The sequence below is a fragment of the Phalangium opilio genome, unplaced genomic scaffold (genome assembly GCF_054372755.1).
Source record: "Phalangium opilio isolate 3A_F unplaced genomic scaffold, DU_Popi_V2 ptg000086l_1, whole genome shotgun sequence".
In the NCBI taxonomy this organism is placed as follows: Eukaryota; Metazoa; Arthropoda; class Arachnida; order Opiliones; family Phalangiidae; genus Phalangium; species Phalangium opilio.
The window spans coordinates 1,146,040-1,218,128 of NW_028324191.1; the positions used below are offsets into that span (position 1 = coordinate 1,146,040).

The window sequence follows — 72,089 nt, forward strand, 5'->3', positions numbered from 1 at the left end:
ATAATTTGTAATTGAATGATTCAGAATTTGTAATTGTAATTAGTAATTTGTAATTGAATGATTCAGAATTTGTAATTGTAATTAGTAATTTGTAATTTAAGGTTCTAGTAATTTGGCCAACCCTGTAATTTAGGTATAACAAAATTTTATTTTTTTTATGGAAAATTTTTTCCAAGAAGTGATCTGGTATTATTGTTCCTATTATAGGAACGCTTAAGCTCAAAAAATTACTAAGTTGTTCTTAAAAATAAACAAGTTGGGAAAACCAAAATATTACCTCTCCGAGTCAAGAGGACTATTTACAAACTTATTTACCCAGATATGGAAATGTTTCTTTTTTTTATGAACAAATACTGATTTATGAAATATTAAAGCAGTATACAAAGCATAGCAAATATACTGTAAATCCAATAAGGATATACTTGTACACATTAAAATCATCCGATGGGGGGAAAACGGGAAATGAAGAGATAAAACTTTGGAGGGATATTACATTTACGTGTTTGTAAAGGCCCAATTTTCTACTCCTCAACTGTATACCCTCTATGTTCAAAGCCATATTCACAACAGGGTTACCATGTAAACACTATCCTCTCGTTTCACCTCAACGATTTTCTTAGTTTGTCAACATGACTGTTAACGTTACATAACACCAAAGCTAATTTGTGGCTACACACACTGAAGGTAAATGCGCACCATAAAAAGCATGAAAACACCAAAGAGAGTATAGGGGAGGAGTGGAAAGAGGGGAAAATCTAGTCACGCTTTTCTACCGCGCATCTTCAATGCGCAGTACCGAGGCATTTCCGTTTGAGACATTAAACGGTATCGTAGGTGGCGCGACTGAGCCGGAAACTCCCTCGTACCGCTAGTATAATTTAGGCGAGACATAACTATTTACGCTTGTGGAGCGGGAGAGCTTCCACTCCTCCCTTATATTCTCTTTGAAAACACGAAGCTATAATCCGATTACGATCAGACCTTTCACTGGTCTGGGCTGCGTCCAGCAGGGCTCCCCAAAATGACAGCGCATTTTGGAAAACGTTTACCGGTGAGATCTGCCGTCATAGCTTTTCTCCGGTCATCGGTGTTTTAAAAATGACGCTAGCGCAATAAAGCGTGCAAAGTACCAAGGTTTAACAAAAATTGTATGATAACATATTTGAAGAGATAGATAACAACAAGTTTTATAATTAAAATTAGAAAGACTAACATGTCTCTTAAAATTATCGTGTGATCAACTGGTTTCACGCCAATTAAATAGCTTTAGTCCCATCAGAATCAGCAAGAGCTATTTGTATTAATTCCTCCATGTTTTTTTCGCCAAGCTGAGAACTACGCGGTTTACGTCACGTTATCCAAAAATCCGACTATTTTCTTTGAAGACCACGCTGGCTCAGCGCTGAGCACCGTGACGTTAAAATTCAACAACAAAATCCCTTTCTGTAGGACACTGCTAACAGCGCAGAGCTCTTCTGAACGCGGCCCAGATTTCCACCATGATTATTAAATCTAAGCCTAATTATTTAAAAGTGTATTTAACTTTCGGCTCACTCTGAACCGTTAATGCCTCTGCATTACAGAAACGAAAACCAAACCCAAGCGTTTACTTTTTGGTTCACTAGGCCTATTGACAAATAAAAGTTCATTTGACAATTTAGTTGCATTCTTTTTGAAATCACTTTAGAAAGGATTATGCTATAAACAGATGTAGTATAGCTTAAGTAATATATAAACATCGATTTCAAATAATAAAATAAAAAATATTCTTGGGATATCAAAATGAAACAGAGCTTTATAGCTACAAAACCACTAAAGGCATCGAAATTACGAAATATATTTCCATATATTAATTATAAATTATGAGAAAACCAAATATTAAGGTTTTGTAGGATTTCTTTCCACAAAACAAAGCGAACTGCTAACGCGGTGCACTAACGGACGGACACACACAGACTAAAACATAAGACTGCTTTTTAACTCTTTCTGTTTTAATTTTGAGTTGAGAAACAAGATTATCTTAAATATTAAAATAAATATAATTAATATTAAATATTTTCTTCGTTAGTTGTTCGCCTTATTGAGCGTTACATCGCGTTGATAAAGAACAATTAAACATTCTTGAGAGACTTGATTAATATTGGCGTTTGAAATGAAGCATACGCCGGTCGCTTCGCCTTACTCAAATAGGTAGTATATAAGGGTGTCGAACTACAGCTAAAAGTAAGAACAACCGCAATTGCGAAAACCTATCGTGGACAACCCACCCTAGGGAGGCTAGACGTTTCTCGTAACCCTAGCTGATCGCCGCGAATGTCTTAAATCCAACGATGACGATGGAGTAGAAGCCAGGTGTGCAGACTGGTGTCCATGTGGGATGGACAAAAACAAAGACCAGAAGATGGTGGTGTAGAAGCCAGGTGTACAGACTGGTATTCATGTGGGATGGACAAAAACAAAGACCGGAAGATGGTGGTGTAGAAGCCAGGTGTACAGACTGGTGTCCATGTGGGATGGACAAAAACAAAGACCAGCAGATGGTGGTGTAGAAGCCAGGTGTACAGACTGGTGTCCATGTGGGATGGACAAAAATAAAGACCAGAAGATGGTGGTGTAGAAGCCAGGTGTACATACTGGTGTCCATGTGGGATGGACAATGACCAGAAGATGGTGGTGTTAGAAGCCAGTAAGTACAGATTGGTGTCCGTGTGGGATGGACAAAGACCAGAAGATGGGGGTGTTAGAAGCCAATGAATACAGACTGGTGTCCATGTGGGATGGACCAGGGCCAAAAGATGGTGGTGATTAGAAGCCAGTAAGTACAGATTGGTGTCCGTGTGGGATGGACAAAGACCAGAAGATGGTGGTGTGAGAACTCAAGTAGAGGAGCCATTTCCGTGACTGTGAAGGCAGTTCGGAAATGGCGAACACGTTTGCTCCGATTTGGAAACTGCGAACGCGGTCACGTGGGTTTAACAACAGACAGACACACAGACACACACGTCGAAATTAGAACCTCTCCGTGACATACGTCACTCGGAGAGGTAAAAACATTTCAGTAAAAATAAAAAACATTTAAGTATTATTATTCAAGTGTTTTAATAATTTATTTTATATTGGATTATTCATTAAATTCTTCCAGGGAAAATTGCATCGCGACGAAATTTCAAGAAAGCATCGTGGTTATATTTAAATTTCCCGCCAATTTTGTTGTGTAAGAGCGTACGATAATTAAATAATAATCAATAATAATCAATAATAAAATAATAAATCAAATGGCTGTAGATATTAAAGCCCAAATTGTAGGCCTAAATAGAAATCCTAGCGCGGCGAAGACAATTTAGGTCCAAAATGTGTGTTTACAAAACCAAAAATACAATTTAGTCCCAAAAATTTTAGTTATACAAAATTGGGTTAAATAGCCATCGCTGTGCGAGGGTTGCTGTTTGACGCAAATTTTTACGGAATAAATTTTTTGGTGTGAATAGACGTGCCACGTGGGGCTGGTAATTAACGCCAAAAATTGGTCCTGAATTAATTAAAATATGAAATTTCATATCTCTTACCTTTCTCGTTCATAAGTCCACAGGCTCGCAAAGTAAGCGTCGCATAAAAGTAATCACAACACAAAATACAAACACGATTTAACACAAGTTTTTGATAGAATTCAAATATTTCCCGTGAAAATCTTGAACGATCACTAACATAGAATTCAATTCTATACGCGAGAACGTCGTTGATAAGTCCGAAGGCGCGCAAAATAAACGTCGCACAAAAGAAACCACAACACTAAAACTTAAGACGAAACTCGAAACACGTCTTAACACAAGTTTTTGATAGAATTAAAATATTTTCCGTGAAAATCTTGAATGATCACTAACCTAGAATTCAAAGCTATACACGTGAACTTCAGCTACAGAATAACCTGCAGTAAAAACCTTCTCTATCTCCAGTAATCTCTTGAAGGGGGCGTGTAAAACAGGTTTAAGCTAAGCTTTCTTATCAGCTGACCTCTTCTCTGATATTCAAGGTTTCTCCCCCTTAAAGTAACAGGCGGCTCCATTATCACCCCTAGCATGCTGGCTAATCTTCTGGACACCAATTTTACCTTGCCAAAGGCAGGAACCAATCAGACCTAATGCACTAAGTCCCATTGGTTCCTGCCTTTGGTTCAACTAGCCTTTGCCAAGCTTAGCCAACGTGTAGCAGGAAAAGCATCTTTCAGGGGCATGAACGGAGCCGCCCTTTGCTTTAAGTGGCAGTGTGTATTTACAAAGGTTGGCTACATATCCTATCTATGTACATGCTTTTACGTAGGAAATTCCTAGAATTAGAAATATAATTTATAATGATTTTATTTTTTCTTGAAAATGCCTTATTTTGAAGAAATTAATATTGAACTATATTTGTACAATTATAGTAATTTATTCGAGAATCAGTTTTATATTATTTTATACTATAGGGTTGAATTTCCATAGGGTTTTAAAAGACTTTTAAATTTTTCTAGGATTTTTTTTAAATTCATAAAAATACGTTAAATTGATTAGGAAAGTTATTTAAATTGAAGATTTTTAGCATATAATTGGTAATCAAAAGAATGACCAACAATATTATACTTAGAAACAGTTTTATAGCAAATTCAGTTCTTTGGTACACATGTGTACGACATTTCCACGTGTTATTACACAGTAACAAATAGGTATTTTTCCACGACAACAAAATTAGGTCATAGGCAAGGGCCCAAGTTACGTCTGTATGGGATTTTATTCAAGATTAATTATGTATTTATTTTAAAAACGTTTTCCGAAACTGGTAGAAAATCCCTTTTTTCTGGTTAAAAATGACTTATTTATTAAAATATAAGCATAGACTAATGCGAAAATATCGTTAGTCTATGCCGGTATGGTGAAACCGTAAAAATAACCTGAAAAACCAAAGTTTTTAGGAATCATTTAAATCGGTCATACATGTGTCCAAAAATTTGTTTTTACTTAAATTTGATTATTTTCGATCATATTTCAATATAAAAATATTTTCGACAATGGCAAAAAATGCATATTAAAAATACTTTATTTCAGTTTAAAATGACTTAATTTCATAAAATGTTAGTAAAACATAAAGCGAAATTCTGAGTAGAGCATGCCGAGGCACGAGGAGCGCAAACCGACCTCCCTTTAGCTATACCAATCGAAACCTTAACTAAACCCTACCTATCCTTAACAAAACCCTACCTAAGCTTAACCAAACCCTACCTAACCTAGACTAAACCCTACCTAACCTTAACAAAACCCAACCAAACCTTAAGAAAACGATACCTAACCTAACCAAACCCTACCTAACCCTAACCAAACCCTACATAAGTTGGTTTATAGCCCAGGACTTTTAGGGTTTGACCTAGAACATTTGAACATAAAGATGAAAATTGGTACATATTCTGTTTTTGACCTGACAAAAAATATACTAAAAGTCCCCTGCTGTAGAGCGCGAGCTTTCGCCGCCATCTTGGAAAATGGCCGCCGGGAATGCCAGCTACAATGTATTCCACGTTCTTCTTCAAAAAATATGAAAATTGGTACACATTATTATTGTAACCACTTGAACATCATGGCAAAGGTTTATAGCTCTGTGTTCAATAGTTTGGCCGCCATATTGGAAAATGGCCGCCGTTAATGCTAGGTACAGTGTATTTCACCATGTTGTTGGAAAATTATGAACATTGATATGTATTACAATCGGAGCTTTGTGAACCTCATAGTGAAATATTGAAGCCATTAATCAGATAGTTTGGCCGCCATGTTGGAAAATGGCCGCCATCAATGTCATATAGATACAGTATATGGTTCAAAAATTATGAAAATTGGTAATAATTATGTTGAAGACCGTCTTATCATCATACTTGAATATTGAAGACGTGCTACTGATAGTTTGGGCGCCATCTTCGAAAATGACTGCTGGAAATGCTAAATATATTTCAAATATATAAATCTTTTTGAAATTCCTTTTTTGAATAGATGATTTTCATTAACGTAATAAACAACAAAAAATGGATATCTCGAAGTCGAAATTATCGACGCCATCTTTAAAAATGGCCACATGAAAATCATAGCCCTAAATTCTGAAAGAAAGAAAAGTTATTCTAAGCTGTTATTCTCAACATGTTGATTAGAGAATATGATTTAATATGGGGTTTATACATTCTACTGTTGTTTAAGATTAGAATTTAGACAGATCTCTAGCATTTCATACATATTCATCGTCATCCTGAAGATTTTTCATAATAATTGTATGTCACAACCCTTGATTAGGCGCTACACATAGCTGGGGCCTTATCAGCGCCCCTACCCATCATATTCCAAATTGAACCTGCGGAACCGCCGTCATGGTACAGGGGAACGGCCAGTGGGACCGATAAACGCCACTTGAGCAGGTGACAGAAGCTGGACACCGTCAGCGGCGAGCCCAGTCAGGAGGTGGTCGGTGACAGGGAAGGATTAAGGGAGCAGAAGACTTGAGGGGACGGGGAAGTTCTCTCCAAACACAACATAGCCATACGGCCCAAACAAATAGTGTATCCGCGACCCCTAGAGGGTTGCCAATAGCGGGGGCGAGCCATGGCAACACCTGGGTGGGGGCGAAACCAAGGAACTCCCAAACCATCACACCGAACTCGGGCCCCGTCCGCCACGACAAGTCCTTTGAATTAAAAAGGTTAAGAGAACACTTCTTTCATTTACGTGCTGTAATTGGGTGTGGTTATGATAAGGCGTGGTTTAAAGTAATGACAGATAATCAACGTCTTACAAATTTGTTGCGCTTTTTAATGACCATATTGCATCTAAGGAAGCCATAGCTGCTGCCGAAGAGAGATTCTTTTCGCTTTTTTTAGGGCGATAATTGACACGTCACGCTTCAACTATGTAGATATTGCACACACATACTGTCAAGTCCTCATTTGATCCCACTAAGCTTCATCCAACAACCGACGCCGCAAAACTACATTTTTTCCGAGCTAGTCTTCAAGTCCAAGAATAGCTAGGAAATGATTTAATCCCGAACAGTGGGGATTGGTTCGCGATCGCGAAAGTCGAAGACCCATTCACACCATTCTCCTTCCGGCATCAGATGAACTTATACAACTCAGTATTTGTACCTGCAGTCTGCAGAACATCTTGTATAAAGAACTGTGAATGTAGACGATCTGGATTAGCTTGCTGGGCAATGTGTGGTCATTGTCAAGGTATTAGCCGTAATAAAAAATCTTCATGATGACGAGAAATATGAACGAAATGCTAAAAATGTGCCTTCCTAATCCTTAACGACACTAGAATGCATATACCCCATATAAAACGGTTTTTCCTAACCAAAATCCGAGTAATATGGCTTTCCTTCTCTTTTTTCCAAATTTTTAGGATAGTAATATTTCAGTGACCATTTTTGATGATGGGTCGATTATATAGACTCGAAAATAGTTATTTCAGGGCTCCCAGAGTACCTATAATACCTATAAATACCTATAATTCCGAGATGGTCCTATAAAAACCTATAATTCGTTTTATCCTATAACACCTATATTTTAGATATGTTGGTTAAAAAACACTACGAAAGTTCAAAAACAATCCAAAATTTTTGATTATTTTTCTGAGGAGGTGACGTTTTAAACGCCGTTTTAGCGAGATCACGTTTGACCAGACACAAAAATCGAGGAGGTCGCTTCGCTCGCTCCCCAATGTTTTAAGTTAAATATTCAAAAAGACGATTTAAATGCAATTGTTCAGTTATTTGGAATGGAGAGCTTTCAGTTGGAGGAGGAGCTTAGTCTCGTGACTTAATTGACGCTGCCATATTGGTGGGGTTAAAGCAGGAATGAAGCTGAGGCCAACCAATATGGCTACCAGAACAGCGGTACGACTTTGAAGGGTGTGACGTGGGAGCTAACAGTTCTGACCCTGAAACGTCACACCCTTCTATCTCTTACTGGAGTTTCATCCCCCTAACGGTTGGAAACAGTATTCTACGCGCAAAAATGCCAACCAGAGAGGGGCTGCGTGACGTCAGACTATCTCTTCCCCCTAGCCAGTTGTTAGCTCCCTATCCCATCTGAAAGCTCTCTATAATAACAATTAGGCCTAAACATGTCAGGGAAAATCGTAATAAAAGTCGGACAAAATCTGAAAAAGTCAGGGAATTTGAATCTTAAAATTAACCCTGAACTAGTCCAAATTCTAGAGTACCTGACATTTAAAATAATTAAAAAATGTAAGGTAGTTAACTATAAAAATTTCAGGGTAAATAATTTAGTTGCTACATTATTAACGACTCGTCCAAAGTTGATTAACTATTGATTATATTTTTATAAATATGTTTAAAAGTTCTAGTCTACTCTCGAATATAATATACTTCCTGTAAAACTCCAATAATTCGTAATTTTAAACGTATAAAATTTACCTAACATATGTTTGAACCTCTAAATTGATCATTTTTGGACCTATAAATATCCTATAATTTTGGCGTTTCAGACCTATAATACCTATTATTTTTGTGCACTAAGCGCTGGGAGCCCTGTTATTTTTATGGTGTTTTATACGTTCATGAAAATTATCTACTCAATAAAAAAATATCGAAAAAATTTATATATCGGTAATATATTTGGCACTTCGAGCAGTCAATTTCAAAAATGGCGCCCAAACTATCAGTAGCACGTCTTCAATATTCAAGTATGATATTTAGACGGTCTTCAACATAATAATTACCAATTTTCATAATTTTTGAACCAAATACTGTATCTAAATGGCATTGATGGAGGCCATTTTCCAACATGGCGGCTAAACTATCTGACTAATGGCTTCAATATTTTACTATGAGGTTCACACAGCCCTGATTATAATACCTATCAATTTTCATGATTTTCCAACAACATGGTGAAATATACTGTACCTAGCATTCACGGCGGCCATTTTCCAATATGGCGACCAAACTATTGAACACAGAGCTGTGAAATTTTGGCATGATGTTTATGTGGCTCCAATCATAATGTGTACCAATTTTCATAATTTTTGAAGAAGAACGTGGAATACTTTGTAGCTGTAATTCCCGGCGGCCATTTTCCAAGATGGCGGCGAAAGCTCGCGCTCTACAGCAGGGGACTTTTAGTATATTTTTTGTTGGGTCAAAAACAACACACGTACCAATTTTCATCTTTATGTTCAAATGTTCTAGGTCAAGCCCTTTTTTGGAGTATCTGTCCTGGCCTATTAATACAACTGGTAGAAATTTGGAACCAATATGTGAAAACTTTCCGGGTTATTATTTAGTAACTAATATGAAGATTTGCTTATAGGATTCACATATCACATTGAATTGTGTTTATAATTAGAATTATTACTAATGTACATTTTGGAGTTACGTGTACACATGTGTGTCACTAGAACATATGTGTTCAGATGACACACAAGTGTTCCCATAAGATTAATTTTGAAGGTAATTAAAAAAAAATTAATTGGACGTTTTAAATAAACGTTAGTACTATCTTATTAAAGAATAAAAAATGGAACCAATGTGTTCCAAGATGGCTATTTGAAAACATGTGTTCCCATAGGATTAACATTATGGAACACATGTGTGTTTTTTATTTTTTAAGATAATTAAAAAATTTTATTTGCACGTGGTTTATAAACGTTAGTACTATCTTATTAAACAATAAAAAAAATTGGAACGCATGTGATCCAATTTTCAACAGGGTCTTCTTTCTCCGCTGTTTTTGCCAAGCCCGTTCCCTTGGCTGTGGTTTCGCTAGACAGTAGATAGGGACAGTGGGAATCTCGTTAATCCATTCATGTGCGCCACTAATTAGATGACGAGGCATTTGGCTATTTTCAGAATTTTGACCTGCATTACTAGGCCTAGGTTTCATCATTAAATAGCCGCCACGAGCATTACGAAGCAACGTTACATGAGGTAAGTCATTATATTTTTTTTCTAATATTAAGTGTTATTTACAGTTAAATTTTAGTTTTAGAGTTTGAATTTACAGGTTACGGATTACAAAGAAAACATCAACTTAATTCAAAATGTTGATATGGACGTTATGGCTCATAGAGACAAAAATTTGGTAAGTACGCATAAACTTCCAATTAGCGCGTCGTTGAAAGAAATTTGAGTTGGGACCGTCCATAAACTACGTCACGCGAAAAAAGCATTTTCTGACCCCCCCCCCGTCCCCCCAGATCACGCTTTTCTCAGACCCCTCCCCTAAAAACAACGTCACATTTCTTTAACCCCCCCCTCCGCACTATGATTTGTCTTAATTTACAAATTAAATTTGATTAATTTCTTGAGTGATATGCCGCTTTCTCAGAAATATTTTGCTCGGCTGAAAATTCAAGTTCTCTTCCGTTTTAAGCTTTTTCCCTCTGATTGACCTTTAGAATTTTAATGTCTGGATGTGCTTTCTCTAAGCTTCAAAAAAGTTCCATAAAGCTTAGTTAAAGGGGCACACTTTTTAGGTTTCGACACTGTCACCGAAAACAGTCTAATCGAGCTTGAGATTTAGTGTTTGCGGCAGACATCTGCCTAAATGAAGAGGGTTTGTGAAGATGATTGCAAAAATAGTCATCGAACATTTGCCGCCGTTCATCAAATATTTTACAAATACTATTCAAAGTGAGTGATAATTTAAAATATCGTACGTTGGGTCCATGAAAAACGATGAAGCCATATGCGGTTCCACTTATTATTTGTTTTTTTTTTTTAAATTCTATTAGCAAGTTTGTAAAAAAATGAAAAAATTATGGGCAAATTAGTATAAGATTTTACAAAATTTTCTATTGGCAAGTTTGTAAAAAAATTTCAAATTTATGGGCAAATTAGTATATGTTTTTTGCAAACTTTTTGAGGGGTAAGTTACAACGAGTATTGGCAAGTTTGTAAAAAATCTATTGGCAAATTAGGACCTCCCCCGTCGACTGCTCGCTCACTACGCCGCCATATTGACTGGCCTGTTAAACGGGTTGTTAGAGTTATACGGCGGCGTGCAATAAGTATCGTTGCAGTTCAGTTGAATTAAAAATTTAAAACTAAGCGGTTATTTAAAATGGGAGGCGGTATTTATTGTACGGTGAAGGAATGTAACGAAAATTCGCGGAATCGGAAGAATAAGTTGTCGTTTTTTAAAATACCAGCTGTACTAAGGCACCAAGGCCCAATTGCATTGGACTTATCAAAAAAGCGTAGGAATCTTTGGATTACTAGAATAGAAAGAAAAGAGTTGTTTACAATAACCCTTTCACCTAATAAACGAGGCCCACACGTATGTTCAAAACATTTTCTTTCAGGTAAGAATCTATTATTAATTGTAAGAGTAATCTTAATTAGTAAGTTGATATGATTGAACATTTACAGGAAAACCATCAGCGCTGTTCGATCAAACCAATCCAGATTGGGCACCAAGTTTGTTCTTAGGCAAAAACAATTTGAAAAATCCCAATATGATTCATTCGCGTTGGAAAAGAATAGTTAGTCGAAAATTCAGGATTAAAACCATGTATCAGTCTAATGAAGGAACTTCATTAACAACGGAAAACGTTCTGGGTGATAAAGATGGTAATGTTGTCTTATTAATAATAATAAAATGCTTTTATTTTGGAACAATCTTAAAATAAACTCAGAAATATTCTCTGGGGAATTACATCCTCGGCTTCTTCATAAGCTGTAGTTCTAAGTAGACGACGGTGGGTAACTGGTCACATACCCTTTGACCTTTGTGATTTCCACTTATTATTTGTTTTTTTTTTTTTTAAATTCTATTAGCAAGTTTGTAAAAAAATGAAAAAATTATGGGCAAATTAGTATAAGATTTTACAAAATTTTCTATTGGCAAGTTTGTAAAAAAATTTCAAATTTATGGGCAAATTAGTATATGTTTTTTGCAAACTTTTCGAGGGGTAAGTTACAACGAGTATTGGCAAGTTTGTAAAAACTCTATTGGCAAATTAGGACCTCCCGTCGACGGAGAGAGAAAATCTCGTAAAGGGGGGAAAGGGGACGGAAACCTGACGTCACGCGCAAAGACCCTATAGTTATTTTTAGATACGCCTTAAACAGCGTTAAAGTTTAAAAATTAATATTCTATTCCTTTTTTAATTTTCAAGTAACGAAGAAATGTTTGATGTGGCTACTGGTGGCGCTGAGTCGTCACCTGAAAAAACTGAGGAAACTTCAGTTCACCAACCAAACACTCCTTGTAAAGGTGCGGAAAAGGCTGGTGTAATCAGCACGCCAAATAAAACTTCGGTAAACGAAGAAGAGGAATAAGATGATGAAGATGAAGATGTATTTTCCAGCAGAAATTAACGTAAAAATAATTGCAATTAAAAAACTGTTTGACCTGTTAGATTATAGAATGATATGAACTTCTCGTTTTTTATTAAGTCTAATGCATACAGTCCTCTACTAAGTGTCTCAACTCAATTATTTACTATATTATTAGCACATTGGAAACCACACGGAGTAATGCAAAGTTATTTTTGCCCAAGTAGTAATATTATTATAATAACAAGGTTATATTATTTTAAAAAGGATTCTAGCTTCTAGGGTTCATTGTTTTTTTTTAAGAAAATTATTTTGCAAAGTCAAATGATGGGTTCAGTGCTAATCAAATATATCTTCGGATCTACTGTAACGGCCGTATCAGTCTGTGTGTCTGTCTGTGTGTGTGTCTGTCTGTCCGTTGTTACACCCACGTGACCGCGTTCGCAGTTTGCGTATCGGAGCAAACGTGTTCGCCATTTCCGAACTGCTTTCACAGTCACGGAAATGGCTCCTCTACTTGAGTTCTCACACCACCATCTTCTGGTCTTTGTCCATCCCACACGGACACTAGTCTGTTCTTACTGGCTTCTAATCACCACCATCTTCTGGTCTTCGTCCATTCCACGTGGACCCCAGTCTGTACATACTGGCTTCTAATCACCACCATCTTCTGTTCTTTGTCAATCCCACATTGACACCCGTCTGCACTTACACTGGCTTCTTACACCACCATCCACTGGCCTTCCGTCTATTCCACATAGACACCAATCTGTATCATTGGCTTCTACTCCATTATCATCGTTTGGTTTTAGGATATACGCGGCGATCAGCTAGGGTTACGAGAAACGTCTAGCCTCCGAAGGTGGGATCGACCACCGAAGGTTTTCGCAATTGCGCTTTTTCCTTACTATTATCATAAGTAACATAATAACCATAAGTATGACAATTAGCCAAAACTAACTATAAACCTATTTTCGGACCTTTTACGTCATCATAAGTTCGTGCCCAGCACAGAGACCCCTAGCGGTGGAAAATGAAGCGACTTCCGCCTCATATTGAAAATCCGGTTCAGAGTTTTAAAGAGACGCCATTGAAATTTGAGTCGACGGTCCTAAGCCTTGGTTATATAGTTGATTTGTCTTGACTTTTTACCGATTTTAGCGCGACCACATTACGAAGTTGAAAATTGCACTGGGTAGGTTTAGTTACCGAATATTTAGACTTCAAAAGGCTTATCATTTTTGGTGCTGAAATATCCGACTTTCAAAGTGAAACATACAAACACCGCGACCCCGCGAGCTTGTACAATAAATAGCAGACGAGCTATTTCCGACACAAATACGTTCAAGGAGAAGGTTTATTGTGATTGGCTAATATTGAAGAACTACGTCATTCGCCAAAGACCAGCATGAAGTACTCGACGGGGTTGCAAGTCCTGGCCTGATGTAAGTGAGAGTGTCAGTGTTGATTATAGGTTTCATTTTGAAATTTGCATTATTACAACAGGAAGAGTCATACTTATGTTTATTATGTTACTTATGCTATTATAATGGAAACGAATCGTATATATACCCCAAAATTTGAAGAAAGCGGGAAGAGGGGTACCCTTCACTTTAAACGTCAATATTAGCAAAGTTTGAGAAGATAATAGGTATAACTTTATTTTAAACGATTTAACTATTATTAATGTTAATTATTGAAGATTAAAATAATTAAAAATAGTTATATTTATTTAAATATTAGAGATAAACCTCTCGTGCAAAGAGAGATTATCATTGCCTCCTATATCTACCAAGGCCCGTGCATGCGATATATTTCCTTCATTGCCTCCTATATCTATCAAGGCCCGTGCATTGTGATATATTTCATTCATTGCCTCCTATATCTATCAAGGCACGTGCATTGTGATATATTTCATTCATTGCCTCCGTGCATTGCGATATATTTTTCAAAACAACAACAAAAATGGGAAGCTCCTCTCAGAAACATAATAATTTCTTTTCTCTGTATATGAAATGAAAATATGGATAATATTGCGCTCCTTTAATGGTATGAATCCTTGCCTGTTTATTAATATTTTACGTAGGAGTAATACGTTTTTAGCGAAGTCAAGAGAGGATAAACATAAGCGAGATTGTTTCAGAAAAAAAATACTGCTTCCACTAATGGGTTTATACTCCTTGTTACTGTTGTATAGAGTAATCATGATAAAAGCTTAAAAAATTACGAAAGGACAGACCTTTTTTATCCTCTTGTTCTATTCTTAATAAGAATATAAAACATTTATTTTGTATCAAAAAATATTTTTTGGTGCTAAGATTGCTTTAAAAAAATCCAAACGGTTAGGCATTGGTAAAAAAGAGAAATGATATTTTTCAAATCTAATGAGATAACGCCCACCTGGTTGAAAATTGCCCTTTTTTATCCGCGGGAGCCATTCTTAATGAGAATTTCGATGCTAGTAGGTTGTCAATTAAACTACCGGTATATTATTGTTGTTGGAAATTGGATATTAAGTCAAATTAGGTGGTTGTAAAGAGCCAGCAGGTTTTTGCCACTTCTTTTTGTGAGTATTTGATTTTTGTATGTAAAATGGAGGAAGATAATGTTTAGAGTTAGGATGAAATGCGGAAGCGCAAAGCGCGGGAAAGGATGAGGGCAAAAAGGTCGACGTTTTCATTGGATACTTAAGGTTATATAATCTTCTCGACACGGAGAAGTAATATTTTGGTTTTCCCAACTTGTTTCATTTTAGCATGAAACTATAATCTCTATTTATTTACAGCGTGATTTACCAAATCACAGTGTACCTGGCGGTACTCGCCGAGGTCGTGGCGGACGATGCATTTATGGACGACTTGCTGAATAGAGTTCGGCAGGTCGTGTATAATAACTGCGTCTTTATTCCCCACGAGTGAGTTTTCATGCATTATTTTATGATTTTATTTAAATGTAATTTTATAATTTTTATTACAGCCTCTTGGTTTTTAACTGTCAAGGGTTCCAGTAAGTTAATTATTTTTATCAGTCGTTCAATCATTAACCCTCTTTTTTCTCTTGCCCACAGAGTCATCCAGGAACTCTCGCAGCTCTTTACGTACCGCCGGGTACGCTTCATAGCAGCTAGCACGAGTGTACAAGGGTAGGGACGACATAATGTTCGAATTATTTCGTACACTCGTGCAGACCCTGTCGCTGCCATAAAAAAATGTAAATTCTTTTTAAAAAAATTATTTTTGTGTTTTTAAAAAATAATAAATTTTGTTCTGCAATTATATACTTCTATTCATTTAAATTAAGCTTATATTTTTTGCCTCAAAGTTTAAACTTTATTTCTTAGGTTTAAATAGTAAAAAAAAGGAAGAGAGATATAAATAGGTATGTCTAGTATTAGTTATATAAAATGGAACAGTTTTTCGGTTTTAAATTCAATTTTTTATGTAACATCAAAGAATAAACCAATTAACAAATAGACATAAATTTAAAAATGAGTTAACATATGCATTCTGTTTTTCAACAAAGTTATTTGACCCGAAATTACAGAGAAAAAAGTGTAATTATAAAAATAGTTTTCAAGGTTTTCTTCCTGTAATACGTTGTTAAATATCATCACCACCTGGTACGAGGTTGAAAAATTAGTGAAGTAGCCCACCAAGGCATAAAATATTTCGCGCTGTCCATCTAAACATGGTATACGATCGTGGTCACCGTATAAAATAGATATGGTTCCATGTAAACGATTACCATTTATCACCTCAGAGCTACCAGCCATTGGTGAGAAAAGAAAATACATAGAGAAAAGATATAAATTAAGTTTCAATCAGTACTTAGCCAAATCAGAGTTAAAGCCGTGGAAGAAGAGGAATTATCCCTTGCGCATGAAAACTATCAAGAAAAGCAACTTTTAACAACATTATTCTTATGGCGGGTTTCACTCAGTATAATTTGTGCCAGACCTTTCAGAAACACCTTATCTTATTTTATAATATAATTGCTTACGAAAAAGATGTTCGCATTGAAAAATCAAGGAACATGTAAAACCTGGGACCCTATTCTCTAACTACATTTGGATCATTCCTAATCCAAATGATTTGGTTTTGGGGTCGATTCATCCCCAAATGACACTAATCGGTATTCTGTAACTCCAAATCCATTTTCATTTGGTTCAAACCCTATCCAAACATTTGGCCAGCCAAATGGCCATCCAAAAAGTCATTTTCCCCTTTTTCACCCCGTTTGTGGCCGCCATTTTTCTTTAAGGGGAAAAAATTGAGAGTGGGTCCTTTTTCGTTGTCATTTTCATATTTTTTAAATATGATATAAATTATTTTCCAAGCTTTAATATAAGCCTAATTTCATAATTTTCCACCTTTTCATTGTCCCACAAACCATTTCTAAACTTGGCACCGTTGATTTTTGGCATTTATTAAAAAATATATTTTTTTTTGCCCCTCGTTTTAAGGCCCGATACTTGTCCATCTCGTAGCATCTAGTGACACTTAAAGTAACGATTTAATCTTATAAACAGACTACCATCATAAGCCCATATCGTAAATTAACCGATGTTGATATCAAAACTTAATTCAAATACCAATACCATTTTTTTTTAACTCAATGAATCTTCAATATCAACATCAAAAATTATCTACTGAAAGAGATATCTACTTATATTCCATTAAAATTTCTCGCAACATTTCAAATTAACGACTATAGAAATGTGCAAATGAAGTTCAGGCCGATTAATTGGGGATATTGCTATATTGGTCACCGTTACCGATCACAGATAGATTTGCGTCCTTCAGTAGTGTTTATTAAGGCTCGTTTACATGTGCGCGAGAAATGGAAAAAGTCGAAGCGTAAAGCTGAGAGATGAGGCGTATTGGGGTTTGCGTTCCCTAAGCGTACCGTTTACAAACAAGCGAGACTTTTTTAAGTCGCGCTTGTTGCTCATAGATGAAACGGGTGTTCCGAATAAGCTCCGATGTGCCGTGGTAGATTTTTCAGCTCATGTTTGCTTGTCGCAAAGAGTCACGTGATTTTCAAAGCCAATAATAGCCAAAGACCGAATATCGTTTGATATTTTTGCGTTAGTTTATCTCGCGAAATAGGCCTAGGCACCACCATTGAGAATGTCTTTAAAAGAAAGAAAATTTTTGAAATACGTGTAATCACATTGCCTAATCCTTTTAAGCTTGACAATTAAAACAACATTATTCTCAAGCCCAAGTAGAGAAAATATATATAAATTATATCAAATAAGGTTATACCAAAAGGCAAAAATAGCCTTCTTTGTTTCTATATCTCCATATAGGATGTACCCACCAACGACTTTCCATTCTATTATAAATATCGAATGTTTTTCAAAAGCAATAGTTTCTTTTTAACCAGAAGCAAACTAACGACAGTCGACGCCATTTTAGTTGTTTACTTCCGACTGAAAGGCAACTCTGCAATCTCGACTAATGCTACCGCCAAGCTCGTATGTAAACGAAGGAGCGGATGGAGCAGCGGGAACAAACGCTTTTGGCAGATGCGATTTTTTTGGGCGCGAGAAAAAGATTGAACTTTCATCTTCTACTCTCCGCTTTAAGCTTAATTCTCGCGCACATGTAAACGAGCCTTTATGCTCGTGAAATGGTAAGCGAAATCTGTGATTAAAGTTTAAAATAGACATGTGCAAAAAGTGCTTTATTCATATCAACTCGATTACCGAATATCTAAATTTGACCAAAATTAACAAAATATTCTCTTCATGATTAAAAATCTTGTTTAAAGCAGCAAGGCATCTAATCTTATTTACCTTATTTTTAAAAAAGTAGGTTGATACCTCTTTCAGTAGATGATTGATTGATATTTCAGTTTCATTGATTTTTTTTGTTCAGTGTCCCTCCTCCGGTAACTAGAATCATATATATGGAATAGAGAAAGAGGCCTTAGCACCTTCTGCCAGCTGTACTATCTTAGCACATTGGAGCCTAGAAATTTTTCGTTCTTGTATTAATTATATCCATAATTTACGATACTGTATTTTACTGACCATATACCCCGTTAAAACAAATTTAGCCAAAATGTGATGAGTGTATCGTTCCCAAGTTGTCGTTCAATGATACACTTGCCATGGAAAGGAACGAACCTAACAGTGTCAATACTTTTGAAGGCCTTGTTCAAGCGCTAAACAAGGATCCCAAAGCGGTACAATACAGGTATGATACGAACATTCTTAATCGTAATCTTTTTTTGCAGGGCATTCTACCTGTGTGGAATACTTTGATTTTCGTATCATGGTATATGACGCAGCATTTTATGGCGGATATGAAATCAATCTTCTTAGATGGAACTTTCGAAGTTATTTTGAAGGCGGCCCACCAAAGCATTACGTCAGCTATTTTTTCCTTTTGATCGCGATAGCAAGATTTTATTCTTATTATTTTTTTAAATACGTATTCCCTTTTGTGTACGCTTTCATGACCAGAAAAACAGCGGGAGCGTATGATGAGGTTCTTGATTTCTTATGCCGAGAATACCTCAATTTTCAGTCTACTGACATCATGACTGACTTTGAAATGGGAATTCAAAGGAGTTTGCATGATCATTTCCCTTTGCCGAGGCTACGTGGGTGTTGGTTCCACTACACACAGGTTATCGTTTTTAGAAGAGAAAAATTCCAAACCCGTGAAAATTTCTTCAGGCGATTTATTGCAGAGTCGCCGCGAGCCCTGAACTTCACCGTCATTATAAGACAGGGAGGGACTTGCCACGGGAACAGAACAACATCCGCGATTTAAACAAAATGATGATGGCGTTGCCTCTTTTGCCAGCTGTCCAAATTCAAGAGGGAATGGACGTAATATTGAATGGCATTGGTAGACCCTTTCGTGACCATGCGGTAAAAATTTACAGAACGATTTCGGTCGAGCTTTATTGCCATCTTTTGACAAATGTTTTTTTTTAGTTGAATTTAGTTGACCCGAATAGTATCAATACTTTGGGTCGCTACGTTCAAGATTATTGGACAGATAATGTGACACCTTTCGTAATTTCCGTCCACGGGGTTCGAAGGCGAAGAAACAACGATGTAGAGTCTTTCCACGCTCAGTTGAACAGGGACTTCAGGGGAAATTTTCCATGCGTATGGTTATTTACAAGTATATACGTGAAAAACTATCAATTTGGATTCTTAAGCTAACGTTGTGTATATAAAACAAAAAATCTGAGATCAATTGAAGACAGAGCGCGTAGAGACAATGAAATAGCAGAAGAGAGGAGGTCCATTCGAACAGGCCATAACGCGTCCCATCTAAATAACAAGTAAGTCGGGATAACACAAACAATGTAAATACTTTGGTAATGATAAACTTAAACCAATCCGAATTTTATAGTTGCCTAGCAATAGTAACTGATAAATGTTCAACAGTTCTTACGTCATGCAAGACATCCAATTAATACAGGTGCTGATGTTGGAAATGGAGAACCAGAAATTGGTCTGTAATATTAACATAAATTTAACCTTTATCCATAATGGGGTCTGTTTCAGCAAGCTATAGAAATGAACACTGTTTTGAATGTTGTTGAATAAGACCTCTGGTTCTATATTCGAATAGATTTTCAATATAATAGTTTTATGCTCATCTCAATTTTAACAATTTGGAGAGAAAATACCAAATGTAAATTGAATACCCTCTATTCCTGTCGCGCAGCGCATCCAGAATCTTTGTCGCCCCACCCCGAAGTTCCTTTAGCCCACCCACCCCAAACACTAGGTTTCAAAAACCCATATATTCTCAGTTCCCAAACACTAGGTTTCAAAAACACAGATATTCTCAGTTCCTAAAAATTGGGTTTCGAAAACCCAGATATTCTCAGTTCCTAAACATTAGGTTTCAAAAACCCAGATATTCTCAGTTCCCAAACACTAGGTTTCAAAAATCCAGATATTCTCAGTTCCTAAACACTAGGTTTCAAAAACCCAGATATTCTCAGTTCCTAAACATTAGATTTCGAAAACCTAGATATTCTCAGTTCCCAAACACTAGGTTTTGACAACCCAGATATTCTCAGTTCCAAAACACTAGGTTTCAAAAACCCAGATATTCTCAGTTCCTAAACACTAGGTTTCAAAAACCCAGATATTCTCAGTTCCTAAACACTAGGTTTCAAAAACCCAGATATTCTCAGTTCCAAAACACTAGGTTTCAAAAACCCAGATATTCTCAGTTCCTAAACATTAGAATTCGAAACCCAGATATTCTCAGTTCCTAAACATTAGATTTCGAAACCCAGATATTCTCAGTTCCCAAACACTAGGTTTCGAAAACCCAAATATTCTCAGTTCCAAAACACTAGGTTTCAAAAACCCAGATATTCTCAGTTCCTAAACACTAGGTTTCAAAAACCCAGATATTCTCAGTTCCTAAACACTAGGTTTCAAAAACCCAGATATTCTCAGTTCCTAAACACTAGGTTTCAAAAACCCAGATATTCTCAGTTCCTAAACACTAGGTTTCAAAAACCCAGATATTCTCAGTTCCTAAACACTAGGTTTCGAATTTAGTTGACCCGAATAGTATCAATACATTGGGTCGCTACGTTCAAGATTTTTGAATAGATACTGTGACACCTTTCGTAGTATATATAGCCTGAATAGCCTAGGGAGCGGAGGTTAGTTAGTCTGAGGTACTCTAGTCAGGAAGTTAGTCAGTGGGACTCCTATTCGACACCCGAGTGGCTAACATCTGTCGCCGGCAGCAATAGACGATCGCCCTTCCGACCCTCTAACGGTTAAGTTATATTAAATAGGAAATTCCCGCGCTCTTTCTCTAGTCGCGTACCGTTTCAAGACCAAAGACACAGTTTCCAGGGCTCTAAACATTACTGTAAGTGTTATGTTTCTTTAGTACGGACATTCCCTACTGGCGCTTCCCAATTTGAGTACTTTACATTGTAAATAGCATTATCATATACTAAAATTAACTAACCCCATAATATTTTTTTTCTATGTATAAACTAACCCAACCAGAACCTGGTATAATAAAAGATAGAATTTTTGCCACCTAATTTTGTCTTATTATTTCTTACTCTGTAAACCTCAGCTTTTTAAGCAAATCGGTTACAGGGGAGAAATAATTGGCGAACTTGACAGGACCTCGAACATTTTCGTGAGTTGGGTTAGCGTTAATTTAAATTAAATTTAATATATTGGATAGCCTAGGCTTAAAGCCATTTTTAGGCTTATCGGTTAGTGCGGTTCTTTTTTCCCCTCCGATAAACCAGTTAGACAATGTGGCGTAGTAGGGTTATTGCAACCCCGGATTCCGACAGTGAATCGGACGTTTCCCCCGTGTTGGTTGCAGGAGCTAGTCGCCCTAATAGGTTAGCCAATCAGAGAGACGCTAGAGCTAGATCACGTGATCTTCAACGTCTCGCCGCGAGACGCGCTTTGCTAGAACAAAGCCCTGCACAAAGTGATCTTCATCTAGCCGCTTGTTTTAATCAATTACGCCTCTCTGATCCTATTTTATCTCAACCACCAGCTATGAGTAATCCGCCCATTACAGTAAGTCAAACTGGTTATCCATTTTCTACTATTAATCCTAATGTACCGCGAGTTAGGTTTAGTACAACACAGACAGGTGTAAACCCCTTTTCTGTTGCGCCTTCACAACCGAGGCTTACCACTAATACGCATGCCAATGTTAGTGTGCCAAGCTCGTACGTGACTGTTAACACTAGGCCTATATCAAGTACCACTTCAGTGTTAGGACAACCGCCTGTGGTTACCACTAGTAGTTATCCTTCCACGAATCCATTTGTGACAATACCACCCATTTCAAACATTTCCTCAGTGTTAGGCCAACCTACAACTTCTGGTCCTTCACACTTTGTTCCTCAAAGAACTTTACCAGTAGCGGGTCGGGGTTCTGTAGTTTCCTATGGACCTTTAAATTCAACCCCTATTAATCCATTTTTGCCTGTTCCGGCACCAGATACAGCATATGCCATGTTAAGTGCTAAGCTTACTGAATTAACAGACTTAGTATCGACTTATGTAGCTTCTAGTACCACACACAATTTGAATGCTACTGCAGCTTTAAATTTGTCACATGGTGCTAGAGTACTAAAACCAGATTTTAGATTTAACGGTAATTGTGCAGAGGCTGCCAATTTCCTGTATCAATTAGACGGTTTTCAATTACTACATTCGTTAAATGACATGGATCTTTTAAGATTAATGCCTACCTTAATGGTAGATGGAGCACGTGTATGGTATCGGCAGGAGAGGATGGAGGAGGAAATGTCACTACTTAATTTTAAGCTAAGATTTCAGGCTTATTTCATGTCCGAAGATAAACAAAGGTTTATGAGGACAGAGTTAATTACTAGCAAACAAAGTCAGGATGAAAGTGTAGTTCAGTTTATTGAACGCATGCAAAATATGAATTTTGCTTTACGTAATCCTTTCGGGGAGTTAGAATTACTTCCCCCGTTAGAAGAAAACTTACGTCCTGACATTAGTTTGTACTTACAAAGAAATTACAATACCATTTCTGAGTTAAGTTTACATGCTCAGACCGTCGAATCTCGACTTAGGGCTTGTCAAACTAGAGTACCTGCTAGTTCGTCCAAAAGTGATAGTTCGCATGGTATGTCCGCAACTAGTCAGATACCCAATTCACGTCTAGTAGCTCTAGGCTAGTATGTCACAAATGTGGGAAAGCGGGAGATATTCGACCTAATTGTCCATATCCTAAGAGGAATAAACCAGCCTCTCCTTCTAGAACCAAGGCACCACAAGCTAGTAAGAAGAAAAAGGGAAACTAGATAGCAAGGAGGATAACAGAGGGTCCCTTTCTTGCAGTTTTAAAATCCCTCCAAATTCTTATATTGTAGCTTCTTCTAGCGTTAACCCTCAGACTAATTTGTCATTTGCCTTGCCTTTAAGCTTTCCCCATACTAGACTTATCCTAGCTAGAGTAGACCAGGGTTCTGACACTAGTTTCATATCAACTAAGGCATACTCAGACATCCTTATGGACCTTCACGACACAGACCCTGATACATATACACAAAACACCGAAGATTGCATCTTTTTGCCAAACGGGCAGTACTTCTTTACTAGTGGTAGTGTAGAATTAGAATTCACTATTTGTGGGACTTCATTCACACACTATTTTCACATTGTCCCTGATCTGTTCTGTGAGATCATTTTAGGTGCGGATTTCCTTATGAGAAACTTAGCTATCATAGACTTCCCTAGTGTAACAGTAACTTTGTTAGGTAAAAACTATTCTTTGTTACCAGCACCACCGATCTCAATTGGTACCATTGAATCGGCTAGTGAACAGCAAGACATTAGTCCTGCAGTAGCGGAAAGTACTATGACAGCAATACAAATCCAGGATCTAAAACAGTTATTGTTGAAGTTTCCTGCGGTGACTACAGCTAAGCCTGGTCGAACTCACACGACTACACATACTATAGATACAGGAGACAGTAAGCCTATAAGTACTCTTGCCTATAGATGCACAGAAGCAAAAAGAGCAATCACTAAGGAACATATAGACAAAATGTTGAAGGCGGGACAAATACGTCCTTCCCGAAGCCCCTGGTCCTCCGGAATTCGCCTCGTACCTAAATAGGAAGGTGGATGGAGATTCTGTATTGATTACAGACCTCTTAATAAGGTCACTAAACCAGATCCCTATCCTCTTCCCAAGGTCGAAGACATTTTGTTAGGCCTAAATAAGCCGAAGTACATAACTTCATTAGATTTAATGAGTGGGTACTTTCAGGTCCTTATGGATCCTGATAGCAGTGTTGGGCACATTTATTTCGATATATCTTTTTACCTATCAAAATATTTTTGTTTTCGCCCCTATCAATTTTTTACCTATCAAAATATTTTTATTTTCGCCCCTATCAATTTTTTACCTATCAAAATATTTTGGATTTCGCACCTATCAATTTTTTACCTATCAAAATATTTATATATATTTATATTTATATTTATATATATTTATATATATAAATATATATATATTTGTAAAGGAGTGGTCTACGCACGTTGTAAAAAGAGAATTCTCGCAGATTCCGGGTTAGAGCTCTGAGACCTAACCGAGGTTTCCGAAGTATCGGATCATATCGGTATCGGTTTAAACTGGTATCGGCCCATCTCTACTAAAATTTACTCTCGCGTGAGTCGCGACGGCGCGAGTCGTTAGGCTTAGAAATTTGAAACTTGGTTTTTTCTCTCTCTAACGTCAGTGATGCCGTACTTGCGCACCGCTGATGCGTAGTAGCTACTAGTCGGCCTCGGGTAGATCTCTCTCCAGACCGCTAAATGGAGGTCTCTCCGTAATACCTTTGGCCACTCCTCTACATTCCTCCTCCCTGGTTCGTAGACCATCTTATGACCTACCGCTGCTGTATACCGGGAAGAGGGAAGGAAAGAATTCACTAAAATTTAATTAAATATATTAGAAATATCATTTTTGCTTTCAAATATTTTTAATAGGTAGCGATAGCTATCAAATTTAAATCAAATTAAATATTCTTAAAAACTAATGAATCAGGAAAAGTATCAAAAAAATTCCTTAGGAATCGGAACTTTCAAACTCAATTTTTCATGCCTATATCATTTAGGTTGATCTATCACTATCAAAATCGGTCAAATGATAGCTAGATTTTTTTCCAACTATCAAATAAAGTATCAGATTCAAAAAAGATATGATAGTGCCCATCACTGCTCTCAACTTAACGAAGTGTCACTTTGCTAAACCGTCTACATTAATTTTAGGTCATGTAATAGATAGCACAGGTATACATGTAAACCCGGCTAAAACCATAGCCATTAAGCAGTTTCCTAGACCAACAGATGTTAAGTCTCTGTCGCGTTTCTTAGGCTTTACGGGATGGCATAGTAGGTTTGTGCCCCATTATGCGGAGATAGTAGCTCCTTTAGCGTAAGAACATCCAATGGGTCTGGAGTGAGCAATGTGAAGAAGCCTTCTTAAAATTAAAAGCAGCTATAGTACATGCTAATGAGCATCCTGTTTACCATTATGATCCCAGTAAACATACGTACCTAACCACAGATGCTAGCAACATTGGTTTGGGCGCTATGCTTAGTCAGAAAGAGGGAAAGGTAGAATACCCTATAGCTTACGCTTCTACCCTGCTTAATGCAGCGGAAAAGAATTATTCCACATACACTGTAAAAAAAAGGGGTCGGAAACGCACCTTTAAAGGTGTTTTCTTCCCCCACAGGAGACGCACCCTTTTAGGTACAAATTCGCACCCCATATATAGGGTGTTTATAAATACCCTAGTATATGGGGTGTTTTTATATACCCTAAGGTGCTTAATAGAACCCTTAAAGGAATTTAACTGGACCTCAGAAATTCTGCTTAGGGTGTGAAAAAATACACTTTCATCTTTTAAGGGTGCGAATCGAAACCAAATATGGTATTTACCTGTACCTGATAAATTCGGTTGGGGGGTTCGAAAAAATACCCTTTCAATTGTTGGGGTGTGAATTGAAACCATTTATGGTATGTAAATGTACCTTATGAATTCTGTTATGGGATGGAAATTGAAACCAAATGCATTGACCTGTACCTGAAAAATTCCCCCTGGGGTGCAAGAAATGGCATTTCGGCCATTTACGGGTACTAACTGTTGTTGTTTGACGCAAGAACGACTCTGGGGTTAACTGGTTATAAACTCTTTATTAAGTTAATTAAAACATTTAAGTTAATTTCCGGGAACGCTACTACGTACTCCCATACGTCGTTCTTTTGAAGCAGGGCTTCCACTTGCATTTTCCAGGTATCATAATTATCTTTCGTTAACGTCTCGATTTGTCCCAGGTGATTTCCGGCCATTCTCCGTCTGACTCCGCACCTTAAAGGATAATCTTCCCGGCGTTGAACTTCTTATGACTTCTAAACCTTTGCGCAGTGGAAGCGTGCTGGGCCCATAACCTGTTGTTGTTTGACGCAAGAACGACTCTGGGTTTAACTGGTTATAAACTCTTTATTAAGTTAATTAAAACATTTAAGTTAATTTCCGGGAACGCTACTAACAACTGATATCTGAGAACAGATAACTGGGAACTGATCAACTGTGAACTGACGACTGAGAACTGACAAACGTTATCGGAATGTTATCCGGTTATATAGTTAAGGCCTCGCGATAAAAATAAAAAATAAAGATTACAAGAATGACCGCAATGCATAAAAAATAAAGATTACAAGAATGACCGCGATGCATAAAAAACACAAGTATAGAAAATAGAATCTGGATATAGATAAAAAACAACCGGTATTATCTCTAATTTACAACAGTCCCTCTTAATATCGGTGGTTTCAATCTTCTATCCAGGGGGTGGTCATTTAATTATTTCCAGTCCAAGGGCTTTGACGCAGAGGAGAAGCTTCGGACGGAACAGGCTCTTCGTACAGATGTCAGCTGGCATTTCCTCTGTTGGTAGATACCGCAAGGCTATATGTCCCTGGTCGTAGGTGTCTCGAATGAAGTGGTGCCGGATATCAATGTGCTTCGTTCTGGCATGGAAAACAGGATTCTGAACGAGTTTCTGGGCACCCTGGTTGTCGTTGTACAGCTCGATCGCCTGAACTGATACTCCAAGTTCGTTGAGAAGTCCCTTGAGATATATGGCTTCTTTGGTTGCGTCGGACATCGCCATATATTCTGCTTCTGTACTGGACAAGGCAACAGTTCGCTGTTTCCGGGCTTCCCAGGATACTGCAGCGCCGGCTAGTTTGAAGACATATCCAGTATATGACTTCCTATCTTTCGGACAGCGTCCATAGTCTGCATTAACGAAACCTTGGATTGGCAATCCGGTCTTCCGATAAAGCAACCCATGATGAAGAGTTCCCTTCAGGTATCTCAGAACTCTTTTCCCGGCAATCCAATGAGTTTCGTCATAACTTGTGTTGAACTGGCTCAATGCGCTGACTGAATACGCCATATCCGGTCGTGATGACACTACCAGGTACATGAGAGAGCCGACCAGAGATTGATACGGGATACGACTGATCTCTTCTGCTACTGGGTGTTCTGGACTTTGCAACTTGTTGTTGGCCGGGACTTCGATTTCGCCTTTAGCTTTGCATCCGTATTTCAGGTTGACTTCTGGAGTGACGAAATCATCATATCCGCCTTGTTTATTAAATTCTCCCAGGAACTTGACATTTCGACTTCGGTAAATTTGCTTCTCAGACGGAACCCAGAGTCGATAGGCCTTCGAGACTTCAGAATAGCCGATGAAAACGCATTCTTTGCTCCTGGCTGCAAACTTTTCGTCCAACAGCAAAGCTTTGTCGCCGAAAATCTTCAAATGTTGCAGGGATGGCTTCTTTCCGGTCTATCTGGTAAATGGTACTTCTCCATTTATGCTCCGGGAAGGACAACGGTTTCGAATGTAATTAGCCGTGGCCATCGCTTCTGCCCAGAATGATGGTGGAAGTTGCGCTTGTATCATCATACCCAGGAGTGTTCTGTTCTTTCTTTGAGCAATGCCATTCTGTTCCGGGGTGTATGGTACGGTGAGTCTTCTTTTTATCCCAGAGTCTTTCAGGAATCTGTCGAATTCATTGTTGTAGTATTCGGTACCGTTGTCGGACTGCAATGTCTTGATTTTTCTCCCGGTTTCCACTTCAGCTCGATGCTTGAATTCTTTGAAGGCTTTCAACACTTCGCTCTTGTGTTTTAAAAAGCTGACTTCACTCCACCGGGAATAATCATCAGTGAAAACGACGATGTACTTGGCTAAGCTCATCGACGTTACTCTCATCGGCGCGCATACGTCAGAGTGTACTATTTCCAGGACATGTGAGGTTCATACTAGGATAGAAAAATATTTGAAGAGAACTCCAATTTTAAAAATGAACGATGACATTTTGGTAAAATGCGTAAATTCTTTCGGAAGGAAATGAAGATAAACAACAACATTTTGGAAAAGGTTGTAACAAAGAAGCCACCCCTCCAACGTCGTCTGCTTCATCTCTTTTTTAAATTACCATTTTTCACACGAGTGGCGCCTTAAGCGCCACTGGCTTTCAATTGTTAAAAAATATATTTTTTGGCGGGGATAAAAACCCCCGCCGCCGCTGTCAGTCAGGGAGTAAAATCTTGTAACGCGACAAGTACAGACGCGCTTTTTGTTATAACTAAATTCAAGTGAAATATTAAGAGAGATCTGCGTTATTTCTTCCTACGACGATGGACTATCTGGTAATTACTTGGTCATGATCCATAAGATCTTTAAGCGGGTAACCTGGGAACTTTTTAATTGCTAGTTACTTATTTAATTCTTTGTGGAATCGTGAAGTTAGGCCCTTTTCCTACTTTTAAAACTTTACGGTTACATAAAGTGGCGAGCTTGCCAGGACTCGTTAAGACTACTGTTGTATACATATAAAAAACCTTTTGGCCTATTCCACTGATAACGAAACGGTATAAAAGAAAGCTAACTTGTAAGCCACGGGGGCAGTCTAACGCGAACTCGGAAGCGATGTAAACTATATTTTATTGTACTCTTCTATTCATTGACCAAGTAATAAATACCAGTATTTTAGTTATTACATCTGCAGTATTTCCTCCCACAATACACAACAAATTGGCGACGGAGGCGAGATATTTAATACAGGATAGATTTTAGATAAAGTCGCGAGGTATTAAATAAAGCGCGAGGTTTTACGAAAGTCGCGAGATTAAATAAGTTGAAGTAGGTTGTCAAAGTTACGCACGGAGACACATCTCAAGTACAACAGTCGTATTTTGCCGGGATACGTACCCACCACGACACTATGGAATCATTCAGCTACTTTGGATCCTTTAACAGCAAAGTCGAGTCATGGTCATTATACTCAGAGAGATTGAACCAGTTCTTCATCGTCACAAACGTCACGACGGAAGAGATGAAGAGAGCTCAACTACTGACATTCATCGGGGCCGAGACGTATGGAACTCTAAGAAACATAGTCTCGCCGACGAACCCAAAGGACAAGACATACAAAGAACTGATCGACGCCCTTGCCACGCACTTCAACCCAGTACCTTCCGAGATAATACAACGATACAAGTTCAACATGCGAGAAAGACAAGCCGGGGAGACCATAGCCATTTACATATCCGAACTACGCAAAATGACTGAATTTTGTAATTACGGAACATCGCTAGACGACATGTTACGAGACCGTTTAGTTTGTGGATGCCGTGATGATGCTCTACAGAAGAGGTTACTTTCCGAAGACAACCTGACGTTAGCCAAAGCTATTCAAATTGCCCAAGCAATGGAAACAGCGAGTCGCAACCTTCTCGACATTAAAAGTCAAGTAGCACCACCATCAACGGAAAGTGTAAATGCTATCTCAATACTGCACCGGAAGAAGAGGTCGAAAAGAAGAAATACTAATCAGCATTCGCACCAGAATCAATCCAATGGTTATCAGAAGCAGTCTCAGAAATCACAAGAAAGACAGCATTTTAAATGTTCCCGATGTAACGACGCAGGACATTCCCCACCTGACTGTCCATTTCGTGAATCAAAGTGCCACAAATGCACGAAGCTGGGTCATATTTCGAGAGCTTGCCGGTCCAATCCAGGAAGATCGAATACAAACCAGATCAATCATCAAGTTTCAAGAGCCAAAGACGAAATCACTCGTCAAGATTCGAGATATGACGTATTTCCGGAATACGTACTACAAGAATCGCGAATTAATCACCTTGATGATTCGCACCAGAATAGCAAACTTCCAGAACCATATCAGATTACTGTTACAATCAACAATCAAAACTTCAAAATGGAGGTCGATACCGGTTCTGCATACTCACTTCTGCCAAGTAGCAAAGTACAAGATCTCTTGAAGATATATGAATTGAAACCTCTCAACATGAAGCTTACGTCGTTCTCTGGTCACGAAGTCGACGTAGCTGGAGTCATTTATCCAAAAGTCACGTTCAAAAATGAAGAAGATGTACTTCCTTTAGTCATTTATTGCGGTGAAGGTCCAACACTGTGTGGAAGAACTTGGACATCGTCACGTTTGCCGATACTTCAAAATGGAGTCCAGCCTCAACTATCAAGAGTTTCTCATGTCAAGCAGACACCGGAATGTAATGCCATTCTGGATAAACACGAAGAACTCTTCAATGACCAATTGGGATGTCTCAAGGATGTCAAGGTTCATTTGTACCGGAAAACTGATATTCAGCCTGTTTTTCATAAAGCTAGATCAGTACCATACGCACTCAAGGATAAAGTTGAGGAAGAGCTAAAAAGGATGGAAGACGCTGGAATAATTACCCAAATCCCATTCGCAAGTTTCGCAGCACCGATAGTTCCAGTACGAAAACCGAATGGAAAGGTCAGAATTTGCGGTGACTTTAGCGTAACGACGAACACGATCATAGATGCAGACAAGTACCCGCTTCCTAAGGTGGAAGATATATTTGCGAAGATGTCCGGATGTACAGTCTTTTCAAGAATCGACATGAAAGATGCATACAGTCAACTTCAGCTCGATGATGAATCCAAGAAGCTTACAGTAATTAACACATCGAGAGGCCTATTTGAATATAACAGACTCCCGTTTGGTGTTTCTTCCGCTTCCGCTATTTTCCAGAAACATATGGAAATCCTTCTGGCAGATCACAAATCAGTCTCACCATATCAAGATGACATTCTCTTGGGAGGCATCGATTGTCAAGACCATAACGAGAAACTTGATAAACTATTAACTACACTGCGCTCAAACGGACTGAAGCTTGGTAGAGACAAATGTCAATTCATGTGTACAAGCTTGGATTTCCTTGGTTACCATTTGGACAAAGATGGACTTCATCCTCAAACCTGTAAAATGAAAGCGATCATGGATGCGCCGGAACCAAATAATCTCGAGGAATTGCGCTCCTTCATTGGATTTCTCAATTACTATTCGAAATTTATTCCGAACCAAGCCACAGAACTTTCTCCTCTCTACGATCTCATGAAGAAGACATCTAACTGGGAATGGACTGAACTACACAAACAAGCGTTCGCTAATGCCAAGAATCTACTAGCAAGATCAAACTTCCTAACGCACTTCGATCCGAAGAAAGACATTCGATTGGCATGCGACGCGTCACCACGAGGAATTGGAGCAGTAATATCCCACGTAGTCGAAAACAACGAGTATCCTATTGCATTTGCTTCCAGAACATTGGCACCTGCTGAGACGAATTACTCTCAACTTGAGCGCGAAGCTTTGTCTCTTGTTTTCGGGGTAACGAAGTTCCGGGACTACTTGCTTGGACGAAGATTCACGTTGGTGACAGACCATCAGCCTCTTATCTATCTGCTATCGGAGAAGAAGCCTATACCTCAAATGGCTGCAGCAAGGCTTCAAAGATGGGCCTTGACTCTATCAGCGTATCGATACACTATCCAATACAAGAAAGGACTTCTTCATGCCAATGCTGATGCGCTTAGCCGACTACCTATACAAGTACCACAAGCAGAACCTCCACTACCAGTAGAGTCAGTCTTACTCATTCAGCAACTAGATTCCGAACCAATCACTTCAAAGCAAATTGAAGCCGAAATGAAGAATGACCACACCTTAACGATAGTCCTACAACAGCTAAGAAATGGATGGAAATCATCACATACAACTGGAGAATTCGAACTATACTACAAACGACGTTTGGAACTAACAACAGTTGGCAATCTACTCAACTATACTACAAACGACGTTTGGAACTAACAACAGTTGGCAATCTACTCTTGATGGGAAGAAGAATCATCATTCCAGGAAATCTACGCAAATCCATGCTTCAAAATCTTCACGACACGCATCAAGGAATGGTGAAAATGAAGGCTGTCGCACGATCAACATTTTGGTGGCCTAAACTAGACAAGGACATTGAAAACATCGTACGAGAATGTACAACATGTCAAGCTGTAGCGTCCGATCCAGTCAAGACGTTCATTCCATGGCCAGTTCCTGATCGCCCTTGGCAGAGAGTTCATATGGACTTTGCGGGACCCGTGGAAAATAAAATGCTTTTCATAGTCGTAGATGCTAAATCCAAGTGGATGGAATGTGAAGTTGTTAATTCCACATCAACAGAAACTGTTATCAGAAGCTTAAGACCGATGATCGCAAGATTTGGAATAATGAATACTCTTGTGTCGGATAACGCTACATGCTTCACCAGTTCAGAGTTATCATCTTTCATCAAAAGCTACGGAATTAATCATCTGAAGATAGCACCATATCACCCTCAATCGAATGGCCAAGCCGAACGAACTGTCCGCATCGTCAAGGGTTCCTTGAAGAAGCTATCGGGAAGAACAAGTTCAGAAACTGAAATAATTGAAATGGGTTTGGACGTATTCAGAGTAGGCACTCTCGAGGAACGAATCAGCAAAATATTAATGCGGTATCGAAGAACTCCATTATCTAATGGAAAGTCACCTGCAGAATTGCACCTGGGTTATAACATCACGACTGAAATCGATTTATGTCATCCTAAATCGAATAATCGGAAACAACAGTATCCAGAAGCCGTGAGCCATGAACGACATCATGCAGTCAACAAACCTGTCCACGTTCGCAATTTCAGTAGAGGACCAAAATGGGTTCCTGGCCACGTAACCAGATGCATTGGGAATAACATGTACGAAGTACGGGTTGCTGATCGCATCATGAGAAAACACGACAATCAGCTTCGATCGAGATTCGTATCCAGACCAGATCCGACACTCAATCCACAATCCAATGAATTGGTTTACCCATCAGTTCCTGAAACTACCACAGTGGACGTACCAGCCGTAATACGAAAACACAGACGCCTTGCACCTGTCCAGATGAGACCCACAGCTAACCATGATGTCAACGAAGAACAACAAAACCATGCTCATGCCAATTCCGAAGTCGACCATTCTGTAACCGAAGTACCTAATGAAGTTCCTCCTATCACAGACAATCTTGGAGCAGCTATACCACAGCAATCTACAACAATTAGCAATTCCAATATCACTCAGCAGAAAGTCGCCCAGCAACCAAGAAGATCGGATCGCATTAAGAAGCCTGTTTCCAGATTGGGACTTTAAAATTAAAAAGGGGGTAGTGTTGTATACATATAAAAAACCTTTTGGCCTATTCCACTGATAACGAAACGGTATAAAAGAAAGCTAACTTGTAAGCCACGGGGGCAGTCTAACGCGAACTCGGAAGCGATGTAAACTATATTTTATTGTACTTGACCAAGTAATAAATACCAGTATTTTAGTTATTACATCTGCAGTATTTCCTCCCACAATACACAACAACTACCATTTACCATTTATACTTAACGCGTACTTGTGAACTTTACTTGTGCCATTGCTCGAACTAATTTTCTGTCGCGTCATGAATCCTGCCGATCCGCATGCTTTGATCGCCGCGATTAACGCGCAGTTACCGGGATCCCATACTCCCCCGAGGGGGATCACTCCCCCTCCAAGCCTCGGTACTAGTCCTTCGCAAGGACAAGCGGCTGGAGGAATCCCACCTCCGCCGCTGCCACCGCAAGGTGCAGCGTCAAATATTTGGCTACAAACAATTCAAACCCTAGCAACTACTTTAGCAAATGTAGGCACTAGACCAGCTGCCAAAAGTAGGCCAAAACCGCCCCCTCACTTAATATTTAGTGGTGTCGAAGGTGAAAGCGCGCCGGAATTCGCGGACTATCACAGCATGTCAGGAGATGACATTATCGCGCTTCTACCCCAAATATTGAGGGGTCGTGCATTAATTTGGTTTAGGGACTTGAATAGGCCAAATCAAGCATTAACGTGGCGTACCGTGAAAGGCGCATTTAGAGACTATTTCTTTTCGGGTAGAGCGGAGGAATCCCTCCGCCTAGAAATAGCGCAATTTAGACAATCCGACAGTGTATCTTTTGACGCGTACATCGCGAGTATCACCGCGATGAATCAGAACCTACGCGTTCCGTATACTGACTCTGAACTGGTCGGTATTTGCAAGCGGAATATCCTCCCCGAAATACGCATCCATGTCTTTCACGACAGCATAAGGACAATGCGCAGCTTCATAGAAAAGGGCCGCGTAACAGAAGAAATTTTACGGGCGACCCCTTCTAGCACATTGTATCCTAGAGACAGTGCAAAGTCTACCCCGCGTAAATCCAGTGGCAGAAGAAATTCTCCCACAGCCGCGGTTTTAACAAAACCGCAGGGGGGAGGTACGACATCAAAGGTTGCGACGCCAAACGCAAGACTTTCCAATAGACCTACACCGGCTCAGACAGAGCAAAACGACTTAAGTCACATAGAATGCTATAAGTGCGGATGCTTAGGGCATTATGCTACCGCCTGTCCGAGCAAACAAGAGGTCGCGCAAAAACACGCTTCGGGAAACGCGAAAGCGGGAAGGCAAAAAGGGGATCGTCTTCCCGCCGCGCGACGAAAGTAAAGCCCCCTATGGAAATTGGCTCTATGGATGTGCGTCGCTGTGAGGTTGATCCTCCCGTGGCCATAGATGCCGTATATTCGCATGGGACTTTCGCGACCAGACTAGATTCCGGCGCTGATGCTTGTTTTATCAGCCTATATCAGTGCCGTAGTTTAGTCAAAACCTTGAAACCAGACTTAGTGCTTCCGGAAGAAGAAGAGACTCAGTGTATAGTGTTAGGCGATGGACGTTATACCTTCACGAAGGGACGCGCGCGAATAGACTTCCGCTTAGGACAGTTGAAACTAACGCAAGAGTTTCACGTCGTTCCGTCATTGCCAAACGATTTTATTTTGGGGAAAAACTTCCTCTATAAACATCGTGCCATTTTGGACTTCGGTACAAAAACTTGTCAGGTTGACGGAACAACGTTTCCATTCGTGTTAAATCTCCCGGGGTTAAAGACTCCAACACCTCAGATTATCGAGGATGTTGAACAAGCTGTCGCGTCGCCTACACTAAGTCCTAAACAAAAGGAAGACTTAAAAACCTTATTATTACGATTTCCAAAACTATTATCGGAAAAAGCGGGACGTACTAACATAGTATATCACGAGATCCATACTACCACGGATGTTCCCGTTAGTCAACGCGCGTATCGTGTTAGCGACGAGAAAAAGCGGATTATTGAAGATCATCTTCACGAAATGATCCGCGACGGTATCGTGAAGCCATCCGTTAGTCCTTACGCGTCGCCTGTGGTACTTGTCCACCAGAAGTGCGGAAAGATACGTTTCTGCGTTAAATAAAGTAACCGTGAAAGATCCGTATCCGCTTCCGAGAATAGAGGAACTATTAGGGAAAATGGGTGCCCCAAAGTTCATCACAGCACTGGACTTGAAGAGCGGCTATTGGCAGATAGATCTCCATCCGCAGGCGAAAGCGAAGACTGCTTTCATCACGCACGCGGGGAAGTACGAGTTCGAAGTACTTCCATTCGGTCTATGCAATGCGCCGTCGTCGTTTCAACGACTCATCGATGAAGTCTTCAGGGATGGACATCATTTTTCCATCTGTGTCTATCTGGACGACATCGTCATTCCATCCAGTACTTGGACAGACCATTTGCAAGCCTTGGAATATGTCTTTCACCGACTGTCTGAAGCAGGACTTACGCTTCAGACGAAGAAATGTCGCTTTGCGCAAAGCGAAGCGACCGTGTTGGGGCATATAGTTAATGAACGAGGGATTCACATTGATCCCTCCAAGACTAAGGCTATAGTAGACTTTCCAATCCCGAAAAACGTGAAAGCAATCCAAAGATTTCTGGGCATGGCGGGATGGCACTCACGATTCATCCCGCAGTATTCCAAGATCGTTGCCCCGTTAAATCATCTTAAGAAAAAAGACGTTCCGTTCCAGTGGAAAGAAGAACAGCAGAAAGCGTTCCAGGCCATCAATGATGCGATCTGTATGGCGCCTCCTTTAGCGGCTTACAACCCAAAGTTGCCGTGTATCCTAACAACGGATGCTAGCGACGCCGGACTTGGAGCTTTCCTGTCACAAATCCAAGATGACGTCGAGGTACCTATTGCCTATGCCAGTAAGCAGCTGACCGACGTCCAGAGGCGATATACCACCACTGAAAAGGAATGTCTTGCCATCTATTGGGGAGTTGGAAAGTTCCGGCCATACTTAGAGAATATACCATTCACTGTGATCACCGATCACAAAGCACTCCAGTGGTTGTTCACCTTGAAGGAGCCGAATTCTCGACTTGTACGTTGGGCAATGTACTTGCAGACGTATGACTTTAAGATCATACACAAGAAGGGAGTTGAGAACAAGGTTGCGGACGCATTATCAAGAGCGCCTGTCTCGCTATTAGCCATGTCGTTGGAAGACATGACTTCGCCGTCCTCGTCAGAAGATTCCAGTCCAGCGGAGTCCTCTTCAATGACGTCGACCTCGTCCTCAACCAGTAGCGAATTAGCTCCTCCCGCCAATCACGCATTGTACCACTCTTTCACGCTGGAAGAAGTGCGGAAAGCCCAAAAAGATGAACAAGCCACACATGATATCATAGTCCAGTTATCAGGAGATAATCCACAAAGACATCGGTACTACGAACTGAAGAACGATGTCTTGTATCGGAAGGCCTACGGTAGACAACCAGCAAAACTCTATTTGCCACAGCGGTTCCGGCGGGACGCCATCCGCTTATTTCATGACCACCCTCTATCTGGACATCGAGGTAGAGATCGTACCTTCGACAAAGTACGAGCCAGATACTGGTGGCCATCGTTCCGGCAGGACGTTATCGAGTACGTCCGCGGATGTCCCTTGTGTCAGATGCACAAGGTCCGCAATAGAAAACGTCCAGGTCTCATGCAGCCTACGGCCATTTCTGAGCCTTTTGAATTGCTGGGAGTGGACATAATGGGACCTCTACCAAGAAGCCGTCACCATCATAAATACCTCCTGGTATTCACGGACTATGCCACCAAATTTGTCGAACTTTACCCGACGAAGAACATCACCGCCAGAACGTGTGTGAAGAAACTCGTCTCCATGATAGTTCGCTACGGATGTCCGAAAGCCATCGTAAGCGACAATGGAACTCAATTCGTTTCTCAGCTTTGGAAGGACATTCTTAAGATGTTCAAAGTAAAGCCACGATACATCACTCCGTATCATCCACAGAGTAACATCGTGGAGCGCACAAACAGAGTTCTGGGCGAAATCATTTCGATGTTCGTTGGTCGAGATCACCGAAGATGGGACGAGAACTTGCCATTCATCCAGTTCGCCATCAACTCGACTACACATACGACAACAGGAAGAACTCCTTTCTACCTGAACATGGGTAGGGAACCGAGATTTCCCTGGGACTTAGACGTGGGGATGCCAGTAGCGGACTTTGTTGAAAGGTCCGCCTCACTCTCAGCGTTAGCGAAGCAACTAGCTTTGTCTAAGGAGCTTGCCAAGAAAGCGCAAGCACACCAGAAGCGCTACTACGATCAAAGGCGGGAAGGAATTGAGTTTCCCGTTGGTGCGCTTGTCTGGAAGGAGACGCATCCCTTGTCTCAAGCGGCACGTGATGTCGCCGCTAAGTTATGTCCCAAATGGGATGGTCCCTACAAGATCGCGAAGAAGCTAGACCGCTTGCGATACAGATTAGAAGACCCAGAAACCGGAGAAAATAAAGGGATTGAGAATATCGCTCATCTCAAGCTTTATTGGTCAAACAAGGATGTCTGCCAACCGGCCGGAGGCCAGTCATCCTCAACGTCAAGTAGTTCATCTTCAAGTTCTACCTCGTCACCGTCCGTGCCTACGCTTCAGGACGCTGGAGTCAGTACTGGTGACGAACGTCGTGAGACTCGACGAGAACGAAGACGACGACTGTTGAAAGACCAAGAAGCGCAGACCGAGTCGTCTGGAGAAGAAACGAGGAGACATCAAACCTCAGCTTCATCCACTAATGGATCCTCTGATTCCCCGTCGGAAGAAGTTCCAGAGTCCTTCCCCGAAGTCTCTGATCTTCCTGAGGAATCTGAGCCAGACGCATTCGCCTTGTTCTCAGATCCTCCCGCGGTCTTCCGAGTGAATCGGATGCCGCCAGACCTTTCTCCACCTTCCTCTCCTGATAGGAGCTCGAGGGAGAAATCTCTCCCTCCACCCTCTGCATCGTCCTCTCCTGATAGGAGCTCGAGGGAGAAGTCTCTCCCTCCACCCTCTGCATCGTCCTCTCCTAATAGGAGCTCGAGGGAGAAGTCTCTCCCTCTACCCTCTCCTCTATCTCACCCTGACGATTCCAGTTCTTCCTCTGAGCCTGAGGAAGACGATAAGGAATTGTCCAACCCTGTTACCGTCAATCCCATGAGATTCGTCAATCCTTTTCGAAGAGGATGGAGACGTGAGATAGTGTTGAGGAAGAATCCTAAGCCTGGAGGTCCGGAGATGGACATTTACTATCATCCTCCAGAACAATATCCGCATAAGACTCTCCGGTCTCGCCCGGACGTTGCGAACTATTTGCGCGCGCATAACATCACCGATGTGACTTCGCGTGATTTTACCTTTGCGCGGCAAGCAATATCGCGAGAACCGTGGGAAACGGTTCGAACCGCAAACTAATAAACTGTTGACGCTTTCCAGGGACCAATGGGCACTTTCGTGCTGAAGATCGAGACGAACGACGCCCCCTTTTATGCCAGCCAGGTTCCGGCAACCGTAATGTTATCGGCACCTTTTCCCCTCGTGTCTCACGGGGCACTGCGGCTGCTAGGGCGCCGCCAAGGCATCCGCCTAATGACGTGGCAATTGCAAGCGTTCCGCCAACGTTGGGCATTCGCCCCCGCCGACCTCCTCATCGCACAATCCCCGGTACTCAGGATTTCGCGCGTGGAAGAGGACACCTCCGCTGCGCTGTCACCGATCGTCTTTCAGGAGGAGCGACCTCTGTTGATTTTAGATATCGCCGGTCTACGCCTGCTTAGGGCGATGATCTGCCCTTGCCTCCGGTGCGAGGGTCTACTGTTCGCGCCATGCGTAGCCCGTGCCCTGGACGCCCCTCCTCGAGGTTCCATCGTCGCGGCGGCCGATACTGCCGCCGCAGAGGTCCAAACCGACCCCATTCCGTTTCACCACCAAGAGGTCCAAGCCGACCTGATAAATCCAAGGGAGGTCCTCGAACAGTACGAGGCGGCCCGGAACTGGGTGCCTCCCGCACATCTCGCGGCGGCCTTCATGGCAGCCGCCGCACCGGCTCCGCCTACCACCGCACCTGCCATCCCCGAGCTAAGGGTCCGCCCGTCCGATTTTGGTCGGGTGTCGCCAGTGGCAGACATCTTGTCCGCCTCTTCTCCTGGTCAGGGACGAGGTCGAGGAAGGCGACCCGACGCGATGCCACCACTAGGACGAGGCCGTGGGCTCGGATCCCTTCTTGCCCGCCCTGTTATCGTCACGAATGTTTGGGCGACCGCCACCCCTGATAGCGGCCAGGGAATTTCCGCGGCGACACCACCACCACCCGCGGTTTCCACGAGCCGCCCAAACGGCGCCGCGCCGCCAAACATGGTCCCAGACGAACGATACACCTTGTGTCGCCGTTGCCAGGTGGGACGACACCATGAAAAGAACTGCCACAAGCCACGGCCCAAGCGGAGCGAGGCCTACAAGGCCCGCCACCGCAACCGAAGCAAGAAGGGAGGCGTGGCCTCGGCCTCCAGAAGATCCCCGGAGCCGCGAGACTCCCATGAGTCAGACTCCCCCTAAAGCAGACGACTTTTCTTGGGGGGGAGGATGTAACAAAGAAGCCACCCCTCCAACGTCGTCTGCTTCATCTCTTTTTTAAATTACCATTTTTCACACGAGTGGCGCCTTAAGCGCCACTGGCTTTCAATTGCTAAAAAATATATTTTTTGGCGGGGATAAAAACCCCCGCCGCCGCTGTCAGTCAGGGAGTAAAATCTTGTAACGCGACAAGTACAGACGCGCTTTTTGTTATAAATAAATTCAAGAGAAATATTAAGAGAGATCTGCGTTATTTTTTTCTACGACGATGGACTATCTGGTAATTACTTAGTCATGATCCATAAGATCTTTAAGCGGGTAACCTGGGAACTTTTTAATTGCTATTTTTTTTTTTTTAATTCTTTGTGGAATCGTGAAGTTAGGCCCTTTTCCTACTTTTAAAACTTTACGGTTACAAGGTGTAACATAATTTTGGAAGTAAATGAAGATAAAAAACAATATTTTGGAAAAGGTGTGATACTATTTGGGAAACTAAATAAATGTATACAATATTTTGGAAAAGGTGTGACATTATTTGAAAAATTAAATAACCAAGCCTAAATCTATAACGTACCTTGACCTATCCGAACATAATTAAAAAGCTAAATCTATTTTAACCTAAGCCTAATTAATCTTAAGCCTAACCAGACCTAAAGTTAAAACACCTTAACAAAACCTAACCCTAACACACTATAAATACTACCCCCCCCCCCACTTGGAAACACCACTTCCATGAATCCCGAGCTAAGCCTAACTTCCGGCGAAAGGGCGTAAGGTGGATTGTAGTTTGGCCAAGGTCAAACGTGTCTAAACTTGCCTACTCACGCTAACATTTCGTTTAACTGAATTGTAGTATTTGTGGAGGTCAGACGTGTCTAAACTTGTCTCCTTGTATATCAATACCGTACTAGCTGTTTTACTTCATTGAAGTTCGTTCACGGCAAGGTTTCACGGCAAGGTTTAAAAATGGCCCAGGCTAATTTAAACAATGCAGAATTTGAAAACCCAAATTTTGGTAGCGTAGATGAATTTTTCAGAAACGTTTCATTGAAAAGTTGGGGTGGATATTTTCCAAACATGAATGAAACATTAAAAGCGAAATCAGAGAAGGATGCAATTACTCTGGTAATTTCAATAGGCTTAGTGCCTAGTATAGAATCTTTCAATGAAAGAAGGATTGCTTGTGATTGTGGAAACAGATCGGAAACCGGGGAAATTAATGGCTACCTTGTGGGCGTTCGTTTTGCGCATAGGCGATTTGGGTATGTTATCCGTTGCTCTGCTGCAAAATCTCGCGATAACAAGCGCAAGGCTTTAAAGGCCGGTAAAAGAAAAATACCTGATTATTTGGTGGCTGAGTGTGTAAAGACTTTTCTAGCCACTAAGAACACCTGGTTTTACAACCAAAACTTGTCAGTCACTGACAATCTGTTTCTCGTCTTCCTGTGGGTTTGCAGGATGAGCGTTTCAGACGCCATAACCCATAGCGAATGTTCCGCCCATACAGTTGTGGATTACTATTCCATGTGCCGCGAAGTTATTGAAATTATTATCTCGAACAGGGCAGACAGAGTACAGATTGGTGGACGAAACCTACCTGCACTCACGAAAATACCACCGTGGGGCTGAGTTGGCTGGAGAGAATATCTGCATTTTTGGGATCTATTGCAGAGACACGAAAGATGGTCTCTTTTTGAGGGTTAAAAACAAGTCCCGGGCCGTTTTGTGGAGCCAGATGGCTAGATATATATCCCCCGGATCTATAATCGTGTCTGACGGTGCCCCAATGTATATGAACTGTACATTGATGGGTTTTCAAGAACACTTAACAGTGCTCCATAAGTATGAGTTCGTGAACTCTGAAGATTCACGAGCTCATACTAACAACATAGAAAACCGAAATAGGCACGTAAAGGATACGATTAAATCCTACAGGACCGACAGGGCTTTAAATAGTTATATGGCCTCATACTGGTACAGGTGCCTCTTTTTCAAAGACCAGGATAGTAATTGGCTTCCTAATGGAACCAACTTTAGTCGGTTCTTGGAGGACATCAAGGCTTGCTATCCTGGTACAGGGAAAAAGGCCTGGAGCTTATTGAAGTTGGTGTTTCGGAGCAAGAGCTTGATACTCTGAATTCTGAAACACAACCAGCATTCCTTATTGGGGGCAAAATGAAGACAACACCGTTGACTTCAACGACGAATGAGGTGTTATTTTAATTCGGCAGTAGGCAAGGGGACCTGCCAGTTAAAACTTCCCCAGTTATTTTAATTCGGCAGTAGGCAAGGGGATCTGCCAGTTAAAACTTCCCCAGTTATTTTAATTCGGCAGTAGGCAAGGGGACCTGCCAGTTAAAACTTCCCCAGTTATTTTAATTCGGCAGTAGGCAAGGGGACCTGCCAGTTAAAACTTCTCCAGTGATTTTAATTCGGCAGTAGGCAAGGGGACCTGCCAGCTAAAACTTTCCCAGTGATTTTAATTCGGCAGTAGGCAAGGGGACCTGCCAGTTAAAACTCCCCCGTTGATTGCGACGGCAGTAGGCAAGGGGACAACATACTAACATATTAGACTTACCCATTCAGGCACCAAATTATATGAACTTAACCCTAACTTCCTAATAAGATGGAGTCTCTAGCCAGAGGGAGCTCTATTGCACTACTTGAGCGCCCCCTGGTCTAGATTGGCCCAAATAGAGATAAGGGAATAGTATATATAGCCTGAATAGCCTAGGGAGCGGAGGTTAGTTAGTCCGTGGTACTCTAGTCAGGAAGTTGGTCAGTGGGACTCCTATTCGACACCCGAGTGGCTAACATCTGTCGCCGGCAGCAATAGACGGTCGCCCTTCCGACCCTCTAACGGTTAAGTTATATTAAATAGGAAATTCCCGCGCTCTTACTCTAGTCGCGTACCGTTTCAAGACCAAAGACAGTTTCCATGGCTCTAAATATTACTGTAAATGTTATGTTTCTTTAGTACGGACATTCCCTACTGGCGCTTCCCAATTTGAGTACTTTACATTGTAAATAGCATTATCATATACTAAAATTAACTAACCCCATAATATTTTTTTCTATGTATAAACTAACCCAACCAGAACCTGGTATAATAAAAGATAGAATTTTTGCCACCTAATTTTGTCTTATTATTTCTTACTCTGTAAACCTCAGCTTTTTAAGCAAATCGGTTACAAGTTGAACAGGGACTTCAGGGCAAATTTTCCATGCGTAAGGTTATTTACAAGTAAATACGTGAAAAACTTTCAATTTCGATTCTTAAGCTAACGTTGTGTATATAAAACAAAAAATCTGAGATTAATTGAAGACAGAGCGCGTAAAGACATTGAAATAGCAGAAGAGAGGAGGTCCATTCGAACAGGCCATAACGCGTCCCATCTAAATAACAAGTCGGGATAACACAAACAATGTAAATACTTTGATAATGATAAACTTAAACCAATCCGAATTTTATAGTTGCCTAGCAATAGTAACTGATAAATGTTCAACAGTTCTTACGTCATGCAAGACATCCAATTAATACAGGTGCTGATGTTGGAAATGGAGAACCAGAAATTGGTCTGTAATATTAACATAAATTTAACCTTTATCCATAATGGGGTCTGTTTCAGCAAGCTATAGAAATGAACACTGTTTTGAATGTTGTTGAATAAGACCTCTGGTTCTATATTCGAATAGATTTTCAATATAATAGTTTTATGCTCATCTCAATTTTAACAATTTGGAGAGAAAATACCAAATGTAAATTGAATACCCCCTATTCCTGTCGCGCAGCGCATCCAGAATCTTTGTCGCCCCACCCCGAAGTTCCTTTAGCCCACCCACCTTAAACACTAGGTTTCAAAAACCCAGATATTCTCAGTTCCTAAATAGTGGGTTTCAAAAACCCAGATATTCTCAGTTCCCAAACACTAGGTTTCAAAAACCCATATATTCTCAGTTCCTAAACATTAGGTTTCAAAAACCCAGATATTCTCAGTTCCTAAACATTAGGTTTCGAAAATCCAGATATTCTCAGTTCCCAAAACACTAGGTTTCAAAAATCCAGATATTCTCAGTTCCCAAACACTAGGTTTCAAAAACCCAGATATTCTCAGTCCCCAAAACACTAGGTTTCAAAAACCCAGATATTCTCAGTTCCCAAACACTAGGTTTCAAAAACCCAGACGTTCCCATTTCCGAAACTCTAGGTTTCAATCCCAGGTATTTGCAGCCTAAAAATGGGTCTTAACGCCCAGATATTCCCAGATGAAGAACACTTGCTTCCAATCCCATACATTTTCTTTTTTAAAAACCGATATCGAGTCAAAGATATTTCTATTATTTCCAATTCGAGATTTATCTAAACTAGATTAAATTCCTATTTGCAATATCAAAATCTATTCAAATCCTTATATCTCAAACATGTCTACTCATAATAAACATTGCCATGAAACAAAGATTTCAAATCGCTATTTATATTTTTCAAACAAATTGGAAAGGAGAAGTCTGGCGTGCCTTACAAAGCCAAACTATACCACGATATTGAAATATTTAAAATATATTGAGCATTAATAGTACAAGTTCTTACGAAAATACTTTCCTTGTTTCACAGCCTCCTATTCGTTCTACAGTAGTTTTTACACATAATTTTGAGATATTTAATCTTTCATCGACCACTTCGAGTAACACAGGTTCCTCTGTTCTAACTAAGAAAGCCGTATTTACGTTCCGAGAGCGCATTAAGGCTCCTCAGAGAAGTCCGCACTTCTCTCGGAACTTCATACTTTTACTTTAATTGAATTTAATCAACTTAAATTCACTTTCATTACAATATAACCTAATTTCAACCCACGTTAAGCGTTACGGTGAGTATCGAGAACCACTCTGCCCCGCAGTCCTCCTAGAAATGAAGAAATTGCTGAGTAACGTAGCGGCTAGAGAGAGAGAGATTTGTCAGCGTGCTTGCCAAAGCAGGGGTTTTATAGAAGGGATAAGACACATTACCTAGACAAGCATTACACTTCTCGTCTCTCGTGCCTTTTGGATTATGGTTTTAATTGCTACTGACATATTTTAGCGGTTTTCGATGCAGGTTTCAAAAAATTATAGTTTCTATACAATTCTTAGTTTTTTGATTCTCTTACAATAAATTAATATGAAACCGCCAGGGAAGATAACGTATCCGACTACACACGAATAGTTTTCTTATCACGGCCCGTGAGCAGGGCCGGAAAAAATCGCAGAACACTGGACATTGTCCAATAAAATTTAAAATGTCCCTTAATTTTTTTTTTAAATTCAAGGGGTTCACTGGACAGTTTGACCAATAAATTTTCCTACGTTTTGATAGCTTGGCCATGGAGAAGCGACACTATTTTTGCACACTTCAGTGGACAAAATCCTATAAATTTTCCATTCAAACAGGGGGTCACTGGACACTTGTCCCATAAGATATGTTTCTTATTTCCGGCCCTACCCGTGACTCTGTTATCGTTTAACTGTAAACGTTCTCTTATCCCCTCTCCCTCTGACACTATTTTACCCCGAAAAGCCGAAGCCGAAGCTCGAAGTCATTTAGAATATTTTAGCAGACGACGTTTACGATGATTTCTCCTATTTGGATGTTGAAGTTTTGGGGTTAATATAGTGTTGCCCCGTTTGCCGTGAAAGGCTGGCGAATCTGGGTAAACGTAGTCCTTGACTTAAAGAGCTTATAGTGGCCCGACCAGGGCTCTACATAAGGCACTAGTCAAGGCATTTGACTACTAAAAAAATGCCTTGACTACTAAAATAAATCGAAATCTGGGGGTTCACTAGTCAATCTGACTAGTAAAAAAAATGTCCCAAATAGTCGTAAACCATGCGTCTCACTAGTCAGTGACTACTAAAAAAAATTGGGATAGGGGGCTCACTAGTCAGGCTGACTACTAAAAAAAATATCCTTATGTAGAGCCCTGGGCCCGACAGGGTCCTGTATGACGTCACTAACTTAGACCAATTAGGGGCCATATGTAAGTCATGTGACAAAAATACTCGGCAATTGGACGAAACAGGTCGTCTGCATGTATGCTTCAAGATATGAATCGTTTAACAGACCTAGGCTTAATGAAACCATTATTAAAGGCTTTGTTTTATTTGGAAATAGAGACCTACCTGTTTTTTAAATGTTCGGTCCCAAAAGGAAGTCACAAATAAAGTTGAGTAATCATTTCTCTAATAAAAAAACGTTCCTAGGATTGCATTATATCTATTCACATGAAATAACAGTTTTACCTGACTAATTAGACCACGGGAGTACAAAAAAATAGTTAAAAAATAGGGTCAGGCTATTGCCACACACACACAAAATGTGTAAGGGAGTTTGCGTGGCAATAGCACGGAGACTATTGCCATACAATGTGTGCCACACTCATACAAAATGTGTAAGAGAGTGTGTCAATCCTAACAGTGCTATACTATTAGAACACAAAATACAAGCGCGGGGACTATTGACAGACACATTTGTACCTATGACAATTAGTTAATTATTTTCCATTTAGAAAGTTCACAGGTTCTACGATCCTGTATAATTATTTCAAATATTTTCGTCCCTAATCCAATTAACCTCGATGGGCGGGCCACCGTACTGATAGGCCCATCACTATTGACACATACAAAATGTGACCTTCTATTTTAATGTAAAAATTTAATTAACTTGTCCAAGGGAACTGTGTGGGAATTGTTGATTGGCTATTCCCACACACTGTGTGGCAATAGTCACTCCCTAAAAGGTATTCGTACTCACATACATATTACTCGTATGAACCTAACCTAATACATTCTAATTAATAATTACTTTAAATATTTCAAATCTGTGAAAGTAGTTTTAAATCTTTAAATCTGTCTCGCAAAGGTTTTAAAAATAAAATGTATTTACCAGATTAGCTCTTGAATTTCTTTTCTTCACTTTTAATGTCAATTTTGTGGGAAATTCGCAAATGTTCTTTAAAATCTTCACTATATTTTGCTGTAAAAGTACAGTCATCTTCTTTACATATCTTTATATCTTTTTCATTTGGAAGAGGAAGTGAAGAAGATTTTCTATGAGTGTAAAACCATGACTTGGTTCGAAATTCTTTTTTACAGCCACAAACTTTGTAGAACTCTTTCTTTCTTGAGCTTTCAGCCATTTGTATCGAAAATTAAAATAAACTCTTAAATACAGACATAAATTAACAATACTGTTACTGCCTTAGAGGCTGAGTCAGATAGCCAACTGAGCTAGTGAGCTATGTCTTAAAAGCGCGGGGATAACTTAAAAAAGGGAAAAGGGCACGTGGTGAACAGAAAAAGGTAAACAAACCATAGGTCTCGCCTCTATAATAACTCCCATTGGTCTATGTGAATGACGTCATACAGGACCCTGTCGGGCCACTATCCGCTCGTCTCCTACGGCCGTTTTCTGCAGAAAAAGAATGCTCCTCCCCCAGACTTAAGCTCACTGATTAGTCGGTCAGGATCGAACTTATTGCTGTTGGTTTGATATCATGCTGATGACGCCATTTTGACCTAGGGGTGGAGATTGGATGTCCATATGGGCAGGACCTGAACATTCTGGTTCAGTTCAGCTCTTTAAGTAATCGGAACTATATTTTGGTGCAAGGCCAGTTAACACAACTTGAAAGTGTTGAACTTTTAAAGGTCAGTGCAAGAGACCTTTGACCTTACTGTTCGGTGTACCGTGCCATCTAGCGCCGAAACCCCTAATCAGACTTGAACAAATTCACGAACTTTCATTTCGATAGTTTTTACTGCACGAAATAAGGTAATGTAATAATGATGATTGAATGATTATATTTAAAATGTGACTTTTAATTTTTAACAAACATTCGTTTTAATCGTTTTGTTTTCCCTTGTCATGTTTGTAATTTGTCAAATACAAAAATAAATGAAATTCTTAAATAGGAAATAAATGAAACTGTTAATTTGTCAAGGTTGATACATTTTACTCCATCTTACACGATGGCAGTTACATGTTCATACATTCTAGTTTTGCTAATATTCGTTTCTAATTAGTAAGCCATATAGCTTAAGAAATGGCACCGAAACTGAGGAAGGGTCCATATTCCGATGACGAGATGGAATGTCTTGTCTCCCAGCTTGAGGCAGTGCCCTCGTTACTCAATAATCAGTACGGGAAATCCCAAGAGGAGAGGCGCAAAATGTGGCAAACGATTGCAGATCGTGTGAACCACATCAGTGGGCAACAGCGCACTGGCGAAGAAATAAGAAAAAAGTGGGCTGCATTAAAGAGTTATGTAAAAAATAAAGTGGCTACAATAGCCTCTGAAACAAAAAAGACTGGGGGAGGAATCAATCGTGCCAGCGAGCTCACACCCATTGAGTCTCGTTTGGCTGCATTGATTCCTAGGGCCTCCATTTTTGGGATAGCCGGAGGCTACGAACTTTCGGATATACCCTCTCTTCCAGGACCTTCGTCAGCGCCACAATTTTATGAAACGCAAGTAACTTATTGTAATCCAAAGATATATGGTAAGAATAGTAAACACATTATGCCGGTAAGTCCATATTTTGTACAAGTGTACATTAAGGTACTCCTTCAACTTGATAAGGTTGGAAGATCGTGAGTTAAAATGGTTTCACTAACGCATAAATGAGAGCATTTACATTTGGAACTACCTCTTTCAGAATTTTCCTCATCCTATTGTTATTGTTTGTACCAACAGTCCCATCTAATGACAGGTGTGACCTAACGTGTTATGTACGTATTTTCATCACTGTTTAAGAAACTATTCCAATTCATTTCCCTATTTCAAAAGCATGAGAAGTGAACCTGTGTGAAGTGGTCTTTTCCGCTGTTATTCGTACAATTTTGTTCCCTATTAGAGATTGTTGTTAATGGTACCTATTGCGTAATTGTATCTATTTGTAAATCAAGGCCCTAAAATGTAATGCTTGCCACATAAGTATTTCAAGCCCTACATCCCGGTGCATTTTACCTAAATGATTAGAGCCTAAACTGCAAGAATTGCTCTGTCCATGAACATTGGCTTCTTAAGAAAAGAGTTCCTGATTTGCTAATGTTCGATGACTGACACAATATTTATGTACTCCTTGACAGCAATAGCTATTGCATCTTTAAAGTTAGTGTCAGCTCTAAACGGTGGATTTACATCAAAACTGGGCTTGAAATCATATAATTTGTTTTACCTGTTTACTACGAGGCCAAAGATGTAAAAGCAAGCACCTTGAGGAATTATGCAATGTTGTTTGTGACCTAACCCTTCTTCAGAGGGTTCCTGGACAATTGTAGATTGTTACTTGTTGGTCTAGTAACTATTAACAGAGTTATTGTTACATTTACAGCGAGACTTGCAGCTCTTCGTCACAACCTGTACCTTGCGAAGTCGTGTAAGTAACCTAAACATACTGTAGCAAATGGCCTAGTTGTCAAATACTTGTCACCTTACCAACGTTCACTGATAGTTTCATAAACAATCCTAAAAATTCCAATATTTGTGACTTCGTCTCACATTGTAATATACTTTAGTTTTTCTTGTCGTATAAACATAATAATCATACGCTTTCAAAGACTTTTCCCAGTAGAAATGCAAGTGTACGACCGGGTAGTTTACCTTTAGTTGCCAAATGTCCAGTTGAACGAACATGAAGGCCATAGGCTTCGTGTGGATATCCCTTCATAAACAAAAGCTTAAGATTATTATTATACAATACAACATTATGAACTAGACACATTGAAACCGGTTTTAATCATTTTGAAAAGGTCTAAACGCAACAATGTTATGATAAGTGTTGAGATAATTCATGGCCAAATTAAATGTTTAATTCAAACAATGGAATAGTCATATCAAAAACGCTCAAAGCAGCTTCTTATTGTATAGTGTTTGTATATACAATTCTTTCCTACATGTCCTATAACACATTTCAATATTTGGCTGCGATTCGCCTCCCTCTCATATTTCAATTACCATGTCAACATTGAACTCCTACACGTATTACATTACTAACACGATTCAATACATTAAAATATGACCAAGTTCTTTTTTTGTCCGTTAAATAGTCGCCATGACGACGTTTTGGATGTCAATAGCGTTGAGGGATTTGGAAGCGTCAATGATTCCAGTATGTGTGTAAGCTTTCCGTGTATAGTGATATCATGAAAATTTGTTTGAAGAGACCAAAGAATTACTGATTTTCAGGACCTAAAATCACGAGGTTTCAGTTGCTGAAAATCAGTATTTCTTCGTCTCTTGTCAGCACGTACAAAGCTACGTCACATAGGTATGTGCGTGCTGACAACCTAAGCCGGAACAGAGCATGTATCTATTAAGCTGCCGTCGGAAAAAGGGAGTTGCCTATCCTTTAGCGTCAAAACAAATTGCCTCTTGCACATACTTTATTCATGCGATGCGAATATAATTTATTTCGTTTAACAAGCGCTCAAATTAATATTCTTCTTACCTTTCAAGATCAATATGACTCTCTTTCGCAAGATGTTTCAACATTTTTTACGAGTTTTGGTAAGATGACATATTACACAGATGGTGAATAATATTAATTAATTCCGTATTATCCAAGATCCCGAGGCAAGCTGCTCAACAACTGTGAGCGGAACCACCAGTGATGGCCTACCGCCACTGTCTCATAGCAATTGTAAGTCGTATACTATACATACTGTCAGTGTTTTATGAATTGGGTAATTTACTCACGTGCCCAGGCGTTTATCATAACGTTACCTGTGAATAGTTATTTCCTCATATGTTTGGTACCGCCTGCTGCGGTAACGAACATAATCCTCGACACAGTTATTTGGCATCATCTAAGGAATGGGGAAATAATGGCCTTGTTTTGTTCGTAAACATTTGAACCTCACGGGATGACATTACCTTTTGTCGCAACCTAATTTATGACGCGCCTTTTTCTATTTAATTTCTTTCTGATTTTCTTTGTTTATTTTCCTTACTGTATTGCTTATTTTCATTAATGTCTTGCTTAATTTCATTACTGTATTGCTTAGTTTCATGTATTATTTATTTCGGGCTTAATTTATGACTCACCTTTTTCTATTTAAATTCTTTTTTTTTTCATTGTATATTTTCCTTATACATTTAGGGTATATTGCACATTTTCATTACTCTATTGCTTATTTTCATTGCATATAAATTGCATATAATCATTACTGTATTGCTTATTTTCATTTGATATTTTCATTACTGTATTGCTTATTTTCATTACTGTCTTGCTTAGTTTCATTACTGTATTGCTTAATTTCATTACTGTCTTGCTTAATGTCATTACTGTATTGCTTAATTTCATAACCGTATTGCTTAATTTCAAGTATTATTTATTTCGCGCTTAATTTGGAGTGCGTTTTTCTCAATCATCATTTGTTTCATTTTATTTATTATTTATAACACGCAAAATTTGGCGTGCTTTTTTATCTTAATTTAATGTTTTACATGCTTAGTCTGACATGCGCTTTTATTGTAATTTAATTTAATGTTTTACCTGCTTAGTCTGGCATGCGCTTTTATTGTAATTTATTTTAATATTTTATATGCTTAGTCTGGATAGCGCTTTTATTGTAATTTAATGTTTTACAAGCTTAGTCTGGCATGCGCTTTCATCAATCTTTTTAATTTAACGTTTTAAATTAAGCATGCTCGTGCTATATTTAAGCACGATTATTCTCATTATTCCCTATTGCATGTTCTTGATTTCATGCTGTGCATCGCACCTTTATAGTCTGTAGGAGGGTTCATGTTTGTCACATTTCTTGAGATGTGTAATTGTTAATTAACATCTTTTCTCCATTGCAAGATCAGCCTGGTCCTATATATACGGAGAGAAATTTAACTACTCTCTTACTTCACAGGTTCAGTTTACATCACTTTGACCATCGTCCAATCACATAGGTTCACGGAAGATACGCTTTACATCATCAGCAAAGAACATCACTCATTTAACAGATATCTATATTATTTGGTCGTAAATGTTAAATGTCCATTAATTAATCCATTTCCTTTTCAGAGTTACCAGGCTCTACAGCGAAAGCTTGATCGATATGGGAAGCACACAATTGGCGCCATCAAGGGCTTGAACTGAACCCTAGTCTGGAGAGTGATAGGTTGAACCAATGCCTGGGAATTTGACGTGGCGAGTCCCATTGCGCTTCATTAGGATGATGACGTCTCATTAGGTAAAAAGAGGCAGTGACGTACATATGGGGTGGGTAACTGTTTGGCAGGAGATTCAAATGTTGATTTGGATTAGAAAAATAAGAGAATACGGTTTTAAGCACCCTCTCCATATGTACCCACCCCTATTGTTCAGATTTGGGTTTCAAAACATTTAAATCTTTAGAAAATAGTGTCTCTGGATACTTTTGAAGTGTTTTGCTTATTTCCGCTCCCGAGAATTTCCTGGAGGCTGAAAATATTTGACTTATTTTCGCCTCTTTTCAACCTTGTCTTGCTGCGAGTTATGAGGGTTCAAACAAACCTGGAAAAATCAGGGAAATAAATAATTGACTAAGACCTCAGGGAAATTTAGAATTTTAAGAAATATTCAGGGCACTTGGTGTTAAACAGCTAGGGGCCGAGTAATTAAGCAAAATATTCATAAACATTCCCTCCGTAGGATTAACATTACACAAAACTTTCGAGGCTCATAACTCTGGTACTACTAGAGATAAGGCTATGTCCTTCGAGTATGTTATAGTTTTATTTGCCCCCCATCCAACGATACTAGCCTGTTTAGATTTTCAGACTAGGTAGTAGGCCTACTACCCCTATAGAAGGATCTATAAATTGTTTTCACTCTCCGCTTTCTCTCTCCTCCCCCACGTCATGCGACAGACATTCAACGCCGGGGTAACCTCACGGTAAAGGGGGAGAGTGGAGCGATCTGTGATTTTTTTCTAACTTTCTGTAGACAGCTTTTCTTTTGATCCCACTTTGGTTGGGTTCTTATATAGGTTTGTGGGTGGGGTAGGGAAAGTCTTCCTTCCTAGTATAATAGCATATTTTGAATGAATGTAGCCACCGAATGTAGTAGTCTAGGGAGAGACAAACCGCAAATGTGTAAATAGAGAATGTAACTAATAACATAAAGACGCAAAATCATTTTAATTAATAAAGAAACTAGTAAAATATAATAATCGTTATATCTATTTACAAAATTATTTACAAAACTATAGACAAAATTATTTACAAAATTATATACAAAATTATTTAAAAAAATATACATAATTATTAACAAAAATATATTCAAAATTATTTACAATACTGTTCCTTCCCCCTTCTGCCCCGATTTCAGTTAATCAGGGAATCTCCCTGGTTGAAACCCTCGATAGTTCCCATTTGGGAAATGAATGTCGGATGCGCTTGACGCCACAGGCTGGCAATACCATCCTGTTTCCCAAGCCAAGGAACCCAAAGAGGGTTAGACACAGATTTGCGTAAGCCTGAAATCTCAGGTTTTCGTTATCAAAGTCTAACCCTCTTTCCAGGATTAATTCCCTCCTCAAGGGCATCGTCAAAATAGAAGCATGGGTTCTAAGCAAAATAACTGAAATTGGGGCCCAATAATGGTCAAGCGCCTGATTCTTCCACAACAGACATTCTCTCTGTCTGTGGGCATGGGCTGGCAGACCCCACAAACACATCATTGTGGCTGACCTGGGGGGGGTGAGAGATGTGGGGTGGTTCTAATTGGGGCGGTGATAATTTTAAACTTCAAATACACGTGAAAAAAAGTAAATAAATAAATAAAGGTAAAACAGAGATGGGTTGACTTAGTATACATTAATTGCATTTATGGAAAATGTTTTACTTTCGCCTAAAATGGATTCCGTTTCTGGAACCATACGGGCCAACCGACGAAGCAAGTGGTCTTTCGTTGGTGTATCTAGAGTTTCGATAATATTCTAGGAAAATTTCGTCAGGTTAATTAACAGTTCGATTATGAAGACCATTTAGTTACCATACAAAGACAGATCTAGATATTTCAACGCCTGATGACGTTGGCGTTGCTTCGTCCGAAACACCCATTTCGGCGAATGCCACCCTCATGGATGGGTCCATTGGGTATCTACCTCTCCTGGCCAGGCGAGGCCGTTTCCTAGGCCTTGTTTCCGCGGGAGTAGGCTATGGAAATGATAAACGAGATCTTTAATCATATATGTGTTTAGTTCGAAGATTCACTGATTCAGTGCACCATTTACGACAATGCCATTTGTTGTATTCGGCTTATGTTGAGTTTTACCACAAGTCTGATTTTTTGCGGATACGAGTCTTTGCAATTCCGATCTAACACCATCAATTTACTTTCAAACTACAAGTAAATGCAACTTAGCCCTCTACTTAGGGTTACTGCCTACTGCCTTCTTTCGAACCTGAGCAACAAACATCGGTTGAACAATCATAGTAAGTGATAATTTTACTTTGCGTTTCGGTTTGTTTTCCTATATGGGTTTTCCCAGCACCTTCGTTCCCACGTGTGCCTATATTTTTCATTTGCCAGACCAGTGCCCAGACAGTCATTATTTACAAGGTTGAGGAAGCCCTTTTAATTCCAACCTTAGGCCTTGGGGTGATTCATTATTGTAATTATAAAAGTCATCTTGTATTTTTGCATATATTTGGAGATCATGGTCACGGTTTAATTAAATTAAACCTAACAAGGCTAACAGACTAAGTGAATGGAAAAGCAGAAATAAAGTTAATAGGGGGAATACGTATAAAAGATATAATTTTGAGAAGTAGAGTTTAACAAGAACTCTTATACCCCTTGTGTTAAATAAGTTACAAATATAAAAGATAATAATGCTGACCTTTGAGATCGTTATTTAATTCTTGTTTATTTTTATTTCGCTTACTTTTTTCTTTGGAAGCTATCGCTTCCATTACGTCGATGTAACTTTTTCGCCTTATATTTTGTTTATAGAACAAAACATCCGCCTTAATTGCAGTGGAATTATTTATCTCGCACTTTGGATAAACACCGTGGCCGGAACATGGCTCGAATGCTGAGGTTTGTAATGGTTTATATAACCAATTTAATTTAATAATCATTTATTTTTATTTCGCTCGTTTTCTGTGAATTCTGTCTCTTCAATAAATGTTGCGTTTCATCTTATGTTTATTTCTTATAGAACCGAAACACCGCCTTATTTATTGAAAATACAAGTAGGCCAAAGGAAAGTTGTTTGCGATTGCCTTATTCGGGCAGACAGGTATTTGTCAAGATTACCTTTAAAAGTTTGGAGTGAGATGAATGAACTGTCGTTTCAACGATTGACTGACAAGATCAAAAGGGTGGAAGATGTGAGCCATTGTATAGGCATTACTTCAGTGGACCTGGAGTTGGAAACGAAGGTGTTGTGCGGACACAAAATGTTAGTTTCAACTGATGAAGCTTTAGTTACGTTAGGATCAATCACCCTTTGCGGTTTTGGGACAAAAATTGAATTTAAAACAAATAGATTTGTACTGACTAAATCCTTAGCACTAAGCGAAATACAACTAACGAAACTCTTCAAAGAAAAGTACTGTGAACAGAATGAAACCCAAGGTTTATCTTCCTCAACATACTCCAAAAGAGTTCAATGTTTTAATTGTGGGAGCTGGGGTCACTTTGCTGGAGACTTTACTCGTGACAATTCTAATAATAGACTTAGAATTGCCAGAACGCCTTATTGTCGTGTTGTGTCATCATCAGTTTCAAAACCTCAAAATAATCACAGTTGAGGGGTGCGGTTGCAAAGATCACAACTGAAAACACGTTCGAAAATGATCAAGACTTTCACGTTGACCATTCACATTTAAATGCGATTGAAAAACAGTACTCCTCTGAACAGGTATTTTATTTTGTTTGGGATCTGTTTTAACTAATAAAAGCTCTTGACTTCATTATTTTTCTAGTCTCAAAGTCAGGAAGGACATTCCCAATCAGGACCACCCCCAATTCCAGCCTTCACGAAAGCAAATGAAGATGTTAGATCAGAAAATGGCGACGAAGCGTCACAAAACGATGAAGTTACCCCTTTAGAAAGTAACAATGAGGAAATCACTTTCGACTCCAGTAATGAAATGAAAATGAAAAGATGGATATTTTTGGATAATATTTGTGGATGAATAAAAAATTATTTACACTGTGCATCTTTATATTTTTTTGAAAGCGTAGAACAATTGTTTATGTTTTAAGCATAGTCTCGAGATGAATGTCAAAGTTTCAGACAGATTGAACTCTCTAATATACCTGATAACGTTCTATTACAACCACTAGTTTATATGTTTTCATTTCCCATAGGAGAGGTATGGCCTTTGGAGACCGTCGCCTTGACTCGGAGAGGTATATTTTGGTTTTCCCAACTTGTCATATTCTCCGAACAAGAAAAATGGCTGATAGAGTATTAATTCGTCGTCAAATTGTTGAACTTCATGATCAAGGTTTTTGTAATCGCGAAATCGCTCGGCAGTTAAATGTTTCACCTACGACAGTGGCTACTTGGATTGACCGTGACAGAAATAACGAGTTTAACGGTGGAGCACATAGGCAAAGAGGAGGACGACCAAGGGCTTTAACCAATAGAGAAGTTCGACTAATTGGTAGGACAAGCAGGGCACAGCCATTTCTAACAGCGCGGCTTGTTAGAACGGAACTTGAGCTGCAGACAAGTGTGAGGACCGTACGAAGAGCCTTGGCAAGTCAAGGCCTTCATGGAAGGAACGCGTGTCCTAAAGAAAAGTTGAGCGCCATGAACCGACGAGGGAGGCTGGAATTTTCTCGTTTACATTTAAATTGGACACTAGAGCAGTGGGAAAGAGTAGTTTTCTCGGACGAGAAAAGTTTCGTCGTCGGACATAATGGGCAGGTAATTTCATTTATTGAGAGGAAGCAATGAGATGAATGACAGAATAAGATCAACATAGTCTATTAATATAATTATCAGTGAACTTGAGTATTCAAATATTTCTTTAATGTTATAAAAATATGGGTGACGAGACCTGCCTGCACGCGCTACAATGAGCCTTACATCGCCGAGGTCCAACGCAGCGGCCGTTTCTCAATCAACGTTTGGGGCTGGCTATCGGCAACGAATTCCGGGTGTTTGGTTCATATCGAAGGACGGAACAATGCCCAACGATATGTCCAACTCCTGGAGAACGATTGTTTTCCTAGCATATTGGAAAGGTTCCACGACGGGAACTTCATCTTTATGCACGACCGAGCTCCGATCCACACGGCAAGAGTGACCACTCAAGCTCTGGAAAGGCTTAGTGCGGTTCATGGTTTTACGGTAAATATCTTGTCACTGTAGTTAACAAGGTAAAGGCGTCTAATTACGGGGTGTAAGATATAACTACGGTCAATGTGTAATACCTAACGTGAAAGGGACACACCTCAAGAGATAATGTTAAAATATTTCTGTCCACAGGGAGCCCACATGATGACCGAGGTGGATGAACCACCCGGCCCACAGGAAGAGGGAAGAGGCTCAAAAAGGGGCCGATTTTTTAGAAAATGAGCTATTTCAAAATTTGTTTTGAATAAAAAAAGCAGGCCTAGTAGCTTTTGCATTAAAAGAATTTTACTTTTTATATTAAGAAAAACAAATTAATTTTTATATTAAGAAGAAAAAATATCAATTTTTGGATTAAAAAACCAAAAAATATTAGTTTTGGATTTTAAAAAATGTATAAGTTTTTGGATTTTAAAAAGTATATATCAGTTTTTGAATAAAATAAATAAATGAACCCTTAAATAGAAAATTTTGTTTCTTGATTTTAAAATGGTTCGGCATAACTGGGGAACGGCGAAACTTCTTATTATAGAAACATTTATGTATAGTTAAGGTTGCAAATATATGCATTACCTTACCATCTTGTTTTTATACCCCCAATTTCTCCCCCACTAGTCAGTGACTACTAAGAAATCCGTATTTACGTTCCGAGAGCGCATTAAGGCTCCTCAGAGAAGTCCGCACTTCTCTCGGAACTTCATACTTTTACTTCAATTGAATTTAATCAACTTAAAGGCACTTTTACTACAATGTAACCTAATTTAACCCAGGTTAAGCCGCACGGGTACTATCAAGTACCTCACTGCCTTCGATCCTCCAAGCAACGCCGCCTATATATACAAAGCCCACGCGCGCTCTGGAAAAAAAATAATGTAACTTCCTCGTTTTAGTCTTTTTAATCGTAGCGCCCATTTTTAAGTCGATACTATTTATACGATTTTAAGAAATAGAATTTTCCACGCAAATGTATTTTTGCCTAAAAACGAAGATGGGACGATGGTTAGAACAGCGCCACATATACGGGATTTACGAGGTTATTGCCTTTTTTGTAGTGACGTCATACTTTTTCTTTTTGCGGCATTGCCTGTCGGTCGACTAGCAGACGAATTTTGATTTTCAATGGTTTCCATCCATAGAGCATCAAATTTTGCTCAAAATATTTAACATTTTAATTTTTTTCTCAACAATGTTTAAGCGCATATACGAGATACTCTGAACATAGCAATGGAAAATACTGTATTAACTTGTGGTAAGTAAATTTTCCCGTCAAATCATGCCAGAACTGTTAATTTTCCATTTTTTAGACCAACTGTAGGTACAAAGGCTTAACGTTTCTATTTTTAAAGGCAGATTCACTTTTCAAAATCCATTGCTTTTAACTGAAGGTAAATGGGAAGACAACACAAAGAATTGGCCTAACATCACAAAACAGAAAATTAAGAGCTACCTCCTCAATTCTATTGCCTGTGATAATCAACCTGCAAATGCAAGGAAATGTTTGGAAGCAGGAAACTATTTTGAAAGTGGATGGGTTGGAACTATTTATACCGCAAAATTAAATGATGCTTTAGTTGCTTGCCGAGGAGAAGTGGCTCGATCCCAGACACTATCGGAGAAGGACCACCATGTTGGAGCTCTGTTATTTAAAATTGAGTTTTGGAAAACCGAAGAGTTTAAGGGGCCATCATGTACTAGTCTCGAAAATAAATGGAATAATACTACCAAAAGGAAACTTGAGCCAGAGACGTTTACGGAAATTGCGTTTTTTAAAGATAATAATCACTTAAAAGCCTCTGCTGCACCCGCAAAGGAAACTAAGTATTTTGACACCGCCATCTCCACCACCCATCCCAAGAAAAACAGGACTTAGCGAAAATACCTGTTTACTAAATACACCAAGTCAAGATGTTGTACATGGAAACCATGATGTCAAATGTGATAAACATCTTAATTCTAGTTTAATAGGATGTGCATCTTGCCAACAATTCTTTAAAACATTCGTTGAATTGGATAAAGAGAAAATTAAGACGTTGGAAAAAGCAACAGTGACTCAGAGTGACAGTTTTCTCTTGAAAGACTGTCGTGTAGTGCATATCTCCGCCTCCACAGCAAAAAATATACCAAAGCGCAATACAACGTCACCAGAAAATTTCTTAAAAAATCACGTGTTTTCAAAATTCCAAGGTAACAAAGCAACAAGGCATGCGTTAGAACCTGTTGCTAGAAATGTTTATGAAGATTTATACGGAGTCAAGCAAGGGTGATTATGAAACATTACGTGCAATAAATGTTACTTATAAAAACTGATTAATTTATTTAACAGAAATATTTCTAACATGTTGTATTCTTTTTGGAAAAATGTTTTCATCGGGGTTTAATAATTTAAATTAGGGTTTTACTATGGACTGTTTTAACTTTAATTTAAAAAAAATAAGGTTTTATTGCGGATTACTGGGATTAGTATCTTGAGTTACTTCAGTTGAGTGTTTTTTGCTGATGGATGGTTGTAAATTACACAATGCTGCACAAACGTTTATAATTTTATCTGCCTTCTTGTAGAAATGCAATGGTAGAATTGACTTCAAAATATTGTAACATTTGAGTTTCCCGATAACTCTTTCCACTACAATTCTTACTGTCGCAATTCTTCTTGTACGAGTTACTTCCCCTTCTTCTAAATGTTGTTTTTTATGTGTAAATGCTGGGATATTCAACTTCACTTTTATGAAATCTAAGTCATCCGATATTGTGAAACCACGATCAGCCATTACCTTTGTTACAGTTAGGAATAATTTGATTAAGTTTACCAAAAGTTAAAGAGTCTATTTACCTCATCACCAGGGCGAAGTAAACTAAACAGACCAGAATCCCTTGCGATAAAGTTATCACTTGCTCGACCTCCATAGCATCGTGACACATGCATTATGTATCCTGAAGGTGCGATGATAGTACAAAATTTTAGCGTATTGTGACTCTTGTAATTACTATATGTCAAAGCTCGAGCTCTCAGTTTCCGAGGTCTCTGACCAAAAACTTCAGTACAATCTATTAAACACGTAGTTCATGGGTAGTTTGTTTTGAAAGCAGTTGGGAGAGTACTTCTGATTGTCTCCCTGGATAGCCAACACACTGTTTCGCCAAGATGCTCGTGCATTATATTTAACCAAAATTTAAAAATTCTTCCTGCTAGTGATCCTGAAATATGAAATCTCCTACCCAAATCTTGAGAGTAATCCTACTTACTACAGCTCTTTTCCCTGGATTATAATCCTTTCTTTGTAGTGCTCGAATCCATTTACGTTTTTCTGTTTCAACTCGACGAAACACATGAAATCCGTATGGCACAAGGCAGGCACAACAACTTTTCACTAACGCTAAACCTTGGCTATCGTGATGTATATCACACTCAGAGGCTTTCCAAATTTTCAAATCTAAATCCGTACTTGTACAGCCTATAACAGCACAATACCTTCCTCGATTTTGCTCATACATCTACCAATAATAAAGATTTAAACTCTTTTCTAGCGATCAGCGAAAATTTAACACTACGGGCCTAAATACATATTATTGCAGACGAACTTAGCCAGAGAAACATATTTTTAGCGTTATTAATTCATAGATGGCGCTACCTTTCGATGACACGAAATGGCAGCGCCCTTAGAAAACCCACCGTAAATCCCGTATATTATTACAAAATTGCTTTCTTAGCTTAGAATCTAGTCGAATTTCATATTCATTTCGCGAAGTAGTCGCGTATATTGTTCGAGGTTACTTTCCTTAAATTTTACTTCGTCCGACGTTATATCTCCGCTTGGTTTTTTTAGGCCTTAGCGAAAGAACCAGACAGTGACCTCTTTTTTATCTAATTTCTAAGAGGATGGTAGCGTCACTTTGCGAAAGTTTTTAAATGGTTTCCTTAATCGACGCCGTAATCGCGATCAGTTTATCGTTCTCCATTATGACACCCTTTAAAAATATCGAGATTTTCCGGATATACGAGTTTCATTAATAACCTTAGAAAAATAGTGTGGGACACTATGGAACGTTCGAAGATAATATCGATTCAGCCACGTTTTTTCGCAAAAATCAAAGCAAGTATTCCGATCGATACGGTAGAGGAGCCTAAATTGTGATATCGCTTTGCGATTTTGACCGTTTCGGTGATGTTTTTGCCCGAAGTTTATCAATAAGAATAGCCGCCGATGATTTAAATCCCCGTAACGTTTCTTTTCTATTCGCCTCAAAAACCGCCGGGCAGTCGCAAAAAGTAATTACTTCTTGGAAAACAATTTGCCCATCAAGGAAGAGAAGTGCGTGGAATGAATATTTCATTTCGCGTTTGACTTTTCCGAAATCAACGAAACTTTAGTTTCGAGTTACAAGGGTCTCTTAGAGTCAATGGGCGGCTCGCCTACGTCGTCTTACGCTGCCGGCGCGTGAAGGGGATTCGGAAATTATTACTACAATCTCCTCGTGACTCTCGCAGTGGCCATTACGATGGCTAGAATGTACATGAACTTCGCTAAATTCGCGGATCTAAACCAGGTGAAATTTTTCAACGAACCTAGTATCGCAACTTTCCTTATAAACTTTGCCAGCGAATTCGTCGGTATCGGAAATTTTAGTCTCGACCCGTTTTAGGAAAACTTTGACGATATATTCGATCCAAATAACGTCTTGTGGAATATATTGGTAAAATTGGTAGAGAACTTTAAGGGAATCGCTCGATTGGAGTTGGTACTTTCCAGTTCGGCTACTGTTAAACCAAAGACTCTTGTACGGACAACCAAAGAACTGCTTGGGTTTTTTTTTCTAAATGTCTCCAAAAAAGACACCTGAAAATCTTTAAACAAATGACGAGGTTTCTGATAATTTTGCCCGGGAAAATTTTTACCCTTGTACGTGCTAATTACCTAGAAGTCACGTGTTTGATCTTGAACACGCCTAGACCCTAGTAAAAAGTATAAAATGATGGGGTTGAAACCCCAAAAGGTACCACTTTCTCTCGAATTGCACCACAGATGGACCACCGCCAACAAGACGATCAAGCATGGATCTCTCTTCAAAAGGTAAGAAATCCTTTTTTTAAAAAACTTAGTTTTTTAGGCAAGATTTAGCTATAGAGAAAGATTCTATGTCCATGGGGTTGATACACTTTATTCACCCTGCGAGTATTCAGACTCGCCGGGTACTTCCCGACTAGGGACCTACGACGCCCGCGCTGCGTCGTTGGGCCTCGCCGACGACAGGCGCCCAGCCCACCACCCTCACCAGCACCATATAAGCCTCTCCGGGCTATTTATTACCCAAGGCTAGTAATGCCCTGGAAGGGAGAGGATGATCTGAATATCAAGGGGGACTTGTAGTGATTCAATCAATTTTTTCATTATAGCATGAAACTATAATCTCTATTTATTTACAGCGTGATTTACCAAATCACAGTGTACCTGGCGGTACTCGCCGAGGTCGTGGCGGACGATGCATTTATGGACGACTTGCTGAATAGAGTTCGGCAGGTCGTGTATAATAACTGCGTCTTTATTCCCCACGAGTGAGTTTTCATGCATTATTTTATGATTTTATTTAAATGTAATTTTATAATTTTTATTACAGCCTCTTGGTTTTTAACTGTCAAGGGTTCCAGTAAGTTAATTATTTTTATCAGTCGTTCAATCATTAACCCTCTTTTTTCTCTTGCCCACAGGGTCATCCAGGAACTCTCGCAGCTCTTTACGTACTACCGGGTACGTTTCATAGCAGCTAGCACGAGTGTACAAGGGCAGGGACGACGTAATGTTCGAATGCTTTCGTACACTCGTGCAGACTCTGTCGCTGCCATAAAAAAATGTAAATTCTATTTAAAAAAATTATTTTTGTAAATTTAAAAAATAAATTTTGTTCTGCAATTATATACTTCTCTTTATTTAAATTAAGCTTATAGTTTTTTAGCCTCAAAGTTTAAACTTTTTTCTTAGGCTTAAATAGTAAAAAAAGAGGAAGAGAGATATAAAAAGGTATGTCTAGTATTAGATATATAAAATGGAACAGTTTTTCGGTTTTAAATTAAATTTTTTATGTAACATCAAAGAATAAACCAATTAGCAAATAGACATAAATTTAAAAATGAGTTAACATTTGCATTCTGTTTTTCAACAAAGTTATTTGACCCGAAATTACAGGGAACAAAGTGTAATTATAAAAATAGTTTTCAAGATTTTCTTCCTGTAATACGTTGTTAAATTTCATCACCACCTGGTACGAGGTTCCAAAATTGGTGAAGTAGCCCACCACGGCATAAAAATTTTCGTGCTGTCCATCTAAACAAGGTCGTGGTCACCGTATAAAATAGAGAAACCTAGAGATTTAGTAATTAAAATGGATATGGTTCCATGTAAACGATTACCATTTTTCACCTCAGAGCTACCAGCCATTGGTGAGAAAAGAAAATACATAGAGAAAAGATATAAATTAAGTTTCAATCAGTACTTAGCCTAATCAGAGTTAAAGCCGAGGAAGAAGAGAAAATATCTCTAGCGCAATAAAACTATCTAGAAAAGCAACTTTTAACAACATTATTCTTATGGTGGGTTTCACTCAGTATAATTTGTGCCAGACCTTCAGAAACACCTTATCTTATTTTATAATATAATTGCTTACGAAAAAGATATTCGCATTAAAAAATCAAGGAGCGCTTTCAGAGTTCAAACGAACATGGAAAACCTGGGACCCTATTCTCTAACTACATTTGGATCATTCCTAATCCAAATGATTTGGGGTCTGTTTCAGCTAGCTATATAAATGAACACTGTTTTGAATGTTGTTGAATCAGGCCTCTGGTTCTATATTCGAATAGATTTTCAATATAATAGTTTTATGCTTATCTCAATTTTAACAATTTGCAGAGAAAATACCAAATGTAAATTGAATACCCCCTAATCCTGTCGACCAGCGCATCCAGAATCTTTGTCGCCCCACCCGAAGTTCCTTTAGCCTACCCACCCGGAATTCCTTTAGCCCACCCATCCGGAATTCCTTTAGCCCACCAACCCCAAACACTAGGTTTCAAAAACCCAGATACTCTCAGTTCCCAAACACTAGGTTTCAAAAACCCATATTTTCTCAGTTCCCAAACACTAGGTTTCGAAAACCCAGATATTCTCAGTTCCTAAACATTAGGTTTCGAAAACCCAGATACTCTCAGTTCCCAAAAACCCAGATATTTTCAGATCCTAAACACTAGGTTTCGAAAACCCAGATATTTTCAGATCCTAAACACTAGGTTTCGAAAACCCAGATATTTTCAGATCCTAAACACTAGGTTTCGAAAACCCAGATATTCTCAGTTCCCAAACACTAGGTTTCGAAAACCCAGATATTCTCAGTTCCTAAACACTAGGTTTTGAAAACCCAGATATTCTCAGATCCTAAATACTAGGTTTCGAAAACCCAGATATTCTCAGTTCCTAAACACTAGGTTTTGAAAACCCAGATATTCTCAGTTCCCAAACACTAGGTTTCAAAAACCCAGATATTCTCAGTTCCCAAACACTAGGTTTCAAAAACCCATATATTCTCAGTTCCCAAACACTAGGTTTCAAAAACCCATAAGTCCCCAAACACTATAGCCCAGGACTTTTAGGGTTTGACCTAGAACATTTGAACATAAAGATGAAAATTGGTACGTGTTATTTTTGACCCAACAAAAAATATACTAAAAGTCCCCTGCTGTACAACGCGAGCTTTCGCCGCCATCTTGGAAAATGGCCACCGGGAATGCCAGCTTCAATGTATTTCACATTCTTCTTTAAAAATTATGAAAATTGGCACATATAATGACTGTAACCGCCTGAACTTCATGGTAAAATTTTACAGCTCTGAGTTTGATAGTTCAGTCGCCATATTGGAAAATGGCCGCCGTGAATGCTGGGTGCACTATATTTCACCATGTTGTTGGAAAATTATGAAAATTTATTGATATTGTAATCAGAGCTGTGTGAACCTCATTGTAAAATATTGAAGCCATTCATGGGATAGTTTGGCCGCCGTATTGTAAAATGGCCGCCGAGAATTTCATTTAGATACAGTATATTTTTAAAAAATTATGAAAATTGGTAAATATATTGTTGAAGACCGTCTAAACAACATACTTGAATATCAAAGACGTGCTACTGATAGTTTGGGCGCCATCTTGGAAAATGACTGCTGGAAATGCTAAATATATTTCAAATGCATAAATCTTTTCGAAATTATTGAGTAGATTATTTTCATCAACGTAATAAACACCCTAAATTCTGAAAGAAAGAAAAGTTATTGAAAGCCATAATTCTCTGCATATGGGAATACAATTTAATATGGGGTTTATAGATTCTCGTGTTGTTAAAGATTAGATTTAAGACAAATCTCTAACGTTTCGTTCATATTCATCGTCAGCCTGAGGATTTTTTCGCTTATCATATTCCAAATTGAACCTGCGGAACAGCCGTCAAGGCACACGGGATCGGCCAGCGGGTCCGACAAACGCCCCTTGAGCAGGTGAGAGAAGCTGGACACCGTCAGCGGCGAGCCCAGTCAGAGGGTTGCAGTGCCATACGGCGCATGCAATGTATCCAGGACCCTCAGAGTGTTGCCAACGGCGCGGAAAGCCAATTAAGGCAACACCTGAGCGGGGGCGAAGCGGCCTAGCAAAACCTGCGGGAAACGGGTCGGCATGGAACGGTCTGAACCAAATGCGAACACAAGCAACTCCCGAAACGGCACCCTGAACTCGGACCCCCTCAGCCACAACAAACCCTTTTGCTCAGCTCCATCACAGCTAGTACCGCGACAATGTCCACGCATTGCTGTGCAAACTAATTCGGATCGTCTACATTCACAGTTCTTTACACAAGAGGTTCTGCACTTAAAGATAATGAGTATTAAAAGTTGGTCTTGAGTGGTGTGAATGTGTCTTTGGATTCGGGATTGCGAACCCATCCCCATTCTTCGGGTTTTAAATCGTTTCCTAGCGTAATATCTTGGTCCTTTAGCTAGACTTTTGGAACGTCTTCATTCTTAAATCTGAAACCAAAACCACACCAAGAAGGGAATCTGAAATCGAGACATTTGCGAAAAAAAGAGTTCAGAGATCACATGCTGTAACTGGATGTGGTTATCATAAGGCGGAGTTTGAAGTAATGACAGATAATCAACATCTTACAAATACGTTGAGAGTTTTTAATGACAGTATTAAGTGAACAAAAGCTAGGAAACGATTTAATCCTGAACAGTGGGGACGGGTTCGCGATCGCGAAAGTCAAGGACCCATTCACACCTCTCTCCTTCCTACATCAGATGAGCTTATAACACTCATTACTTGTACCTGCAATCCGAAGAACATCTTGTGTAAAGAACTGTGAATTTAGACGATCGGGATTGGATTTCTAGGCAATGTGCGGACATTGGCAAGGTATTAGTTTAAATAAAATAAAATCTTCAGGATGACGAAAAATATGAACGAAATGTTCAAAACGTGTCTTAAATATAATCCTTAACGACACTAGAATGTATCAATCCCATTCTAAACGATATTACCTAATCAACATCTGAGTAATATAGCTTTGCTTTTCTGTGTTTCAGATTTTAGGATAGTAATCTTTCAGAGACCATTTTTATAGATGGGGTCGATAACATAGTCTTAGAAATAGTTACTTTTATGGTGTTTAATACGTTCATACTCAATAAAGAAATATAGAAAAAATTTATACATAGATAATATATTTGCCATTTCCCGCAGTCATTTTCCAAGATGGCGCCCAAACTATCAGCAGCACGTCTTCCAATATTCAAGTATGATGTTTAGACGGTTTTCAACAATATATTTACCAATTTTCATAATTTTTTAAAAATATACTCTATCTAAATGACATTCCCGGCGGCCATTTTCCAACATGGCGGCCAAACTATCTCATGAATGTCTTCAATATTTTACATTGAGGTTCACACAGCTCTGATTAAAATACCTATCAATTTTCATAATTTTTCAACAACAAGGTCAAATATAGTGCACCCAGCATTCACGGCGGCCATTTTCAAATATGGCGACCGAACTATCACACTCAGAGCTGTAAAATTTTACTATGATGTTCAACTGGTTAAAATCATAATATGTACCAATTTTCTTAATTTTTGAAGAAGAATGTGGAATACATTGAAGCAGGCATTCCCGGCGGCCATTTTCCAAGATGGCGGCGAAAGCTCGCGCTCTACAGCAGGGGACTTTTGGTATATTTTTTGTTGGGTCAAAAACAACACATGTACCAATTTTCATCTTTATGTTCAAATGTTCTAGGTCAAGCCCTTTTTTAGCCTATCTGTCCTGGCCTACTAGGTTTCAAAAACCCAGATATTCTCAGTTCCAAAACACTAGGTTTCAAAAACCCAGATATTCTCAGTTCCAAAACACTAGGTTTCAAAAACCCAGATATTCTCAGTTCCTAAACATAAGGTTTCAAAAACCCAGATATTCTCAGTTCCTAAACATAAGGTTTCAAAAACCCAGATATTCTCAGTTCCTAAACACTGGGTTTCACAAACCCAGATATTCTCAGTTCCCAAACACTAGGTTTCAAAAACCCATATATTCTCAGTTCCTAAACACTAGGTTTTGAAAACCCAGATATTCTCAGTTCCCAAACACAAGGTTTCAAAAACCCAGATATTCTCAGTTCCTAAACATTAGGTTTCGAAGACCCATATATTCTCAGTTCCCAAACACTAGGTTTCGAAAACCCAGATATTCTCAGTTCCTAAACACTAGGTTTTGAAAACCCAGATATTCTCAGTTCCCAAACACTAGGTTTCAAAAACCCAGATATTCTCAGTTCCCAAACACTAGGTTTCAAAAACCCAGATATTCTCAGTTCCCAAACACTAGGTTTCGAAAACCCAGATACTCTCAGTTCCCAAAAACCCAGATATTTTCAGATCCTAAACACTAGGTTTCGAAAACCCAGATATTCTCAGTTCCCAAACACTAGGTTTCAAAAACCCAGATATTCTCAGTTCCTAAACACTAGGTTTCAAAAACCCAGATATTCTCAGTTCCCAAACACTAGGTTTCAAAAACCCAGATATTCTCAGTTCCTAAACACTAGGTTTCGAAAACCCAGATATTCTCAGTTCCCAAACACTAGGTTTCAAAAGCCCAGATATTCTCAGTTCCTAAACACTTGGTTTCGAAAACCCAGATATTCTCCGTTCCCAAACACTTGGTTTCAAAAACCCAGATATTCTCAGTTCCTAAACACTAGGTTTCAAAAACCCAGATATTCTCAGTTCCCAAAACACTTGGTTTCGAAAACCCAGATATTCTCCGTTCCCAAACACTAGGTTTCGAAAACCCAGATATTCTCAGTTCCCAAACACTAGGTTTCGAAAACCCAGATATTCTCAGTTCCCAAACACTAGGTTTCAAAAACCCAGATATTCTCAGTTCCCAAACACTAGGTTTCAAAAACCCAGATATTCTCCGTTCCAAAACACTAGGTTTCAAAAACCCAGATATTCTCAGTTCCTAAACACTTGGTTTCGAAAACCCAGATATTCTCCGTTCCCAAACACTTGGTTTCGAAAACCCAGATATTCTCAGTTCCCAAACACTAGGTTTCAAAAACCCAGATATTCTCAGTTCCTAAACACTAGGTTTCAAAAATCCAGATATTCTCAGTTCCTAAACATTAGGATTCAAAAACCCAGATATTCTCAGTTCCTAAACACTTGGTTTCGAAAACCCAGATATTCTCCGTTCCAAAACACTAGGTTTCAAAAACCCAGATATTCTCCGTTCCAAAACACTAGGTTTCAAAAACCCAGATATTCTCCGTTCCAAAACACTAGGTTTCGAAAACCCAGATATTCTCCGTTCCAAAACACTAGGTTTCAAAAACCCATAAGTCCCCAAACACTAGGTTTCAAAAACCCAGATATTCTCAGTTCCTAAACACTAGGTTTCGAAAACCCAGATATTCTCAGTTCCCAAACACTAGGTTTCAAAAACCCAGATATTCTCAGTTCCTAAACACTAGGTTTCAAAAACCCAGATATTCTCAGTTCCTAAACACTAGGTTTCAAAAACCCAGATATTCTCAGTTCCTAAACACTGGGTTTCACAAACCCAGATATTCTCAGTTCCCAAACACTAGGTTTCAAAAACCCATATATTCTCAGTTCCTAAACACTAGGTTTTGAAAACCCAGATATTCTCAGTTCCCAAACACAAGGTTTCAAAAACCCAGATATTCTCAGTTCCTAAACATTAGGTTTCGAAGACCCATATATTCTCAGTTCCCAAACACTAGGTTTCGAAAACCCAGATATTCTCAGTTCCTAAACACTAGGTTTTGAAAACCCAGATATTCTCAGTTCCCAAACACTAGGTTTCAAAAACCCAGATATTCTCAGTTCCCAAACACTAGGTTTCAAAAACCCAGATATTCTCAGTTCCCAAACACTAGGTTTCGAAAACCCAGATACTCTCAGTTCCCAAAAACCCAGATATTTTCAGATCCTAAACACTAGGTTTCGAAAACCCAGATATTCTCAGTTCCCAAACACTAGGTTTCAAAAACCCAGATATTCTCAGTTCCTAAACACTAGGTTTCAAAAACCCAGATATTCTCAGTTCCCAAACACTAGGTTTCAAAAACCCAGATATTCTCAGTTCCTAAACACTAGGTTTCGAAAACCCAGATATTCTCAGTTCCCAAACACTAGGTTTCAAAAGCCCAGATATTCTCAGTTCCTAAACACTTGGTTTCGAAAACCCAGATATTCTCCGTTCCCAAACACTTGGTTTCAAAAACCCAGATATTCTCAGTTCCTAAACACTAGGTTTCAAAAACCCAGATATTCTCAGTTCCCAAAACACTTGGTTTCGAAAACCCAGATATTCTCCGTTCCCAAACACTAGGTTTCGAAAACCCAGATATTCTCAGTTCCCAAACACTAGGTTTCGAAAACCCAGATATTCTCAGTTCCCAAACACTAGGTTTCAAAAACCCAGATATTCTCAGTTCCCAAACACTAGGTTTCAAAAACCCAGATATTCTCCGTTCCAAAACACTAGGTTTCAAAAACCCAGATATTCTCAGTTCCTAAACACTTGGTTTCGAAAACCCAGATATTCTCCGTTCCCAAACACTTGGTTTCGAAAACCCAGATATTCTCAGTTCCCAAACACTAGGTTTCAAAAACCCAGATATTCTCAGTTCCTAAACACTAGGTTTCAAAAATCCAGATATTCTCAGTTCCTAAACATTAGGATTCAAAAACCCAGATATTCTCAGTTCCTAAACACTTGGTTTCGAAAACCCAGATATTCTCCGTTCCAAAACACTAGGTTTCAAAAACCCAGATATTCTCCGTTCCAAAACACTAGGTTTCAAAAACCCAGATATTCTCCGTTCCAAAACACTAGGTTTCGAAAACCCAGATATTCTCCGTTCCAAAACACTAGGTTTCAAAAACCCATAAGTCCCCAAACACTAGGTTTCAAAAACCCAGATATTCTCAGTTCCTAAACACTAGGTTTCGAAAACCCAGATATTCTCAGTTCCCAAACACTAGGTTTCAAAAACCCAGATATTCTCAGTTCCTAAACACTAGGTTTCAAAAACCCAGATATTCTCAGTTCCTAAACACTAGGTTTCAAAAACCCAGATATTCTCAGTTCCCAAACACTAGGTTTCAAAAGCCCAGATATTCTCAGTTCCTAAACACTAGGTTTCGAAAACCCAGATATTCTCAGTTCCCAAACACTAGGTTTCAAAAACCCAGATATTCTCAGTTCCTAAACACTAGGTTTCAAAAACCCAGATATTCTCAGTTCCCAAAACACTAGGTTTCGAAAACCCAGATATTCTCAGTTCCCAAACACTAGGTTTCAAAAACCCAGATATTCTCAGTTCCCAAACACTAGGTTTCAAAAACCCAGATATTCTCCGTTCCAAAACACTTGGTTTCAAAAACCCAGATATTCTCAGTTCCCAAAACACTAGGTTTCGAAAACCCAGATATTCTCAGTTCCCAAACACTAGGTTTCAAAAACCCAGATATTCTCAGTTCCCAAACACTAGGTTTCAAAAACCCAGATATTCTCCGTTCCAAAACACTTGGTTTCAAAAACCCAGATATTCTCAGTTCCCAAAACACTAGGTTTCGAAAACCCAGATATTCTCAGTTCCCAAACACTAGGTTTCAAAAACCCAGATATTCTCAGTTCCCAAACACTAGGTTTCAAAAACCCAGATATTCTCAGTTCCAAAACACTAGGTTTCGAAAACCCAGATATTCTCCGTTCCAAAACACTAGGTTTCAAATCCCAGATATTTGCAGCCCCCGAGAAACGTTTCAAATCCCAGATATTTGCAGCCCCCGAGAAACGTTTCAAATCCCAGATATTTGCAGCCCCCATGAAACGTATCAAATCCCAGATATTTGCAGCCCCCATGAAACGTTTCAAATCCCAGATATTTGCAGCCCCCGAGAAACGTTTCAAATCCCAGATATTTGCAGCCCCCGAGAAACGTTTCAAATCCCAGATATTTGCAGCCCCCGAGAAACGTTTCAAATCCCAGATATTTGCAGCCCCCGAGAAACGTTTCAAATCTCAGATATTTGCAGCCCCCGAGAAACGTTTCAAATCCCAGATATTTGCA

At 39.3% G+C, this 72,089-nt stretch overlaps 3 protein-coding genes and 1 long non-coding RNA gene across 7 annotated transcripts; 2 read left to right on the forward strand and 2 right to left on the reverse strand.

Annotated features, from left to right (window-relative positions):
- Positions 1 to 23,333: 23,333 nt before the first annotated feature.
- LOC149650541 (uncharacterized) lies at positions 23,334 to 23,942 on the forward strand. Its single transcript, XM_089849135.1, has one exon. The coding sequence runs from the start codon at positions 23,334 to 23,336 to the stop codon at positions 23,940 to 23,942; it is 609 nt and encodes a 202-aa protein (XP_089705261.1).
- Positions 23,943 to 29,138: 5,196 nt separating this feature from the next.
- Positions 29,139 to 32,078, forward strand: LOC149650542 (uncharacterized). The gene has a single exon (XM_089849136.1). The coding sequence runs from the start codon at positions 29,139 to 29,141 to the stop codon at positions 32,076 to 32,078; it is 2,940 nt and encodes a 979-aa protein (XP_089705262.1).
- A 15,836-nt stretch (positions 32,079 to 47,914) lies between these two features.
- LOC149650543 (uncharacterized) lies at positions 47,915 to 52,057 on the reverse strand. 4 transcript variants are annotated; one of them, XR_016371564.1, is made up of 3 exons: positions 49,653 to 52,057; positions 49,281 to 49,570; positions 47,915 to 49,226 (listed from the first exon to the last, which is right to left on the reverse strand). It is a non-coding gene; the product is annotated as an uncharacterized LOC149650543 (long non-coding RNA). The 4 variants fall into 4 exon arrangements; XR_016371565.1 differs by having other exon boundaries at positions 49,281 to 49,406; positions 49,469 to 52,057; XR_016371563.1 differs by having other exon boundaries at positions 47,915 to 48,323; positions 48,750 to 49,226; positions 49,281 to 52,057.
- Positions 52,058 to 59,668: 7,611 nt separating this feature from the next.
- On the reverse strand, positions 59,669 to 60,391 carry LOC149650544 (uncharacterized). Its single transcript, XM_089849154.1, has 2 exons — positions 60,227 to 60,391; positions 59,669 to 60,167 (listed from the first exon to the last, which is right to left on the reverse strand). The coding sequence occupies exons 1-2, from the start codon at positions 60,317 to 60,319 to the stop codon at positions 59,835 to 59,837; spliced, it is 426 nt and encodes a 141-aa protein (XP_089705280.1). The 5' UTR covers positions 60,320 to 60,391; the 3' UTR covers positions 59,669 to 59,834.
- Positions 60,392 to 72,089: the final 11,698 nt, after the last annotated feature.

What these genes read in the sequence shown, in the direction of transcription:
- LOC149650541 (XM_089849135.1), top strand. Translation starts at nt 23,334, where the DNA reads ATGGACCTTCACGACACAGACCCTGATACATATACACAAAACACCGAA.
- LOC149650542 (XM_089849136.1), top strand. Translation starts at nt 29,139, where the DNA reads ATGGAATCATTCAGCTACTTTGGATCCTTTAACAGCAAAGTCGAGTCA.
- LOC149650544 (XM_089849154.1), bottom strand. Translation starts at nt 60,319, where the DNA reads ATGCATGTGTCACGATGCTATGGAGGTCGAGCAAGTGATAACTTTATC. An exon ending in TACTTCGCCCTGGTGATGAG is followed by an intron (nt 60,168 to 60,226) that starts GTAAATAGACTC and finishes ACTGTAACAAAG; the next exon opens with GTAATGGCTGATCGTGGTTT.